The 70,916-nt window shown below is 48.5% G+C and overlaps 2 protein-coding genes across 3 annotated transcripts; both read right to left on the reverse strand.

Annotated features, from left to right (window-relative positions):
• Positions 1-13,656: 13,656 nt before the first annotated feature.
• On the reverse strand, positions 13,657-42,658 carry TGFB1 (transforming growth factor beta 1). The gene is made up of 7 exons (XM_063139723.1): positions 41,391-42,658; positions 26,557-26,711; positions 25,372-25,501; positions 21,575-21,652; positions 18,907-19,060; positions 16,212-16,368; positions 13,657-14,940 (listed from the first exon to the last, which is right to left on the reverse strand). Exons 1-7 carry the CDS (start codon positions 41,797-41,799, stop codon positions 14,782-14,784), a joined length of 1,242 nt encoding a protein of 413 aa, XP_062995793.1. The 5' UTR covers positions 41,800-42,658; the 3' UTR covers positions 13,657-14,781.
• A 7,524-nt stretch (positions 42,659-50,182) lies between these two features.
• On the reverse strand, positions 50,183-61,135 carry B9D2 (B9 domain containing 2). Of its 2 annotated transcripts, none has more exons than XM_063139963.1 (4): positions 61,048-61,135; positions 59,281-59,372; positions 54,723-54,848; positions 50,183-50,854 (listed from the first exon to the last, which is right to left on the reverse strand). In XM_063139963.1, the coding sequence occupies exons 2-4, from the start codon at positions 59,366-59,368 to the stop codon at positions 50,562-50,564; spliced, it is 507 nt and encodes a 168-aa protein (XP_062996033.1). In that variant the 5' UTR covers positions 59,369-59,372; positions 61,048-61,135; the 3' UTR covers positions 50,183-50,561. The 2 variants fall into 2 exon arrangements, with proteins under 2 accessions (XP_062996033.1, XP_062996034.1); XM_063139964.1 differs by lacking the exon at positions 61,048-61,135 and adding an exon at positions 60,768-60,791.
• Between the last annotated feature and the right edge of the window lie 9,781 nt (positions 61,136-70,916).

Consider the following 70,916-nt stretch of genomic DNA (forward strand, 5'->3'; position numbering starts at 1 on the left):
GAGGAGAAGCTCAACTCGGGTGGGCACCGCGGGCTGGACCTGGGTGTTGAGGCGCATTCTTCTCCCCGCTAAACACAGCTGGGGAGAGCAGTCATTTGAGAGAGAGAGAGGGAAACAAGAGGGGTCAAAGGTGACGCTTGCCCGGAAACCTTCCCGATCATCTCTCACTGGTAGTGGTGAGAACAGAAATGTACTCGGTACATGCTCAGAAGGAAAGCTATTCTGTATTTCAGGCTTGGGAATAGTTACGCACCTGGTGGTCTGACAAGTAAGAACCTCCTCCAGGCCAGGAAGCTTTGAATGAATGGTACTTTTAGGTCTTTCATGTGCCACCAGTAACTTGTGTGTGTCAACAGGCAGGCTGGTATAAGATCTTACAGACTAGTAACCTTAATAATAATAATATGAAGACGATGACGGTGAAGATGATGACGATGACGATGACGATGTGCCCACTCAACAGGAGAGTTCTGTGCGATGCAGTTGTGGCCTTTGAATGCCACTTTGCCTTGTGGTTCTGTGCCTCCCGGCGTGGAAATACACCTGCCTGCTCCCTCCAGGACTGCCAACCGTGGTCAAAGGCGGCCTGTGTGCAACTCCATCAGCAGTTCCCTCTTTCCCTTCATCCTCAGGCCTGAGCCAGATGCAACCTTTTGGGGCACACAGAGGCTTTTGTGTGGAGCCTGGGACTGGGGACAGAACCGGCCACCCAGCCATGGCACTGTCCTTGGAAAATGTGTTTCACGGGCCCAGGCGTCACTCTCCCCGCAAGTACAGCAGCACGCTACCTCACGCGTACAGACATGCGCACATTTACACACACACACACACACACACACACACACACACACACACACCATTAACCCATTAGGCACCCATCGCTCTCCTGGGCTCTGTGGGAACAGAAGAGAAACTAGGGTCAGACTTCTCCAAACTAGCATCCTTTAGATGTGGGCTGTTGGCCATGCTGATTGGGGATAATGGAAATTGTAGTCAAACTCATGCTGGGAGGTGGCGGATGAATGACCCATATTTCCAGTCCATTCCTCATCTGCCATTGCTTTGATTTAGGAGTAACCAGGGACAACTTGCGGCCCTCGAAATGTTTTGGCTTACAACTCCCATCAGCCTTAGACAGCAGAGCTAACAGTGAGGGAAGCTGATCTTTTGGCCTACGGCTTTCCCAGCCCTGCTTTAACCACTGGTGACTCTTTCCCTCCCAATAGGTTTTGGGGCAGCAAGAAAAGTTCTCTCGTGTGTGTGTGTGTGTGTGTGTGTGTGAGAGAGAGAGAGAGAGAGTTTGGAGGCGGGACAGGGGGAGAAAAGAAGGGGAGGAAGGCCAGCTTTTGGGTGAGTAATTCCCAGAGCCTTCTCCACCCTGATCCTGGGAGAATTACGTCAATGTTTGTTTGCAGCCGTGCACTGGGCCCATGGAAGGATTTATGGCAGCGGCAGAAACACAAGCCGCGGTGGGTGGGTGAGTGGGTGGGTGGGGGCAGAAAGGCGGCCGCAGGCTTTTGCAATTCTGCGGCAGGCGCCTCGCAGGGCCGTGCAAAGAGGGAGAAGGACAGCCCAGCTCCTAGAACGCTTTCCTAGGGCAGAGAAAGCAGCCTCACCAGCAGGGGCCAATTGAAGCGCCTGTTCCCAGTACTACCTGGGTGTTCAATGAGCAACAAAATTCCATAGGATATTGACCGTAACGAGGGCAGGGCAATCCTATGGTTATTTATTATTATTGTTATTGTTATTTTATTTATTTATCACATATTTATACTGCCCAACAGCCTAAGCTCTCTGGTTCCGGAACGCAGTCAGGCAATTTTCTCTTCCTGGCAACGAAGGAGGAAACAAACATCGCCAATGCAGAAAATAGATGACACAGCCACGCCACTGTCACCGTCCACCAATCGCAGTGTTAAGCCACACACACACACACACACAGCCCCCCATGACTCACACATGGAAGGCACCAATCAGCGCACGGCGATGGCAGACCAGCCCCATGATGTCATCCTACCCAAAGCCCAGTTGGGCGGCCAGAAGGGGCCACCCAGTGTAGGCCACCGTGGCTCAGTGACTGGCAGGAGGCATTTATATAGACACCCATTCCAGGGCACCCTGCAGACCTGGACACAGAGGCATGGCAAGGAGGAAGGCTGCACCTGTTGGATTTCAGCCCTTCTTGCAGCTCTTAAAAACAGAAGGCTGGCCAGGAAAACACGGCAAGACTCCATTGCTTCTCTCTAGTGTTGCTGCACTTTTTTAAAAACACACACACACACACTGGCCTTGCCATTGCACCATTATATATTTTATTTATTTATTTTTATTTATTTATTTAATTACATTTATATACCGCCCCACAGCCGAAGCTCTCAGCCGGATGCACAGGGATGTAGCAGGGGGGACTTTTCTTGATATGGAATTAAAGTGGTAGTGAGGAAGCTTCGTTTTACTAAATGTATGCATTTCAGGCTGCTTTTAAAGTCATAGAAGAAGAAAAAGAAAAAGAAAAAAAGGTTGGCAGCTGTGTTTCTTACCGATAAGAAAAGGAATAAAATAGCCACAAACAAAACGTATTCTCTTAACTAGACGAGGAGGAAGCTCCTATTCCCATTATACAGAGGGGAAGACTGAGACACTGCACATCTTCTCCAGCCGGGTGCCCTCCAGATGTTATGGGCTATACAACTCCTATTGGCCCCAGCCAGAATGATCAACGATGATGGGAGTTGTTGTCCAAAACATCAGCCGTTCGCCAGGTTGAGAAAGGGTGCTCTTACGGCAAATCTGAGCAAGAGGCCACGGTCGAACCAAACTCTTTGGTGCTTGCTCATATCTTACAACTAAAGACTCCCTGATGTCAACTGCTATCATCCTCGCTCAGCCGGCCGTCTTCCGGCTGTGCAGGCCCGCATCCTTTCCGGCGCTGTTTATGTCCCTCGACGGCCGCGCCGCCAGCAGGGATGTGTGCAGATATAGTTTATTCAGCGAGTGCCTGGAGCTATTTTTAATCGCTGGTTTTGGCTACTGCCCAGATGTGCACTTGGCTTGCCTTCCGCAGCTTGGATGGGACGGCAGCAGATTTTTATGCCAACGTGGTGGAGCGGCGGGGGAATTGGGTGGGAGGGGCGAAAGGTACAGTCCACAACAAAATGCAGTGCCCGGGGGTGCAAGGGACGTGGTGGAGGTGAAAACAGCCCGGCACGGACGTAAGAGGAGCCGTGATGAACCAGGCCAAACCTCTATGCAATCCAGCGTTCTGTTCACACAGCGGCCAACCAGCGGCCTGTGGCAAACCCACAAGTAGGCCGTGAACACAATGGCTTCCTCCCGTTCCCATTCCTCAGCAACTGGTAATATATGCTCATTATGACGAGGAGCCGTTCCTAGCCTTCTCCTCCATGGATTTGTCTAGCCCCCCTTTTAAAGTCATCCAAATTGGCGGCCATCGCTACATCTCGCGGCAGCAAACGCCATCGGCTAACTGTACGCTGCGTTGTGCTTCCTTTTCGCTGTCCCGAATCTTCTGTGCAGCTTCATGGCATGACCCCGGGTTCTAGAATTACGTCACAGAGGCTGATCTCAGGGGCACGTAAAGTTACGCATTTTTGTTAGATCTGCAATTTCATATTTGCGTTCTTTAAAACCTCACACTTTGTGCTGCGTACACCATTGGCAGCTATCTCATGGTAACAAACCTTTCAAGAGCTAATTGAAAAAGCAGGGCCGGCTCTACCGTGAGGTAAAAAGAAGTGACTGCCTCAAGTTGGTTGCCATCAGGGGGCAGCAAGTTGTTATTTAGTGTATTTTATTTATGTATTTATTTATTGCATTTATATCCCGCTTTTTTTCCTCCAAGGAACCCAAGGTGGTGTACATAATCCTCCTCCTCTCCATTTTATCCTCACAACAACAACCCTGTGAGGTAGGCTGGGCTGAGAGTCTGTGACTGGCCCAAAGTCACCCAGTGGGTTTCCATGGCCGAGTGGGGACTAGAACCCGGATCTCCCAACTCCCAGTCCAGTACAATCATCATCATCATCTTCTTCATCGTCATCATCAATATATTTATTTGTTACCCGCCTCTCCCTCCAGATTGAGGCGGAGTACAACATAAATGCAAATGCCATAAAATGCATATAATTAAAACATTTAAAACTAATACATTATTAAAAGCAGCACATTATAAAAAGGCATCTCAAAATTCAACTGGATAGGTTTAGCCACTACACCACACTTTAGCCACTATTTTGACATCTAACATGGAGGGCGTAGGGGTTAAAATGTCCTCAGAGGGTCTGTATGAACAGTCTTGCTGGATTTCACCAAAGCATGCTACTTTTCAGAGGCACTCTACGCATGGTCAGAGACACGATTTTATTTATTTATTTGTTTATTACACTTATATACCGCCCCCATAATCAGGGCTCTCTGGGCGGTTTACAGAAATTCTAAAATTTAAGATAAAAACGAGTATACAAAATTTAAAATTCTAAAACACAGAACATACACTCCTAAAGCATTAAAAACAACTATCTCTTTATGTCGTTCAGAAAACCTGCTTCACAATAGAAATAAAAGGCAAAGGCCCTGGCTCCACAGCCCCTTAGAAGAGGCAGAAGATGAAGCAGAAGATTTCGTTCTCAAAAGCATTCTATTTTGGACTTCTTTGCACCTCCCACGTTGTAGGGGAAGGGGGCACTCTGCACATGCTTAAAAGAACTCAGCCCGTTTCATGCTGGAAATGTTTCAAAACAAAACAAAAATCCCTAGAGGCCCAAATTGTTTGTGTCAGCGTGTGTTGTGTTGCTACACAGCTAGAGGCCTGTTTGCAGCTGCTCAGGGCCTGTGAACCAGCCTGACAGGAACTCCCTGGGCCTTTGTACTTCACACACAAACCATTTTCACTGGTGTCACTTCCTGTCCCAGCATGGGGGAGTGAGGAGGAACAGGCTGTGAAGTTGTGTCATTTCCTCTCTCCGTGATACAACCATTTCTCCTTTTTTAATTTCTTTCCGGAAATATATATTTATCTGACATCTGGGGGCCTTCCCGTCCCCCCCCCCCTCATTTCCGACAGGCCTCGGTGCTCTTTTTATGGCATCACAGGCCCCCAAGCAAAACCGTTGAGGCCTCATTATTATTATTATTATTATTATTATTATTATTATTATTATTATTATTATCATCATCATCCCTCCTTTTCCCCAGTACTGGGCTTCTTTCCCAACACACACCAACATCAAAATAAAAGGTGAAACACGACAGTGATTCAGGTACCAGAGCCTGAGAAGGTCAAACGTTGGGGTACAACGTTTGAGCACACCCGAGGTAGTGTGGCATAGTGGTTGGACCCAGTTTCAGATATTGAAGACAGGCGCGAAGGGAATGTAAGCCGTAGTTTCTACAAGTGTTATTTTGTGAAGAGGCCATAGCTCAGTGTTGGAGCTGCCCTTTGCATGCAGAGAGTCCTCCACCCCCACAAAAAAAACCCTGGCATTTCCAGGTGAGGCTAGTAAAGAATCTTGCTCGAAAACCTGAGAAGCTTCAGCTATAAAGTGGTATAAAAATATAAGAACTGTGAACTTACCTGCATGAGCTCAAAATTTTTATTTTTATTTTGTATATTTCTGTATCTTTCTTGCTGAAGAACATCATAACGAAATGTATCCTATCATGTATGGTTTGGTATATTTACCCACGACGTTGTGTTAAAATTGTTTGTAAAATTGTTTTAATATTGAAAATCAATTAAAAAAGAAATTAAAAAGAAATATATAAGTATTGAACTGAAATGGACGGCCACTGCCAGTCAGTGTCGACAACACTGGCCTAGATGGACCAAGGCTCGCTCTGACTCCGCATAACGCAGGTTCTTATTTTGGACGTGGAGAAGTGACAGGAAGAGAATTTCGGGAAGAACGTTATCGTGGCGTCCAGCCCCTCTCCAAACGACGAGGACTTTCTGCGGTTGTTGTATCTCCCCGTCCCCTGCTACTATAGCACGTGAGGGTGGTGAGGTGGGCCGAGAAGAGACCCTGACGGCCAGACGGGGCGGTGCTAGCGAGCTGCCCGTGTGTTTAGGGGCTCATCTACACCAAGCAGGATATTGCACTACGAAAGCGGTATGAAAGCGGTATATAAAAGGCAGGAGCCACACCACTGCTTTGTAGCAGTATTGGAGTGCACTGCAGGATCTTCAATACTGCTTTATAGTGGTACTGAAGTGCACTGACAACTGTTGGGGCCCAGGACACATCTACACCAATCAGGATGTAACACTATGAAAGTGGTATATGGTACGTGTCAATGGGCCCCAGCAGTTGTCAGTGTATTTCAATACCGCTATAAAGCAGACGCGTGGCTCCAGCCTTTTATATACTGCTTTCATAGTGGAATATCCTGATTGGTGTAGATGAGCCCTAGGTGCGGTTCTCTCGGAGGGGCTGGAATAAGCCCTCTGCTGTGCCACAAGAGTCTGTGGATGTTTCGTGATGCAAGCAACCCCCAGCTTCCACTTTGAACGTTTCCTTTGAGGGGATCAGTGTTGACAGAAGAACGCTTCGACGAGGATCGAGAACTCCTAAAACAGCAAAGAAGCTTGTGGCACCTTCAAGAGTGACAGATGCATGATGGCGTGAGCTTTTGTGGACACAGGAGCCACACACACACCCCGAAAGATGATGGTGATCCATTCATTCTGTTCAGAGGCCTCAGAGGCATTGGGTGTTGCCAACCAGCCCATTTACACACCCAGGATATGATCCCAGTCCTATATCTCCCCTCCATGACATGGCACCAGGACAAGTTGAGGTTGTTTGCCAACCCTCCAGATATTTTGGCCGACAAATCTCATCAGCCCTAGTGATGTAGCCAACGGCGTGGAATTATGGGAGCTGGCCAAAACATCCGGAGGGCCGCAAGTTGCCCACCCTGGCTTTAAGGATACCACTGCTGAAATTCAAAGTTCTAAGCTCAACTAAAAACTTTTCTTTTTCCTAAAGCTTTTAAAACTTGATGTTGTGCAGACTTTATACTGTTAGTTTTACCCTACCCTGTGCCTGTTTGCCTTCTCTTCCCCTCCTTATTGTTTTACTATGATTTTATTAGATTGTAAGCCTATGCGGCAGAGTCTTGCTATTTACTGTTTTACTCTGTACAGCACCATGTACATTGATGGTGCTATATAAATAAATAAATAAATAAATAATAATAATAATAATAATAATAATAATCACTCCGCTAGGCTGCTGTTGCTCATCCTCTCCATCTTTCTCTCTCTGGATGTGCTGTACTGTGTTAGGCTGCCAGTGCAGAGCCAGTGAGAAGGTGTAACGGCGTCACTCTCTCATGCCTGCTGCCAGTTGATCTCTGACTTTTTCTCTGCCATCTTGAAAACATTTTCAAGATGGCAGAGAACATTTCATGCCTTGTAAAATAATGTGTTTTTTTCTGTTCAATGCCTGGATAGGGTTGGCACTTTCTGCCGCAGCGTCACAGTGCTTGCTCAAGTTGTGGCTGCAAGTTATTCTGACCCCTGGGAGTTGCTTATTTCCAAGGAAGTTTCCCATCTGTAGATTGGTATGCAAACCAAGCAGTGCGATGTGTATGCTTTCCCACTGTCGTTCGCTCACCCACTCATGTCTGCCAGGGTCAGGGATGTGTATCTCCCAACTTAGCATCTCGGCTGCAAAGGCAGGAGGCACAACACAGGGCTATTCTGAGCCCAGAAATAATTGTAGACGCTGTTTATTTTTGTTAGCTTGCAATGCTTCACAAAGCTGAGTGCCGAATTCACAATAGGTGAACGCCTGGATGGGGGCCTTGTTCTTTCTAGCTGCCAGATGTTATCCCACTTCTAAGAGCACTGCCTACCGGTCCCACAATCTGACTGTGAAACGCTCTTGCAGGGGGCAGAAAAGCTCAATTGTTTTTCTTTTCTTTAAAACCAACCAACCAACCAATTTTGCTTTAAAATGTTATTTGTCACTCCAAACCAGGCTGCAAAGCTAAGTCCAAGCTAAGCCAGCCTGTTGCATTTTGCAGGCCGGGTCACAAGAGAGGCCAGAGTGGCAAATAGGAATCATTCCTGGTTCGAACTAGCTTGGGGGATCATTGTCTCTTTGCACATTTCAATCAGACTGTGTTTTGGGGGGGAGGGGGGGATAAGTTGGCCACTTACGAATCGTCGAAAAAGAGGCAAACCAAAGAGGCCACTGATTTGTGTGTGCTCATTTGTACGCATAGATGCAAATTTAGAAATAATTATTTCCAATTAAAATAGGAATACTGTCTTTCTCGACTGTGCCCAGGGTGAGCTTATTTATTTATTTATTTATTTATTTATTGCATTTCTATACCGCCCAATAGCCGAAGCTCTCTGGGCGGTGAGCCCGCCTGTTCAATCTGCTGTCCAGGTGTGGATGAGCAACAATCCTCGAATATTAGAATAGTAGCGTTGGAAGGGGCCTCTAAGGCCATCAAGTCCAACCCCTTGCTCAATGCAGGAGTCCACCCTAATGCATCCTTGACAGATGGCTGTCCAGCTGCTTCTTGAATGCCTCCAGTGCGGGAGAGCCCACCACCTCCCTAGGTCATGGGTTCCATTGTCGTATTGTTCTAACAGTCAGGAAGTTTTTTCCTGATGTCCAGCCGGAATCCAGCTTTCTGTCACTTGAGCCCATTATTCTGTGTTCTGCATTCTGGGATGATCGAGAAGAGATCCTGGCCCTCCTCTGTGTGACCACCTTTCAAGGACTTGCAGAATCTTCTCTTCTCCAGGCTAAACATGCCTACCCAGTTCTTTCAGTCTCTCATTTATTTCTTTTTAAATTGGACAGTCCTCTGTAAAAAAGCACTCACGGCCACCCTATGGCTGGCAGGCAGGCAGGGGGGAAGCGGAGTCTTTCAGTAGCAGCTAGGGAACGCATATCTCTCCGTGCAGAATGCCAGCCCTATTTACTAGTATAAATATTCAAGAGCATCAACAGGTGGAGGGGAGCTAGGCTCTGCCCGAAGTTGCCCTCCTCTGGGTCCACGCTCCTGGCTGCCTCCCACCAAATGACCAGTGCTCCACTGATCAAGGGGTGATTACAGGGCAGCCACGCAAGCATCTGCTTTTAGCTCGGCTCCCTGCCTGCCTCCCTGTTTACCACGAACCTCCCCAGGAAGGGGGGGGGGGAAAGCTTCTAAATTCCCCAAGCTTCTTCCTGGCCAAGCTTCTGTTTACAGTTCAGATGCCGGAGCCGAAATCCGGCCCCTGGCAACGGAAGGAAACTCCCCGAGTGTGTTTACAAGTTGGGATATTGGCAGGATCCTCAGGAGCCAGGGCCCTTTCCAGCCAGGCAGGCGCATTGCGCATGAACGAGGGCAAAAGGTTTCCAGGGGTGATTGCACACCCGTCCCAGTTCTCCCAGAGCTGGGGAGGCACCCCCAGGAGGCCTGGGTTCCCTAGCGCCCTGCCCTTCTCCCAGCTCAAGTTTTCCCACCAGTACTTAACTGGTCAGCGCTCAACCGTGGAACAGATAGAGAGGTTGCCCCTGAGCATGTTCAGAGTGCACCGAATTCCAATGTGACTTAAACCGTACCGTTTAAACAGCGACCTCTACTCTTCCATAACTTTACTACAAGGTCTTTGTCTTTCTTGCTTTCCTTTCCTTTCCTCCCTCCTAAAGTTGTGTTGCCATTTTTAAAGGACTGCTCTTAAAGCCAGGATGGGGGAAATGGGTGGTTCTGCAGATGTTGTTAGACTGCAACCCCCATTATCCCTCACCATTGCGTGTGCTGGCGAAGGTCTGACTGGAGTTGCAGGCCAAAATGTGGAGGACCACACATTTTGCATCCTACGTTAGTGAGCTTTTGGTAACTCCTAGGAAATTCATCTTTAGTCTAGAGCAGGCATCCCTAGCCTGCTGTTTTCCAGATGTGTTGGGACTACAACTCCCATCATCCCACAGCTGGCTGAGGGCTGATGGGAATTGTAGGACAAGGGACACAGGAACCCTCTCCACCTTGCTGATCTTCTCAGCAGCCTCGGGAATTCACTTCTCGAAGATGCGGTGATGGTCACCAATTTGGAGGGCTTTAAAAGGAGGTTGGATAAATTCCTGGAGGAGAAGGCTAGCAATGGCTACTAGTCCTGATGGCTATGTGCTACTTCCAGGATCAGAGCCAATAAGCCTGTGTGCACCAGTTGCTGGGGAACATGGGTGGGAGGGTGCTGTTGCACCATGTCCTGCTTTGCTGGTCCCTGGTCGACAGCTGGTTGGCCACTGTGTGGACAGAGTGCTGGAGTAGGTGGACCCTTGGTCTGATCCATCAGGGCTCTCCTGATGTTCTTATGGGTTCCAGTTCCACCGGGCTGTCTGGAAGGGAACTCTCCGTCCATTTCTATCCGTCCATTTGGCACGAGGGAGCAGCCAATGAACTCTGCGTGCTCTGTCTGGGGAGCATCCTGTGCGGGGGCTGGCAGGGACCACAGAAGGCTTGGACAAGCGCCTCCAAGAAGGCAAACAGTGCGGAAGAGCCAGGTCTTGGGAGGCAGAGGAGATTTCCAGGGACTGGAACACCCCCAAATCCGTCTACTTTCTCCTATCTCTCCCCATCCATCCACACACGTTTTGTCTAATCTGTTAATCCTCCATCGTCCTTTCTACGTGTGCACCTATATTTCTGGCTGGCTGGCCGATTGCCCATCTCACACAGCGTTCCCCAAGAAGACGGCAGACAAAATCGGCTCGCTACTGCGACCTATCTTCCCCTGTGAGGCGCAGCTGCAGGGGAAATTGGGTGTACTGTAGAGGGCAATCCCAGTTCACAATCGGCATCAGCGAGGCCCAACCGCTCTGGATGGTGCTCATCCCTCGATGTGAACTGTGCGTGCCCTCACATATGCCCCAGAATCCTTTGCAAGCTGGCAGGCATTCCTCTGCAGAGAGGTTGACGAGGAAAGGATTTCCACCTATCTAAATTCTAGTTTTAACTCCCAGTGGTCCATCCACACACAAAAATAAAAACCTTCAAAGCACTGTGCATATATCAACTCAGTTAACCTTAACAACAACTCTGTAAGGTAGGTTGGCGCTCCCATGACCTCAAACGTAGCTTATAGCCGCTGCGCCCTATGCACCTTGCTGCCAGCATCTTTGCCACCCTCCCCACCCCGCGATTCCAACTTCCCCTTTTCCAAACTCAACCCTCTGTCAGCAATTTTCACAACCCAGCTAAATGCGGGCCGAGGCGCCCTGTTATTATCATCAGCTGCCGGCCCCTCTCCCCAGAGCCAGCGACATCCTAGCAGTGACCCAGAGTTCCCTTTTCGCATTGTCATGGGAACAAACAGGAAGCTTTCGTGAAGGTCGCCAAGGAGCAGCTCTGGCCAAGAACGTGACACTCCTAAATATTTACTCTGTGGCAGAAGGGGAATGCTGCAGCATCCATTGGGCCTGGAGCCACAGGGCCTGGAATAGAGTATGTGGGGAGGGAGCCAGCAAACCAGCTGGACCCTGTTGGTTGTTGGAATGGTAGGAAAAGACAACCGTCCCAGTTCAAGTCCTCCAGACAGGCAAGGCTCCGGGTACCCTTAAAATCCTAGCGGAGGATGGTGGCTCTGATGTCAGTGGGGCGATGAATCCGCTCCGGGTTTCAGTCAGAACCAGTCCGGACTGTAAAGGTATAGAACACCTTGGAGAGCTCCTTTAGAGTTCTGACTGCAACCCGGAGCGGATTCACGGTCCGCACCTTGGAGAGCTCCTTTAGAGTTCTGACTGCAACCCGGAGCGGATTCACGGTCCGCACCTTGGAGAGCTCCTTTAGAGTTCTGACTGCAACCCGGAGCGGATTCACGGTCCGCACCTTGGAGAGCTCCTTTAGCGTTCTAACTGAAACCCGGAGTGGATTTACAGTCCACACCTTGGATAGCTCCTTTAGAGTTCTGACTGAAACCTGGAGTGGATTCATGCTCCACACCTTGGAGAGCTCCTTTAGAGTCCTGACTGAAACCCGGAGTGGATTCATGGTCCACACCTTGGAGAGCTCCTTTAGAGTCCTGACTGAAACCCGGAGCGGATTCATGGTCCACACCTTGGAGAGCTGCTTTAGAGTCCTGACTGGTTCTGACTGAAACCCGGAGCGGATTCATGGTCCACACCTTGGATAGCTCCTTTAGAGTTCTGACTGAAACCTGGAGTAGATTTACAGTCCACACCTTGGAGAGCTCCTTTAGAGTTCTGACTGAAACCTGGAGTGGATTCATGCTCCACACCTTGGAGAGCTCCTTTAGGGTTCTGACTGAAACCTGGAGCGGATTCATGCTCCACACCTTGGAGAGCTCCTTTAGAGTCCTGACTGAAACCCGGAGTGGATTCACGGTCCACACCTTGGAGAGCTCCTTTAGAGTCCTGACTGAAACCCGGAGCGGATTCATGGTCCACACCTTGGAGAGCTGCTTTAGAGTCCTGACTGGTTCTGACTGAAACCCGGAGCGGATTCATGGTCCACACCTTGGATAGCTCCTTTAGAGTTCTGACTGAAACCTGGAGTGGATTCACGATCCACACCTTGGAGAGCTGCTTTAGAGTCCTGACTGAAACCTGGAGAGGATTCATGGCCCTGCTGTCATCAAAGCCACCAACCTCTACTGCCCTTACAGCCTACTGCTGAGACTTATTTATTTATTATTGTTTATTAAAACATTTGTATCCCGCCCTATTATCACTGGGATCTCAGGGCGACGTACAGATAAAATCAGAACAATATAAACATAAATAATTTACACAGCTAAAAATGTATTAAATCGTTAACAAATTAAAACCGGTAGATTTTTTTTTATTTTTTTTTTAAAAGCAATAAAAGAATTAAAAACAATTTAAACTATGTGTAACCATGGAGAATTTAGCCCTCAAAAGCGTTGATAAAAAGCCATGTTTTAACTTGGCGCTGAAATTAAGCCAGTGTCGGCACCTGTTGGGCCTCCACAAGCAGGGTGCCACCACAGAGAAGGCCCTCCCTCTCCCACGTCCCACCATAATGTATGTCTCACGTTGGTGGGATGCAGAGGAGGGCTCTTCCATCAGATCTCAAATCTCAGGCGGGCGGACTCCGTTGGGTTACCTCAGGTTCTGCGATTAGGGTAGGGGAGAAATAATTATCTCCTTCTGCTTTCTTTGATAACTCTGGAACTCAGGGGGGTGGAGGAGAGAGTGTCTAGAAAAAGAGTCTTGTCCTGGGCACCACCACAACATGGCTGTCCTGGGAGGTTGTGGTAACTTCCCCAAAAGACTCAGTACAACACACTAAACAGCCTTTTGAACCCACTGTTGTACAGCAATCCCAGCTGCAGTTAAGATAATGTGTGAATTCTTTTTTTTAAAAAAAAAAAAAGTCTGAAATGTCGGGCAAATACTGTTGTCAAACCGCTTTCAATGTGTTCCATCCTGCTTGGTGTCGATCCGGCCCTGGTCTAGATACATGGATCTCTAAGATTTTATCCCCAGCTCTGGGAAGGCAGGCAGCAGTCACAACAGAACAAATGTTTGCAAGCTATAGATCCAGGCGGGAAAACTCTTCTTTAATGTTACACTCAAAAATGACAGTGACATCCAATTCCCCCCCCACTCACCCGACCCTGAAAAGCCCCTCCCTCGCCATCCCCAGTGCTGGCATTTGACCTAGCATTGAACGAGTGCAAAAATCGCTCCCACGACCAGAAATCCAGTCTGCATTGCCCCTTCCGGCTCCTGCACCCTCACCTATCAACAGGAAAGCCAGCAGGTGGTGGATCTTCTGGCTGAGGAGGCGGGGCCAAATGGCCAGAAGGCGGAGCCAGGTATAGTGGGCGGAGTCACTTGCCCCACAGGAACCTTACCCTGCGTTTCGCTCGTTCTCTGCCTCGTCCTGCACGGGGGCAAGAGACGCCTTCACGTAGAACGGACGGTAGCTATGACTTGAGCTGTCTTCCACAAAGGGGCCGGAGGACAGAGTTCGAGCACAGGCCACACGGAGGGCCAGACAGTCCCTGAGCTCTGTGAGGTTGGTTGGTGGGAAGTAGGAACGTCTTCCCTTCCGCCATCTTCTTTGCGGGGCAAAGGCCTGGGAAATCCCTTCAGGTGACCGCGGCATCGTCCGGCGATCCCGGCACCTGCAGGAAGCTTGGGCCCTTTCGTACCATCCCGAGGGCCAATCGGAATCTCAGCTGGGCATTCTTCCAAAAACACGGCACCCGGTGCCTTTCAAATCCCTTTTATGTGTCTTGACCCCAACCAGACTTTCCCTCCGTCTTGCAAAGAGCTTCTTGGAGGGGACGCCTGTCACTGGCTTCCGCCCGTGTTCAAAATCCAAGTCCCAGATTCTTCTTCTTATTCTTCTTCCAATGCATATTTTATTGCAGGAGGGGTAGAGGTGGGTGGGTAGGACACCTTTCTGTTTCGTTTTGTTTAAGAAATGACTAATATTATTCTTACAATAATTATAATTCTCTCGACATTTGAAGCAAAATAATTAAAAAGAATTCAAGATTTTCCACGTAACCCCAAAACATAAATTTACAAATAAAATAAAATATTATTATTAATAATAATAAATCTCACTGAATTAGGTTTCTTTTTAAAGCCCCCCCTTTTTTTTAAAGGCATGAGGTTTTACGAAGGTGGACAGGGCAGTCTGTCTGTCTGTCTGTCTGTCTCTTCTTCTCAGCTCCAGTCCCGGACTCTTCTCCCACCCGGCTTTTTCAAAATTCCAACCCGCCCAGAATCAATGTTCCAAGTCCGTGAGTCCTTTCCCTCAGCTACATCGACATGATTTGACAATCATGTTGGAGAGATTTTCCACCTTGTATTGACGGCCGACGTAGTACATGATTCCTAAGGGCGCAAGCTCCTTTGGGACGCAGCAGGGCGTGGCTGAGGCAGATGGGTTGTGTAGGTTGTAAAGAGATAGGACCTATCAAAATTAAAAAAGAATGATCAAGTTAGAGGCCTCATATTCTGGACTCTCATCTTAAGGCAGATCTGATGCATAACGCATCAAGGTGTGAGGTAGCCCATCAGCCATGAATGATGGCCCATCAAGGGCTTGTTAAACCCTGAGTTGCTGGCCAGCTTGAACTGCCAATGATGTGTGAGGGGTTTATCAAGCAACCGGGCAGCCATAAGACACGGCTGCTGCTGGTGGACTACTTTTACATTGGTGAGTTGTAAGTTGAGCAGGCTTTCTTTTCCTTCCTGCTTTTCTGCTGCATAACCTCTAGGTGTCACTGTGGCACCTAGCACAAATGCTCAAGAGGAAATTACGCTTTCTTTCAGTTTCACATTTAAATGCTGCATTTCCCCTGCTCTAAAAAATAGCAACAACAACACCTCACCCAAAGTGCTGGTTAGACACAAAAGCAAAACATTGTCTAAAGAACCTCACTCTCACTCAGGAAAAAACAACCCCAGTTCTTTCACAGGGACAGTCTTGTCAACCTCACATCTTAATCCAAGGACAGCTCGACAGATGGTGGTTCAAATTCATCAGGTTTTGCTACTAAATACTCCAGATCTTGAAGTCGAGGTGCTGCTCTGCACAGTGCTCTTCTTAGTCAAATTCAGGCTTTCAGGCACAGTTGTTCACAGAATATGTAGCAAAGGCAGCATTCCTGAACACCCAGCTCCTGGCTGAGAGAGTGAGGCTAGTGAGTGAGAGTGAGGTTCACGACATTGTCTAAAGAACCTGTAAACAAGCGTGAGTAGGGAATGTTGAGCACACAATAAATGCCCAGCTAGTTAATAGTGGGATGAAGAGGAGGAGCAGGAACAGCACCCACAGTGCCCCATCTTTCTCAACTCTTCCACCCCAAGAGAAGACTAGCGCTGAAGGTGAGAAAATCTCCTCCTGCTGACCCTTGTAAGACCAGAATTCACTGCCCTGTGCGGAGGAAGGAGGAGGAGGCTCTCTCACACATTCAGCTCAGGTCCCACCCCCCACCCCCCACTCACCCCCATCCCCACAGGTGGGTTCTGGTGCACATGAAGGGTGGCTGGGAAATTGTAAGGAAGAGCCAAGAGGGCTCATCCGTTTATCCTACACGTCACCTGTGGCATTCCGACTTTTCATTCAATGCCAGGAAATGGGAGATCAGGTTTATATCAGCTTTCAAATTGGGAGGCTGGGACCAGTGGTGGTGGTGGTGGGGGTAGGAGTAGAGAACGTTTCCGGGCTTTCACCCTCACCTTGGTGTACTGAGTGTCTAAACTCCAGAGGTAGGGACAGGCCCCCATGCAGAAGTTGGCGTAGTAGCCCTGGGGTTGGTGGATCCACTTCCATTTCAGGTCTTTACGGAAGTCGATGTAAAGGCGCTGCACGCAACAGTTCTTCTCCTCTGGCGACCTGGAGGAGAAGAACCCAGAAAGGAGTTAGAGAACAAACTCAGGAGTCCTGACCACCTTTCCATTTTTTCTGATCTAGACCCTAAAAGTCTGCTTGGCAGAAAATCCAGTGTCAGCCAACTCGGTCTGTTTTTCGAATGAGTCTCCAGGTCACACACCAATTTGGTGGCAGTTCATGGGACACGTTCCCCATATTCCTAACTTACAGGGACAACCGTCCTCCCAATCTTCTTCTCAGAATGACAAAGTGTCCCGGCTTCCGGATGCCAGTCCCACCCACTTTGCTTTAGTGCCTACGTCCTTCTAACCCTTCTCAAATAGCAGCTCTTCACCCTTCACTCCTTCATAAGGAGAGCCATGCTGGGTATTCTGTCTACACAGCCTGCTCCCCATGGGAAACCGCCCAGCAGAACACGAGTGCAACAGCACCTCACGCTCAGGTTCCCCAGCAACTGGCATACAAAGGCATGTGAGTCGGGAGAACCACCGTCACAGAAATGTATTGATTTATTCACTTAGAATATTTATATACCACTCCCCATTGAAAAATTTCGGAGCGGTGTTTGTTTGTTTATTTATTTATTTATTACATTTTTATACCGCCCAATAGCCGGAGCTCTCTGGGTGGTTCACAAAAATTAAAACCATAATAAAACAAGATAAAACGGAAAAAAAAAAACCAAACCAGAATAAAACACTTAAAACAAATTTTAAAAGAAGCAAATACAGAGACTCAGGGCTGCATATTAAGGAAAGGCTTCCTGGAATAAAGATGTTTTCAGGAGGCGCCGAAAGGAGTACAAGGTTGGAGCCTGCCTGACCTCCAGAGGCAGGGAGTTCCACAGGAGGGGGGGGGAGCCACACTGAAGGCTCTTACCCTGGTGGAATCCAATCGGAGGATGGATCTAGGTGGAACCACCAGGAGCAGGCCCTGGGATGACCTCAGTGACCAGGCAGGTTGGTAAGGGAGAAGGCGCTCTCTCAGGTATCCCGGTCCCAGGTTGTTTAGGGCTTTGTACACAAGTACAAGAACCTTCAACCTGGCCCGGTAGCGAATAGGCAGCCAGTGCAGTTCCCTCAGCAGAGGAGTTCCATGCTGGAAAGGGGCAGCTCCAGACAACAGCCGAGCTGCAGCATTCTGCACTAGCTCCAGCTTCCAGAGCAGCTTCAAGGGCAGCCCCACATAGAGCGCGTTGCAGTAATCCATTCTTGAAATGAAACCAATGGGACTGACGCATTTAACTGTGCGCTTCTGGGCATAACTTTACATCGGCTTTCGATCACTTTCACACACCTGGGGGTTGTCTATACGTGGGGAAAGCCCCACGGTGGCTTTGGATCAGCGCCGCGTCGGTCACACGATGCAAGCGCAGCTTCGCAGCCACTGGGCGGCTTCCCTGCAATGCTGCGTTTTGAAAACGTCGGGGATTCACCCCCACTTTTTCAAACGTAACGACGTCGACATTCTGCCGGGTGACGTCGCTCCGGGCTAATCTGGGGTCAACCCCAGGGGCGGAGCCTGGTGGAAGGCGACCAGCGGTTGGTCGCCTTCCACCGGGGAAAAGGAGCGGGGCGGTTCCGGTGCCCAGATGGCCGCTCAGAAACCCCACACTCCATGCTTGGCGTTAGGATTACCCAGGTTTGCCCCAAGAATCCTGTGAACAGTCGTTTGGCAAGGCGCTGAGGATTCCTCCACTTTGCACTTTCACTGTCTGCGTTGCCAACTTAGTGGGGCAGTGTGGAGGGTCCAGGGGCTGAAGTATTTTACTGCTGCTTTTTGAGATCATGGCTACAAAATGGACCGTTAATGAACAGATCTGTCCCTGTGGCACTGGGCCAATCGAATCTGTCGAACATGTTTTGCATTGTAACATGTATGAGGAATGCAGAAAGAAGCTAGTCTTTCCGTTATTAACAGCCTTCTCTGGATGTAACCCCACAACTTTGGTATTAACCTGTTTAAGGGATGTGTCCTCCCATATTACTGAAAGGGTCTCTAAGTTTCTTAGGACCTCAGTGCAGATTAGAAAAATAACGTTGCCATCCTCCTGAGAGAAGGAACTTCACAAAGGATCTTCTCGATCCTCCCAGAATGCAGGACACAGAATAACGGGCTCCAGTTAAAGGAAGCCAGATTCCAGCTGGACATCAGGAAAAACCTTCCTGGCTGTTAGAGCAGTACGACAATGGAATCAGTTACCTAGGGAGGTTGTGGGCTCTCCCACACTAGAAGCCTTCAAGAGGCAGCTGGACAACCCTCTGTCGGGGATGCTTTAGGGTGGATTCCTGCATTGAGCAGGGGGTTGGACTCGATGGCCTTGTAGGCCCCTTCCAACTCTGCTATTCTATGATTCTATGAAAGCTGTATTTAGTTTTTATGTCACTTTTTATTTATCCTTTGCATGTTTTACATTGATTTTTGCTGGTCTGCGACCATAATAAATAATAATAATTGGAGGGGGAAAGGAAAAATAGAACCTCTCTAATTAACTCCACGCACACCATAGTCTTGGCTCCCTCCTGGTTGCGAACTACTTACTGGCCACAGTAGTTCACGTCCTGGATGGATCGCTTATGCCGGTGACTTTGCAGGAGCTCTGCGCGCTCAGGGGGCATGGCCATCACCAGCAAGTAAGGCGACTGCATTGTTGCCAAGCTGATCTGCTGCTGGTCGCCTCTCTTGGCTTTAGTCCCTGGAAAGAAACGAGCACGGGTAACAACACTTGCAGACGATCCATTTTACGTAAAGACAATGTGGGCGCTACTGCTCATAAAACCTAAATCATATCAGTGTACGAATTTAAAATACAACCGTAAAACAATATTTCCTTTACGGTGTCACCAGATGAGCGTTTTATCGCACGCTCGTTACTGTCCGGTCACGTTTTTCCGCGCGTCCTTTTGACGGCGCCGTCCGCCTCCCGCACATCTCCCACCCCTTCTGGGTTTTTTTCCGTGACAAAATAGACCCTGGTAAATCCGACTTTTTTTTAAAAAAAAGTGAATCTTGCCGCCATTTCCTGCTGTGTGCAGGAAAAGCAGCTCAATAAAAATGCCCACTGAATGGGCCACGTGGTCGTTGCTGCTTCCTCTATCTGTCCCCATGTAAATTTATTTATTTATTACACTTATATACCGCCCTCATAGCCAGAGCTCTCTGGGTGGTTTACAGAAAGAGATCGTTGCTATTATGGGACAGCAGCAGGAGGCCATAGCAATAGTGAACCGCCCAGAGAGCTCCGTCTATTGGGCGGTATAGAAATGTAATAAATTAATTAAATAAATAAATAAATAGTAGGGATATGTGATTCCTGCCACCACCACCATCTGATGAGGCTCTCACTGTTGGCTCCTGAGGCTCTGTGCCAGTCAATGGAACTTAGCTGGGCAGAGAAATGCCCTCCAGTAGCACTGGGGGTTGGGATGCTTGTTTAGATGGAGCCAAAAATATCCAGGGCACATCTGCCTGGCTGCAAAGGCACCACCCCTGAAGCACCCCTGAAATTACATTGCTGCAACGAAAGCCTTTAAGAGTGCTCTTTGGGGGTCTAATGACATAAACGTGTATTGGCATTCTATCCCTTTCCCACACCTGGTTTGCCCCAGGATTCCTGTGAACAGGAGTTTGGTGAGGTGCTGAGAACTCTCTCTCTAGTGTCCTCTGTTGCACAAAGACAAGAGGATGTAGGAATTGATCGCGGTGTGCATCGGACCATTGGGTCAGCGGGTTTGTCCATATTGCCCTGCCAAGCGGCGCAGGCCACGTGTCCCTGCAACTGGCTGGAAATCCAGGGCAGAAAGAGGGGAAGGAGAAGAGAAGGAGACCTGTGAGCTGCCCCCTTCGCAAATGAATCAATGCGTAGATGATTCTTGCAAACGCAAATCGAGCCACACAGTGAGAAGACAAAAAAAACTCCACACACACACCCAAACCCCATACCCATAGCTTAGTAAAGCAACTTGCGAGTAATCCAGGCTTCTCCAACCTGCCGTGTTGGATTTCAATTCCCAGCGCACACCGCCCAGCCAGCATAGGAGTTGTAGTACAACACATCTGGAGAGCCGCAATTTGGAGAAGACTGCTGTGACTTGTAGCTTGGCCGGCTTCCCAGAGCTGTTTGCTTCGCCAGCATCAAGCCGTAGGACATGGTTTGTTGCCCACTCTGATCGGAAGCGCGCAGGACGCTAGGCGTGTGTGCGTGCGTGGAGGAGTCTGACGGCGCTGCCTTGCGGCAGAGGGGTCAGGTGAGTTGACTTCTACATTCCTCCCAACTCCATGATCTGTGATTTGGCCTCCTTCACAACTCCGCCCCGCAGAGCATGACGCCTGCCTAGCCAACAGGTCGGGGCAACCAAAATATTAGTATTACTTATTTATTGCTTTTATATCCCGCCTTTTTTCCTCCAAGGAACCCAAGGTGGCATACGCAATCCTCAATCCTCCTCCTCTCCACTTTATCCTCATAACAACAACCCTGTAAGGTAGGTTGGGCTGAGAGTCTGTGACTGGGCCAAAGTCACCCAGTGGGTTTCTATGGCCGAATGGGGACTAGAACCCGGATCTCCCGACTCCCAGCCCAACAGTTTAGCACTACTCCACACTACACCATGCTGACTTAGGGCCGTCATTCACAAGCTGTGTATGTGTGAAAAGTGTCCATTTTAATTCAGGGGGGAAATTAAAAAAAAAAAAATGCAGGCAAAGCTACATTCTGAAAGCAACATTTTCTGGAGTTCTTAAATGGGGTGTGCCAGCTACCGGAAATACCACAAAATCAGCCTGTCCGTGGGCCCTATCCTGAAGGCCTGCTCTCTCAACACAAGGGCCTATTTTTAGTTGACGAAACTCAGCATGTGTGCCAGGCTGCGTGTGCGTGTGCGTACGCAGAAGCGTGTGCCCTTGTGCTTCACGCTGCCCCCTAGAGGAGATTCCCACCATGCTGGATCACGTGGTAGACGGCAGGATAGAGTCGCTAGAACTGGCCCGACACCTGCGCCCCATTTCACCCTGGGCAGAAGGAATGTCAAGCATGGGTGTTGGGATGAGGAAGTGCCCTGGGCCCGATTCCCAGAAAGAGACAAGTCTCGTCCTGAAGGCGGAATCTGCCAGGACTCTGCTCGCCAGCTGTAGACACCCAGCTCTTGCAGGCAAGAGACGAAAGGAAAGAGGGGTGTCCCAACCCGCACCGCCGTTCCCTAGCCTTTACCTTCTATCTCCACTTTCAGTTGCTCAGGGCTGCTCTCACAGGAACAATGGGCGCTCAGGCGGAATCTTCCCAGGGGCTCTGAAATGCACCAAGATGGATTTCGTGTCATGTTTGTAGCTTTCAGCAGGGGCGAGTGAAGGATTCGAACCCACAACCCTGGAGGAACACACCTCGTGGAAACACCCCTCCCCACTGTCGAGGCTGAAGAAAGAAGTGACTGGGTCCATATATCATCCTCATCCTCATCCTCATCCTCATCATCACCACCTCTTTTCTCACTCATGGTCTTTTTTCTAGATGAACAGGACCGGCTTTGCCAAGTCATGCTGTCTTTTACTGATTCAGAAATTTCCTGGCTACTGAACATGTTTTAAGTATGGTTGCTTTCTGGGTGTTGGTGTGGATGTATTTTGGTAGGCCAAGTTTCTGAAGGTTTCCTGTTAAAAAAATGTGCTGTGATGCTGGTGATTGATATGATATTGATATTATTATTATTATTATTATTATTATTATTATTATTATTATTATTACTACTACTACTACTACTACTACTACTACTACTACTACACAGCCCAACTGGCAAATGGCCTCAGGGCAGTTTACAATAATAAAACCACAAAACAACAACATAATCATATATAAATAAATAAATAAAAACAATAATGCAACAGTACAAGGATCAAAATTATACTTAAACATTAAACATATTAAACAAGATTGAAACCATTGAAAACAAATGTAGCTTTCTCCTCCACAGCCCAGCTCCAAATTCAGAGCAGGCTGGGATTTCTCCTCCCCTTTTCTTAAATCGATCATCGAATCATAGAATAGCAGAGTTGGAAGGGGCCTACAAGGCCATCGAGTCCAACCCCCTGCTCAATGCAGGAATCCACCCTAAAGCATCCCTGGAAGATGGTTGTCCAGCTGCCTCTTGAAGGCCTCTAGTGTGGGAGAGCCCACAACCTCCCTAGGTAACTGATTCCATTGTTGTACTGCTCTAACAGTCAGGAAGTTTTTCCTGATGTCCAGTCGGAATCTGGCTTCCTTTAACTTGAGCCCGTTATTCCGTGTCCTGCACTCTGGGAGGATCGAGAAGAGATCCTGGCCCTCCTCTGTGTGACAACCTTTTAAGTATTTGAAGAGTGCTATCATGTCTCCCCTCAATCTTCTCTTCTCCAGGCTAAACATGCCCAGTTCTCTCAGTCTCTCTTCATAGGGCTTTGTTTCCAGGCCCCTGATCATCCTGGTTGCCCTCCTCTGAACACGCTCCAGCTTGTCTGCGTCCTTCTTGAATTGTGGAGCCCAGAACTGGACGCAATACTCTAGATGAGGCCTAACCAGGGCCGAATAGAGAGGAACCAGTACCTCACGTGATTTGGAAGCTATACTTCTATTAATGCAGCCCAAAATAGCATTGGCCTTTCTTGCAGCCATATCGCACTGTTGGCTCATATTCAGCTGGCAATCTACAACAGGTGGAGGATAAACATGCACGTGGAGCTAAAACCAGTGGGGCCATGCATCCGCTCTGGGTTTCAGCGTTGTGGTTGATTTACTGGCACTTCAGTAAATCCTCCTTATCCCACCAACGCAACACATGCGCTATGGTGGGACATGGGACAGGGCTTCCTCTGTGGTGGCACCCCGACTGTGGAATGCCCTCCCCTTGGAGGCCTGACTGGCGCCAACTCTGGCTCTATTCCGGCGCCACGTGAAAACATGGCTTTTTAACAAAGCCTTTGATGGTTCAATTCACCAGGTTTGCACATTGTTTAAACTGTTTTGTTTTTACTGCTTTTAGGTTATATACTGGTTTTAACTTGATTCATGGTTTAATTTGTGTATATTTATTGTTTTATATTGTATGATTTCATCTGTACGCCGCCCTGAGGTCCTAGTGATTTAGGGCGGGATACAAATGTTTGAAATGAATAAATAAATGCCATTTGCGGAGCGGAGAGGAAAGTGGGCCATGAGTGACACACTTTGAGTGTTCTTTTCGTAGGGCACCCATCTCTACCCGAAAGCACTGGGTCCTTATTTCTTAACCCATCTGCTCCCCGCTCTTGCTACCAAATGCCCATCGCCCCCTGTTCTACCCACAAGGGCAAAAGGGCTTCAGGTCCCAGAGGTGAAGGGGCCGCCAGGGCAGACCTGAGACCTAGCCGCTCCCATTTTAGAAATTAAGTGCTCGCTACATGATCCCGGCCTGTTTCATTTCCCTCTGCTTCCCTCCCCTTTCACTGGCAACCTCTATAAAGAGAGCAGCCTAGGAGTGGTGCAGGCTGAGCCTGCCTGACGCACAGATGCGTTTGATCCGGCACCTTCCGAAATCCTGTGGCGGTGTGCCCGGGGCGTGGCGTGCCGACTCAGCAGATTGCACCATTGTTTTTTTTCCCACCGCCCTCCGCTGCCCCTCCTCTTCCCGCCTTCGCCTCGGGCGCAAAAGCAAAACAGGGAGAAGTCACCCTACATTTCTGGCCCCTGAAGGAACAAGTGCCTGTGCGCACCTTGGAACGAATCTGCAGCGTACAGAGCGATCGCTCGACACAGCCGGATGTACACTTTTAGGGCCGTTGTTCGACACAGCCGGATCTACACCTCTGCGGCACTTCAGAGCCATGGTTTGACATAGCCAGACGAGACCTCCTCTGGCACTTAGAGCCGTCATTCAGCACAGCTGAATATACACCTCTGCGACACGTAGAGCCAATGTTTGCACAACCGGACTACACCTCTACGGCATTTAGAGCCATCGTTCGACATAGCAAAATAGACAACTGGGCCAAAATGAAACACGCTGGTAAAGTGGGCTGTACCGCTTCAAATTGGCCTGGAAGTTGGGGTGTGTGTGTCGTTTTTAATGCTGTCCAACTTTAAGATCTCACTGTAAGGCTTAAGTCATTTGAGACCCTCGCTGCATTTTTTAAAACAAAACTTTCTGCAAAGAGAAAGCCTGTACTTTAGGAGGGGGCATGACGCTTCTAGCCCAGTTTTCTTGCTGCTATGCTAGTCCTTCAGACGGTAAAAGTGTGTGTGTGTGTGTGTGTGTGTGTGTATGTGTGTGTATGGGGAATGCATGTCATGTTTTGGCATGCTTCCCCACATAAAACATTCCTACCCAAAATAAACAAACACACCAGAGAGCGGCATGTGCTAAATCTTTCCCCCAGATCTGCTCCTCGTCTGCCTGCCGTTTTAACATGCGAGAAACCGACCACAATGCAGTCCTTCACGTGTCGTTTTGGGGGCACTTTCTGTCAAATCCAGTGGTAAAGCTTGCCCTAGACCAGCCTTCCTCAACCTGGGGCGCTCCAGATGCGTTGGACTGCATCTCCCAGAATGCCCCAGCCAGCTCGCTGGGGCATTCTGGGAGATGCAGTCCAACGCATCTGGAGCGCCCCAGGTTGAGGATGGCTGCCCTAGATGATACCACTTTAGGCTACAGGGCCAGATCTACACGTCGTTGTGAAGGCACCTTTTTTAAAGACGTACCTAAAAGAAGCGCCTCTTTCTTTACTGTGTTTACTGTGAGCTAGGCGGACAAGTTCAGCTCCTGCCTCTTGCTCTCCCCTGCGGTGTCATCTCCCCGGGACTCTCTTCGGTGTGTGCTTGCACACGCAAATGCAAATACAAACACACCGAGGGAGAATAGTGTTTTGCAGGAGAAGCCGCCGCCGCTGGGACGCGCCAGAAGAGCCGCCAGGTGGGAGGGGGGATTCAGCCTTTCTCTCTAGCAGGCCTGGGCTATGGGGGCTTCTCCCCTCGCTCACGGGTTCAGCCTCTCCCTCGCTTACCTTTACTAGCAAGCCACACTCGGAGGTCAGCGGTGACGTCGAATGAAAGCCATTCCTTCTCGCCCTTCAACTTAACCATGCGCCCGTCCAGGTAGTACCAGGTGGTGGTGTTGATGGAGTGTCGCTGTTGCTGAAGAGATGGAGACCAACGGAAGGCATAAGGACAAGGAGGCTGAGCCCTTCCAAATTTTATTAGGGGAAAGCACACGCAAAACAAATGTGCACCTTTGTGTGTGGGGGGAATTGTACAAAATAGTGTCATATTAAGGGAAACTCCTTTTTAAAAGCTACTGATTGGGTAAAATTCTGTACAGAAATGCATATAAAAACATCTTTATTCCAAGAAGCCTTTCCTTAATATGCAGCCTTGAATCTCTGTTTTTGCTTCTTTTAAATTTTGTTTTAACTGTTTTATTCTGTTTTTATTTTCATTTTATCTTGTACACCGCTCCGAATTCTTTCAATGGGGAGCGGTATATAGATATTCTAAATAAATCATAAATAAATAAATGATATATTCAGAAAAATGGGTATACAGATTTTCAGTTGCCAGCTGATGCAGACATGGGATAGAACAAATTTAAGAGTGGGAAAATGAGAAGCTAAAAGAAACTGAAATCAACAGGCTGTTCCATCTCGGCTTCAGACTAATGCAGGCAAACGTTTTTGTAAATGAATATAATTTCCATAAAGGTGCCTTCATTTTGCACAATTTAGACCATGCACAGCATTGGATATAAAATTGGAATCAGAGCCCCTGATTCCAAAACCAGATTACTGTTTTTTCATTCCTTCTCCTCAGATGTTGAATGAAAACACCGATGTAACAGACTCTCTTCTGGGGCTGAATTTGAACCAAGGCTCATTAGAAATAATCTGCAGCTCTTGGCTTCCATCTCAGAGACCAATCCTGGATTATTATTATTTTTTAAAAGGATGCCTTTGAGCCTAGGATGCTTTCTCACTCTTGCCAATTAATAATCATAAACATTTCCAACCTGTGTGGGATTAGACAGAAAGGTTTCCAGTAACTCCTAGGCCTGCTTGAACCCTGGAAGCATTTATTTGAGGAATTCAGTACCGTGGTAGCCCCTCTCCAACCTGTCCTTTCCACACCACGCTGGACCACCCCCACCCCAGTCCACCTGCCCCCGCCTCCACTGCCGGAGGGCCCTCCCACCACACCTGGTAAAGCTCCAGCCGCTGATCTGGACCAGAGGCGCGCATTCTCAGCTCAGCGCGGTACAGCAAGTTGGGATCGTGGAGAGCAGTCCGGATCTGCGATATGTTGAAGCCAAAGTAGACACTGTAGTCACTCCTCTTGTAATCCCTGTAGCTTTCTGTACAGAGAGATAGAAAACAGGGAGGAAACTTAGTTGCTTGTTTTTCTTTGCGACGGTTCCATTTTACACATTTACTTGCCTTTCCAGGGCCAGATCTACACCGAACAGGATATGACACTTTGAAAACAGTTTGAAACCTGTATATGGAATCCATTCTTGCCCTACAACAGTTGTCACTACTGTTATAAACTGTTTTAAAGCAGTAGTGTAGATCCTGCCCAGGACGTCTTGAGAAAATGTTTGTTAAACGATTTTGGGTTTTAGTTGTAAATTTTAATTGCCGAAAGACAACTCATAAATTTTGTGTGTGTGTGTGTATGTGCATGTGTGTGCGTGCTTTCTAAGACCACCTGACAGGACCTCCATGCCTCTGCAAGGTGATTTAAGTCCTTTGTATGAGTTCATCTGAAAATCACTTAACGTCAGAAATTTACAATATGAGCAGCAAATAAAACGCCAGGCAGGGCCGGTGCTACCATAGAGGCCACTCAGGCGGCCGCCTAGAGCGCCAAGCTAAGAGGGGCGCCGGGCACAGCACTCACGTGCGTTGCCTGTGAGCTGCCCAGGCCCGAGGATTCAGCTGGGCCTGGGTGGGCGAGATGGCGCCCGCCCAGCTGAAGCAAAGCCAGGAATGCCGGGGTGGGTGGGTGGGGGCGGCTCTACGTTCAGACTTCCGGAATGCGCCCGGGAGAGAGAGAGAGAGAGAGAGAGAGAGAGAGAGAGAGAGAGAGAGAGAGAGAGAGAGAGAGAGAGAGAATGTATGGGTGAATGGGGTGCGTTGGGTCTTTGAGTGAATGCATGTGTTCACGCGTGTGTTTGTTTGGAGTGAGTGATGCTGAGTGTGTGTGTGTGAGTTGGGGGGGATGATTTGGAGGTGATATTCCTATTAAATAATGCATTTTAGACCCATAGACGTTCCTTTCCAATTTGTTTGCTATAATTGGCGTGACGTATTTCTTGCACTTTAAAATAAATTTAGCAGTTTCAAGTTTTGTGCTTCTTATTTTTTCCAGGAAACATATGTTCTTAAAAGTCAAAGTTGGCATTTTGGGGGGAGGGGTTGGAAGTAGCTCACCTTGCCTAGGGCGCAAAATAGTCTGGCACCGGCCCTGACGCCAGGCTACTGGTGAGCTTTAAAGGACCATTAGGCTGCTAGGTTCTGCAATCCTAAACACATCAGGGAGTAAGCCCCACTGAAGACCACAGGGCCTACTTCTGTGTAAACACTGCACTGCAAGTTCAAGGAATCCAGTGGGGCTTAGGTTTAAAAGAAAAGTGGGTGGTGGGTTTTTTTTGGGTATTGTGTTTTAGGACAGTGGTGAGCAGATTTCAGGCTTGGAAGGTCTACTTTGCTTTTTTTACTTGTGTCCCAAGATCCATCCACTGGAGCCTGGTGCAAAAGAAACACACTTAGAATTAAACAATTCTGCACCCAATAATTTGTTTTGTGTACCAAAATTGCACAGACCTCAGGATCCTTCCGCACACAAAAATACTTCGGCTTTCCTGATTTCAGCGGAATAATTTAAAGCGATGGGGGTGAGGGAAATCGTTTTGTTGCTGCTAATGTTAAATAGGAGCCAGAAATCTTTGGCGATCTACCACAAATCATCCAGAGATCTGCTGGTAGATCAAGATCTACCTCCTGTATAACCCAGTTTAATGTTGCTTCGGCGTTTTGTTTTGTTTTGAAACCGATTTCGACATTTGTTCTTGAGTAAAGCTACATTTGAATGCTCCCACACCAAACAAAAAACTTTCCTGAAAGTAAAAAAAAAGAAGAAGAAAAAGTTAAGTACAGAGCCTTCTGTACTGTTTTCCACTTGAAGGATTTTTTTTTTCAATGAAGGGGAGCAATTAAATATGAACCCACCCACCCACCCCGCACACAACCTGCCAATCTGATGTTGTACGCCCGTCATTTTTTTTCTGACCTCACGTGCAAAAAAATGGTAACAGACGTCACCATTACCCTACAACAACAAAAAGCGATAACGCCGTGGCTATTTAATTTGAAAAACAAATATGAGGAGGGCATGATTATGGTGTATAGATTTATGGTATGGAAAAAATGGATAAAGATCCCTGCTTTCTCCCTCTCCCGTGATACCAGGATCCAGCACAGTCATCCGATGGAGCTGAATCAAGGGAGGGTTCAGGAGAGATTAAAGGAAGTTGTTCTTCACAACTTGCATAGTTAAAACTAGGGAATTTACTTCCCCGGGATGTAGAGATGGCCAACCTGGATAGCGTTCAAAGGAAATTAGACAAATTCATAGAGGATAAGGTGATTAATGGCTAACTAGTCATGATGGCTACATGCCATCGGCGGGATCAGAGGCTGTATTGTCTGAATACTAGTTACTGGGGAACATGGGTAATCGGGTGCTCTTGCACTCATGTGTCCTGCTTGCAGGTTCCCCACAGACAGCTGCTTGGCCACTGTGAGAACAGAATGATGGGCTATGGAGGCCTTTGACCTGACCTAGCCAGGCTCTGCGACTTCACTGCCAACTCTTCTGTTGCGGGGATGGATCCTTCTCTTGGTAGTTTGGGGCTTATTGGCATGGACTGGCGATGCCTCTTCCCCACTTCAGGATGCCACATTAGCACCTCCTGTCCCAAGGGTGTTGCTAAGCACCTAGGACTTATGGGGCCCAGTCTTTCCATGGGCATCGGTGTCCGTCTAAGGCAGTGGTTCCCAAACTTTTTCAGGTAACCCCCCCCCTTGGTTCCACAAACTCATGCCCAGTGCCCCCTGCGCACAGCCCCTTTAAATAGGACGCACCCACTGCAGACTTGCCAAGGAAGGGAGGGAAAAGAGAGCAAATGCCTCTGTTTTGCAGCCGGCATGGCGGGGCACACCAAGCAGGGTATGTCTCTTCGTTAGCTTTTTGGTGCTTTTGAAACATTTCAATTCACCGTTAAAAGGACTCTTCTTAAATGGTATTAATACACGTGTGGATTCTTCCCCTATATGGCCTGAGACCAAACTACCTTCTCCCATAAAAATGTCCCTGGGTCTTAAGACCTACTGGAGAGGCGCTTCTCGGAAAAGACCACCTCAAGCGCCCCCCTGCCACCCCACTGCCTCTTAACGCCCCCCTATGCAATCCCACCGCCCCCAAGGGGGCAGTACCGCCCACTTTGGGAACCACTGGTCTAAGCTTTATTTGCCACATGGGGCGGGGGGCGCTAAGGGAAGTTCAGAGCACACACGGAAGGAAGGGGTAATGCTTCCGCCCTCAACAGTGTTCTCTCCCTGTAAGTCCCCTCCAAGATGGCAGCCGTGCTTAGGAAAGTTGGCACTGATGGAAATACTTTTTTTCTACACTTAATCACCACGCAGGAGGGGCTAAATTGCAACATGTGCAGAGCGGGATAAACTTTCCCTTCCCAGTCACAATCCCCTTTGAAAATTGTCTTCTGCCTTGGCAATTAAGCTGTGGAGTGGGGTGGGGTGGGGTGAGTGTACCAGTGGACACTTAGGGGTCTGGGAAATAGTTTTAGGGCTGTGGCAAAGAGATTTGGGGCTGGGTCCTCATTGGCTCAGCCCTAGGAACACCCTTGTTTTGGTCTACGGGCCAATGTTTTCTCCTCCATACACTGACGTTTCATGCTTCCCGGACCTCGTCCAGCCGGCATTTACTCATCCAATGAGGTTGCCAACTGACTGGGGGGGGGGGAATCTATCCTGTCCTGCTGCTGTGTCATTAGAAGCCACTTGGTGGACAGAAATCAGCAAGCAAAAGCTTCTCATCAGAGCCTGCCCACACTTGCAAATCAAGCTCCTGCTAAAAAGCATAGGAGCAGGCGCTGGTTAGAAAAAGAAGATGCTGGCGTCCCTATCGCTTTCTCTATCCCGTAGCTTTGCCAAGTCCTCTCTTGGGTGTTCTGGCACGATTTTGTAACTGCTGCCGGTGGGTAGAATTTCGGAAATATGTGTTAAGTCAATTAATAGCGATTGGTAATTCTAAAGGCCTTTTCAGCTCTGCCAGCTAGGAGCACTTGGAAGCATCCCAGGTTTATGCGTGTGGCTCTCAGGGGAAGAAGCCAAAAACAATAAAGGCTCAACAGAAAAAAGTCCTCCGGCTCCCAGCATTTCCCATCCAACACTGCTGGCTGAGGAATTCTGGGAGTTGTAGGGCCTTTTTCGGCCTAAATCTGCAAGGGACAGTGGCTGAAGAGAAGCAAAGGCCACGTGACCCTCAGAAGGAGCGTAGAAACCCTGGTTTCAGATGCCTTTCACATTTATATCCAAGTTCTTGCTGCTTGCATTCTGGAGCCCAGTCCTCTGCTTGTTTACCTAGAAACAAGCCCTGTGGAATTCAGCGGGATTTAAGACCAAGGCAGCGTGGACTGCCTTTGCAATGTTCAAAGGCAGTGGAAGAAGGCCACGGCAATTACAGTGTTCAAATTGGGGGGGGGGCAAAATAGCCCCATTAGCTACTGTTCCTAGAGCACTACGGAAAAGCCATTAGCTGGTTCAAGTTAGGGGACGTCAGGAGGTGCGGTTCCCTTGTGTCTCTCTTTCCCCCCACCCCATAATTGCAAGGGCTCCTGGCCAGAAAGGGAGTCTAGAAATATTTGAAATACATAAATGACTTAAATAGCAAACTCGACCGCTAGTTCTGTCCCTTTGCCCTCGTTAGACTACAGCTCCTATCATCCCCCAGCCAGCCAAGCTGGGGAAGGCTGCAATGGGCGATCCCACTTCTTTCCTGCCGCCCTGCAAGGTAGGTTAGGCAGAAACAGAATGACTGGACTGGTGAATGAGTTCCGTTGCTGAACACGAATTTGCCCCCAGGTTTCTCCGGTTCAGTTCTTGCAGCCGCTGTGCCACACTCGCTCTCAGAAAGCTAGCTGATGTAGGCCACGGGCCAGCGACACACCCCAGAACGAAAGCACCATCTTTTTTAACCATACGACAGCGTCACAGCATCTATTTATGCTTCAGGAAGAGTCTATTTTTAAGCTTCCTTGTAGGATCAAAGGGGTCTTTGACTCCGGTTCCTCATCCCATCTTGTCCCAGACACACACACATACACACACACACGGGCAAATCAGCTGCCCTGCAAATCCTTCTCTCGGCAACGAAGGCCACAATGTTAAGGGGAATCTTCTTCTTCTCAAATTATGTTTGATACATGAAAGCAAGATATTCCCGTTTCATGTGAAGCAAATTAAGAGTTCAGAGCATATGGGAGTAAGTGAGCCAGAGGAAGGAGAGAGAAATTTGATAGCTGCAGGACAAGCAGAAATTCTTGTCTTTCTAAAGCTTTTGGGGAAAACTTTTCCCTAAGAAGTCTTGCCTCACAGTCTCTCTCAGTTCTATGGCTGACACCCTTTTCATCTGTTGCTACTCTTGTGTTTTTAACAGAAGCCTAGAGAGGAGAAATTTAGCATGCTCAGACTTTTTTCGGGCCTGGAAATTTAAGTAGGGAGGAAAGTGTTCATTTGCTTTATTCTGTTTCCATCAGACTGTATGTGAATCTGTATTACACCACTTTGGGGGCCTTAGAGGAGACAGAAGAACAGGGACGAAAAATAAAGTTGGCACTCTTTCTGGCTTCTAAACCTTGTATCCATTAAATGTCTCTGCTGCCTTTTGACCCAGAGCTCTGAGGTTGCCAACTGATGAGAAAAATACTGACCTACCCTGCTCCTCTGCCTCTAACAGAAATCAGTAGGTGATTTCTATACTTGCTATAGGTAGAAGAGCAACAGCAGTTAAAAATAGCTGTAAATAAAAATCAGCCTTGGTTCTTTGCAGACGTATAGAGCCATCGCTGAAGTCCTCATCCCTTCAAAGAATCCAGAATGAAACCAGGCATTTTTATAAGATTGCCAACTTTTTCTTGCTCTTAAAAGTTTTGTGAAACCCAGCAGAAATCCAGCAGCAAACTTGTTCCCATTGCTGCATCTGCATGCTGCAAACAACGAAGACGACAACCACACCGCCTCTCATTGCACACCCACTCCCTCGCAACTGGGCATTGCTTCCCTATCAGAACTAAGAAGAGAGGTCAGGACTCCTGCTTCCGTTCTTTTAAGTTTCCGTGTGGCCACATGATTCTCGTGCGTGGAGACCGCAATGTCTTGCAAATTGAGGATTTATGTTTTACAGCTGAAAAGGCAGAGATAAAGGTGTCTCCATTAAACAGGCCCTGCTTATCAGCCCAAGGAAATTCCCAGGCCATTTTGGGACTTTCCAGTATTACATCCCCAGAGATAAGAGGATGGTTAGGTTCTCTTGGGAGCAGATCATGGCGTCCAACTGTCAGCCTCAGTTTCCCTCTACTGTAAAATGGGGAGAAACGATGAATCTCTAAATGGGGGTTCTGCAGGACAGCCTCCCACCCCCACCCCCATATAAACCAGCAAGTGCACTGACGTGGTCAGCTGGGGCCTTACTGCTGGCGCCTCTCCCTTCAGAGTTTAGGGTGGGGGTGCTACTAGACTTCTCTGCTGTTTCAGGCGCCATATAAAAACTATTTTATCCTCTAGCTCAAGCTTTTAGCAGCGTTTTACCTCCGGCCATGGGGTTTCTTGCGCTAAGGCTGGTGCTTTTGAATTTCTTAGCTGATCTGTGGCTTCCAATTCCATTTGAATCGCTTTCATTTTTGTTCCTTAAGCCGGCTTGGAAGCTATGTGCTTCCATAAGTCAGGGTATAAACTTCTTAAAGAAATAGGCAATATTTCTTAAAGAAAGAGAGCCGGTGTGGTGTAGTGGCTAAAGTGTTGGACTGGGAGTCGGGAGATCTGGGTTCTAGCCCCCACTCAGCCATGGAAACCCACCGAGTGACTTTGGGCCGGTCACAGACTCTCAGCCCAACCTACCTCACAGGGTTGTTGTTGTGAGGATGAAACGGAGAGGAGGATTATGTATGTTGCCTTGGGTTCCTTTGAGGAAAAAAGGTGGGATATAAATGTAATAATAATAATAATAATAATAATAATAATAATAATAATAATAATAATACCACCACCACCACCACCACCACCAGGAGGTGAGGCAATTTTCTCAAATTTGCTGGATCCAGATGCTTCTACCTCTTCTGTATTTGGAAGGATGTCCTGATAATAACTAGCGTCGCCTCATTTTCAGGGAGAACACACTGGCAGGGCACGCCAGCTCTCCACTCCACAATATAGTCACGTAAAGGACGTTGGGGTACACAGGGGACTACTGTGGGCCTTTAACATTCATGGTTATCCTATGTAGGTGATTGCACCGTGTGGGGCCTGAAAAATCTGCAAAGCTCTTTGGCCTGGCACTGTCCGTTCCCTCCCTATTCCTCACCCACCCTTATCTTTAGAGCTAGTAGTCAGTGCTTGAATTATAAAGGTAGCGGGGAGTAACAGCCCTCAAATGAAATCCTCAAGCTCCACCTCACTCACCCGAATTTTAGCCAAATGATCTGCGCCCTCCCCAGTGGCATTCTAAAGAGAAACGGAAGAGCCATTTCCACATGAGGCTTTTATGCTGCACTTTTACCGAGGCTTCTGGTTCCGTATTCTTGGTGGGATTAAAATCAACTCTTTTACACATGTTTTCCCCCCAAGGTTTTCATTCCTTGGCCTTTCTATGTTTCATTATACAACCATTAAATTGCACTGTAGTACAGTGGAACTGTGCAATCACAGGAGACTCTCATTCTGCCATTTCTAAAAAATACCAGACTTTCTTAGTTGGGGCGGGGGACCATAATAATGCTTGCAAAGCACAGGTTTTTATTGCTTTAAAATATCATACTGGTTTTAACTTGATTAATGGTTTGCTACGTTTCTTAGGTGTGTGTATTATTTATTGTTTTATCTGTATGCTGCCCTGAGATCGTAACGATATAGGGCAGGATATAAATGTTAAATAAATAAATAACCCAGCTGCTATAGGCCAGGGTTAAAAAAAATCAATAGAACGAAGCAACCAAGAAAAGGGGCCCTTCTTACCACGGAGAAAGGCCACGGAAGCGTCGAGCCATGGAGTTCCTGCTATCTGTTTCATACACACCCATCATTCATGTCACGCTGGAAAAGCTTGGCTTGATCTCTGTCATAACAGGAAACTTAACCACATGACGGCCATTTGCGGGTTGCCCCCTACCCCACATCCCATGCTTTGTATCGCTGGTTCCTCTCACGTTGGGGGCAGAAAACCAGGCTTTCTCCCTAGTCCTTGGTTTGGGAAGGGCTGCTTGCGGCTACTCTGTGGTGAAGGAAAGGCCCTCTGCGCATGCATAAAGGCTTTCTTTTTATCATTCCGCAGAGCTTCAGAGTCTTTTTCTTCTGTGGAGGAGGTGGGGCTCTGGGCATAACCACCGATTCCCTCCTGCAGAGGGGGAAGGAACCGCAGGCATCTCAGCCAAATAACGCCTGGCCCACCCATTGCCAACTCGGGGGCATGGCAGGAGGGCCTTTATGCTCACAGACAAGACCAGAGGTCATGATCTTGGCACTCCAGAAATATCTAGAGCATAATAGACACCATTTTCCCCAATCTGGCGTCTTCCAGATGGACTACAGATCCTATTAGCCCCAGCCAGCATGGCCCAGTCAAACACATCTGGAGCCTGTCAAGATGTGGAGAAAGGAGAAATATATACCTGACGGAATGCCTCTCCCGACATGAACCTACCCATTCACTGTGCTCCACATCTAAGGTCCTCCTCCGAGTGCCTACTCTGAGGGAAGCTCGGAGAATGGCAACAAGGGAGAGGGCCTTTTCAGTGGTGGCCCCCCAATTATGGAATGATCTCCCTGATGAGGCTCGCCTGGTGCCAACATGGTTATCTTTTCGGTGCCAGGTCAAAACTTTTCTCTTCTCCCAGGCATTTAACAGCATTTAACAACATATGCTAATTTTTTTTAATGGACCCCAGAACCGTTGTTGTTTAAATGGATACTGTTGTTTTTATATTTTTGATGGTTTAAAATTTTGTATACTTTATTAATGTTCACTGTTTTAAACTTTTGTAAACCGCCCAGAGAGCTTCAGCTATGGGGCGGTATATAAATTTAATAAATAAATAAATAAATAAATAAATGAATGAATGAATAAATATATTCTCTGTCTTCGATAAGACTAGATCTTAGACTCACCCATAGATTCAGGACAGACCAAAGGAAGGACTTCTTCACACAAGGTGCAATTCCGTTTATGGAATTCATGGCCACAGGTGTGGTGATGGCCACGGGCTCAGGTGGCTTGAGAGGGGGTTCAGATAAGGTCACGGAAGAGAGAGACGTCTCTCAGTGGCTATTAGTGACCGCGAGAGTGAAGTAGAACCTCCAGCTCTTGTAGCAGTCTGCCTGGAATACCAGCTGCTGGGTAAGGCTGTAGCCATCATGTCCTGAATGTGGGCTTTCCAGAAGCATTTGGCTGTTACTTTTCAGGCCAGGATGCTGGGGCTACACAGATCTTTTAACTCATCCAGTAGACGGTTTTCTGTTTGTGGTTCCAAGATCTTCCACCTCAAGCTATAGGAACTGGAAATAGGTGCTGGGAGAGAGATCCACGCTACTCTCTGCCTGGTCCCAGCAAGAGCTAAGAACTCCCGTGGTGTACCACCAATCATGTTAAGAGCACAGTTTTAAAACACTGCCACAGGGCCGGCCCTACCATTAGGTGTAGTAAGGCAGTTGCCTCAGATGTTGGGAGGCGGCGACACAGTCTTGGAGCTGCGCGCCACAGAGGTTTTCTTGCGCCTCCTAAGCTAGCCTGCTGCTTCCAGGCGTGCTAGTGGAGGACGCCGTCCCATCACCAGCACTGAAGATTCATCCAGTCAGCTTTCGTACAATGCATGGGATCGTGTTCTGCAGCCCAGGAGGCAAAATGTCTTGGGCCGGAAAAAGCTTGTATGCAAGTCTTAAAGGCACAGGATCCTTCTCCAGGCCCTGGGGAAGAACACTGTCAACATCTGTTAGCTAAAAGGAACCCGCCATGCACAGGAGCAGTATACCTCTGGTTACAAGATACTAGAAATAAAGAACAGGGGCTGGGCTGAGAAGGCCATATTCTCTGTGGTTTGCTTGTGAGCCACTGCAGCCATCCAAAAGACAGAATGTCAGACTATCAGATGGGCCTTCGTCTAATCCAGCAACGGAACTTGGAAAACTGCCATTCAGCGGAATTAGCTGGCTGATTTCAGTACACTAAATTTATTGGGGTGCTGAGGGTTAGGAATAAAGCAACCCGCTTCTTTCTTTCTTTTTTCCTTCTCCGGCCTTGCTTTATTTATTTATTTATTTATTTTTGCATTTATATTCCACCTTTTTTCCTCCAAGGAACCCAAGGCAACATACATAATCCTCTCCATTTTATCCTTACAACAACAACCCTGTGAGGTAGGTTGGGCTGAGAATCTGTGACTGGCCCAAAGTCACCCAGTGGGTTTCCATGGCTGAGTGGGAACTAGAACCCAGATCTCCCGACTCCCAGTCCAACACTCTAACCACTACACCACACTGTCTCTCTATTGTTGTTGTTGTTGTTGTTGTTGTTGTTGTTGTTATTATTATTATTATTATTATTATTATTATTATTATTATTATTAATTTCCCCTCCTTTCTCCCCAATACTGGGACTCAAGCAGCTTTACAAATTAAAACATGTGATTAAAACATATAGAGATATACAAAAATTAAAAATATAATTAAACATGCTACAGTATTAAAACTTTTAAAAACATTTAAAATATGAATATTTTTTTTTTAAATCCAATACATAAGCAACGCATAAGCAGAGGTCCAGACTACCCCCCAAAGGCCTGCCGGAACAAAAAAGTTTTCACCTGCCTCTGGAAACACACCAAGGAGGGAGCCAGTCTAGCTTCCCGGGGAAAAGAGTTCCAGAGCCCCGGGGCAGCTACCGAGAAGGCACTCTCCTGCGTTCCCACCAGGTGTGCCTGTGATGGTGGTGAGACCGAGAGAAGGGCCTCCCCTGAAGATCTCAGGGGACAGGCAGGCCCGTAAGGGGGAATGCAACACAATGACATACGGAAATTTAGCAGGTGAGGTGGCATAGAGGGAAGCATTGCCCTAGCGTAATTCATTCCAAGCAGAAGGGATTTTACATACGGAGCCGGAGACCGTAACCGTCCTTTTGGCCCCTACCAATTGACACGTGCTGATGCTATCCAGCGTGCCATCTTATCTCCAAGAGACTACACGAAACATACAAGCTTTCCACCCCTGCCTGGGGGCCGTAGTTCCGTTTAGGCTGCATGCCAGCCACTCCCAGCCAGGTAATTACACCCCGAACTGGCTTGAGACGGCTACAGTCTGGGTGGGATCCTCAGATCCGTGAGTTAAAGCTGGAGCTTTCCACATTCTGGCCTCTTTGGGCTCAGCGACAACCCTCCCCCCCCCCCCCCGCCAATTTTATTGATCCTAAGTTTGCATCTCTGGCCTCCCGCTCCTGGCAGCTCGTGGACATTCAGGATGCTAGTTTTCGGGTAGCAGGAACAAACTGCTAAAGAAGGTGGAAAGAAAGCAAAAAGGGAGGCATCCGCTGCCCAGAAAGTGTTGCAGAAGGCCGGAGAGAGCTAATAGGACCCAATGCTTGGGTTGCCAATTTTTTTATTTTTTATTATTTAATTGGCCCTGCTTCTGTGCCTTTAGCTCAACGTGCAGTAACTGACAAGGTGACACGTTCTGTGGCACGGAGGCGCAAGGATGGGGAAAAGGTTCTCCTGTTACATTTGCGCGAGTCAAGCCGCTGTTAATGTCGCAGGAACAGGGCCGCTGCAGAAATGTTTGCAAGCCGAATAAGCGACTGAATACGAAAAAGGAAGGCGCAAATTTCGGCCTGCCGCAACCGAATACATTACAACACGTTGGCAACCGGCAGCCTTCGGGGAGAGAAGTGGTGAGGCTACCCTGGGAGTTGCTGAGCCCTGCATTTTTACAGGAAATAGTAAGGTCTGACCATCCAATCTCCTTTCTCACCCACCTCCCCAACCGCTGCTCCCCTTGTAGAAAGCTGATTTTGCAAACAAGGCTCCAACCATCAAAAGAAGCAGCCTTCCCACGGGTGCTGCCTTTACGACGACTGGGGAGGGGGATGTATTTGCACAACAACCACAACACCGCAGGCCGAATCTTCGTGCAACAAGAACGGAAGTGGAAGACTGAAGGGATTGGGGGGGGGTCCTCGCTCTCCTTCCCTCACACTGCTAATTGGGGTGGTAGGACTGCATGGATCTTATGGCAGTATCCAAGAGCCGTTCCAAGGGAGGGCTCATCAACTTGTCCCTAAAAGCGCCGGTGGGGGTTCGGAAATGTGAGCCTAGAGTTTAAACTGGGTCAAAAACAAAGTGCCAAGGCTCAGATTTGGACGTGTGACCTAACGATAGCCTCTGAGCATGTGCAGAGTCAACTTCGCTGATAACGGAATGCCGGCAGCTTGCCTCCCTCCTCCCCCTGTCCCGCCCCAAAGTTTCTGGCATGACAGTAGGGCTGTCAAGCTGAATGCGATTATATCTGAACATCTAGGCTCCTTTCTCACCCCACCATTCCCAAGCTGGGTCAAACCATTGGTCCATTTAGCCCAGTGGTTCCCAAACTTTTTCAGGTAACCGCCCCCTTGGTTCCACAAACTCATGCCCAGTGCCCCCTACCCTACCCTATAAAAATCATTATTCAGAATAGCCGTTTTCAACGACCCACTAAGGAAGATAATAACAATAAAATTCAAAACAGTAACAATTAATTGAATGTTTATTCAAAATCTGAAGCACCTGCCACAAGCTTGCTGAGGGAGGGAGGAAAAAGAGAGCGAACGCCTCTGTTTTGCAGCCGGCATGGCGGGGCATACCAAGTAGGGTATGTCTCTTCATTAACGTTTTGATGCTTTTGAAACATTTCAATTCACCATTAAAAGGACTCTTCTTAAACGGTATTAATACATGTGTGGATTCTTCCCCTATATGGCTTGGGACCAAACTACCTTCTCCCATAAAAATGTCCCTGGGTTTTAAGATCTTCTGGAGAGGCGCTTCTCGGAAAAGACCACCTCGAACGCCCCCCTGCCGCCTCCTTGCCTCTTAACGCCCCCCTATGCAATCCCACCGCCCCCAAGGGGGCAGTGCCGCCCACTTTGGGAACCACTGATTTAGCCCAAGCATTGCTTGTGCGGACTCAGCGGTAGCTGCTCTCCAGGGTTTCTGCCTGCTACCTGGCTTCTTAGCGCTTGTGCATGCAAATCATGTGCTTTACCCCTGAGCTGTGATCCCGGCCTGCAGCTCGTATTGGGTTGCTCCAACCAGTAATGCTGTGTTCCATCTGGCTGCCAATATTGACAGCTAAAAAAGCAGTAAACTGGATTACTGCCCCAGTTTTTTGGGAACAAATAAAAGACTTCACATCAAGGGCCTGCCCTCATGGACACCTCGGTGAACAGCTTGACCCATGCCAAGTTCCAGCTGTGGCGGGAGCAGCACACACACACACACACACACCCCACGAACCAGCTGTGCTCATCTGCAGCTCTGCCTTGACTTGGCGTTGCTGTCCTTCATTTCTGGGGGTACGGGAGAACGCTTCCTCGTCCGTTGCAGCCTTGTCCCATTACATTTACCAGTTCGGCAACCGGCCCTGTGCCTGTGCCTGTGCCTTTAAACGCACCACATACACAGAGAGAAATTCAACAGGTGAAGCGTTTCCTGTCACTTGATCTCCTTGTCCCCGTCTTCCCCCCCCCCCGCCCCCCCAAAAGCTCAAACTGTCAAATCTCTGCTTGGGGGCTGCTGTTAAAAGCACAGGAGCAGGGCCAGAAAAAGAAAACTGACAAGCCTGGTACCCCTTTTGTCACAAGGCATTGGTAGGTAGTACTGAATTAGTTCACAATGGTCCATGTTTCAGAGTAGCTATATATATATTTCTCACTTTAACACAGAACGTTCAAAAACATTTTTGCTTATGTTCTAGATGCGCACCCTTTACCGTCCCATCCCAAAATTTCAGTGCAGGTAACAAATATGTCCTTTTCCCTGTCATCCCTCAAACAACACCGTTAAGGTAAATCAACATTGTGCCCATTTTACAGATGGGAAGGCTGAGGCCAAGAGCCCCGTCCCTCTCATAAGGCCACCCGTTGGTGTCTCTCAGTCCATATAGAGCAGCCTACCGGGTGCTTATCAACTTCCCTCTTCTGCAGTCCCAGGCAGGCAGCAAAATATGATGTTTGCCAAGGCCCTAGTGGGCCACCGTACACTCGGCAGGTGCTCTGACAGTGGGTCACACATGGCACAGGCCTGATCTTACCTAGGTTACCAGCCCTGATCCTCACCTTAACAGCCAATACTGAGAAATTCCATCACAGTATCTCCACACATCGGGGAAGCTTTCATCCGCTTAATTTCTCTATGTCAGTATTTTTCTATGTCAGGCTGCTAAGCAGCCTTCCTCAACCTGGGGCGCTCCAGATGTGTTGGACTACAACTCCAAGATCTCTGCATTCTGGGAGATGCAGTCCAACACATCTGGAGTGCCCCAGGTTGAGGAAGGCTGTGCTAAAGGGACAGGAATAGGTAGGCTCAGTCTCACACACACACACCCCTCCCAACCACATCCTGGTTTTTAGGCCTGCTCTAACCACTAGATCACATTGCCTGCACTTGTACACACACACAAGCACACACTTTCCGCCCGCCCGCCCTCAACGTTGGCCTCACCGTCGTTGGGTGGCAGCATGTTGAACCTGTGCACCTCCTTGGCGTAGTACTCTTCCTGTGACGTCTCCTTGGGGTCTTCGGACATTATCTCCTTGATCACCTCTACGGTGCTGTTGTAGAGCGCCAGGACGTCGTCGGACAACTCCCGCGACTCGGCGTCTTCCACCTCGGGAGGGCTGGACAGCTTGAGCTTGCTGAGGATCTGGCCCCGGATGGCCTCGATCCGCTTGCGTTTCATCATCTCCATGTCCAGAGTCTTGCAAGTGGAGAAGGCCAGGGCACAGCAGAGGTGTTCTAGGGCGAGCAGCAGGAGGAAGACCCAGCCCACGGCCCGCCGCACGCCGTGGGCCCCCGCCGCACCCGGAGAGCCGCCTTTCCTCCGGCAGCTCCGTGAAACCAACATCTTCATACTCCCTCCCACCTTTTGGCTTTTGCTCTTAAGCTCAGCGACCAAATTAAAAATATAAATCCCCCCGCCTTTCTCAGCTGGGGTTTCTCGATAGTCTTTCAGTGCTTCCTTAAGCCTCCTGCGCCTGCATCTGACAAAGTAGGCTGTTTCCTACGGAAGCCGGAGTCGCAATGGACCACCAAGTCCCTCTAAATATGAAGCGACTTTCCCTCTCCACCCCAGACGGACAACTTGCTGCTTGAACCGGCTTGGCTTTCTGGGCTGCTGATGCACAGAGGTGACAAGAGACTCACCGCCGGCTTCGCAGGGGCTGCCTGGCACCAATGCCGCCCATACGCAAGGATGCCGGATGCGCCCGGGTTTACCCTTGGCAGCCCACCACATCCGCCCGAATGGCCATCCTCGCCTGGGCAGGTCGACACCCGGTCTCTCCGGTTGGATTCCAAGGAACCTTCCTTGGCAAAGCAAGTGGCGCGAGGGTTGCCAAAGTCAAAAAGCACCCGGAGCTCTCAGGAATGTGGCACGCTGTAGAGACCTGGGTCAAATCCAGCACCGGGACTGGGAGATCCCAAGACGGCTGTGCTCCGATTGCCGCGGCTCCTGCTGCTGCTGCTGCTGCCGCCCTGAAGCCAGCTGGCCCGTCTTTCTTCCTCTGCAGGAAAGGCTGTAATTTTACCACTCCTGCTAGGACTTGCTGACTGCAGGCTTGGAGGTTTTAAAGCGTTTTTTTTGCCTCTCCCCAGCGCCAGCTCCACCCAGGAAGTGAAGGAGGGAGTGAGCACTGCTGTATATAACTCCTTCACTGGGAGAGACAACTGGACAGCTACTTTGGCAAAGGCAGTGACTCTTGCTTGATCTTCTTTCTTTCTTTCTTGATCTTCTTTCTTTCTTGCTTTCTTGTTCTTTTCTTTTCTTTTCTTTGTATTCTCTCCATCTCTTCACCCTTCTGCTTTCACCTCGTGACTGAGCCAACCGGCTCCCTGAAAGAGAAAGAGCAAACAAACAAAAAACATTTCACCGCAAGGCAGAAGTGATGCTATGCAGAGACTACACACCCACCCACAGGCCTCTCGCTTCAAGGGCCGTTTCTTGTTTGGAAAAGAGCGGCCTTTATTACAAAAGATTAGATACCACGCGCATTTGCGCCTTACTCGGGACGGGGCTTCTGTTCTGAGGCGTCGCGCACAAGAATGCCTCGAACCTCCGCTTTCTGACTTAGGGAGATTTGGAAGGCCTGAGTTCAAGTTGAGGCCTGGGCCTGGCCTTGTCTCAAGCTAGATGCAGAGAATGTTCAAAGCTAAGCAGGTCTCGGCCTAGTCAGGAATTAGACGGGAGACAGCCTGATTTTCTGATGCACGTTTCCTGAGAGCACCCTGCAATATTTCTAATAAATGACGATCAATATTACGACTTAGCACTTGTACAGCATTCAAGTGTTCAAAGGGCTTCACCTACTCAGTCCTATTTGCATTTAAATCTTGGTAGGCCAATAATATGACTGTCTCCCTGTTACAAATAGGGACTGAGGGAAAGGGAACAATGATGCACTCAATGTTACTTCTGAATTCATGGCTGCTGAGTTGCCACGTTTAGCCTCTACGCCTCAGGAGTAGAGAGAGCCAGTGTGGTGAAAGAAGCAGACTCAGTCTGAGACCTGGGTTCAAATTCTGAACTCAGCTGTGAACATCACTGGGTTGATCTTGGGCCAATCACTGGCCCTGTTCAGACAATGCGTTAAACCATGATGGTTAAAGCATTTTGAGCTAAACGTTATGTTGTAGCATGTCATATGAACCATGACTTAGCATGTCATGTAAAACCATTCCCAAACATGGTGGCTACATAACCATGGTTTCAACACACTCACTAACAATTTGATGCAAAAGGATTCATGGCCTAACCATCGCTTAGCGTGTTGTCCGAACAGGGTCATAGTCTTTTAGCCTAACCTACTTTACAGGGTTGTTGTGAAGCCCTGTACAGCTCCTCGAGAGGAAGAGTGCAATAAAAATCAAATAAATTGGAAAGAATTAAGTTCAGGCTCAGCGTGGCCCTTCTATCGGAACCAGGACAGACCTCCACCCCACCCCACCCCACCCCCTGCCATAACTATGATCACTTTTCGTCGCTTCTGTCTGTAATCGGATTCCGCAGGGCTGGCTTCTCGGCCTAGCCCTCCTGGGGTGTGTGTATGTATGGCTGACATTCAACGCCCCCCCTTTCCTGATACAAGACGCCCCACCGCATGCCAAACAAGCGGGCAATTCCAGCCGTGGCAGCGTCTGAGCTATTTCGGAGCAGCTGTGTCGGGGAAAGGGGGTTTGGCATTGTGTTACGCCCAAAATGAATCCAAGCCACATTACATGTGGTGGCGAGATCCAATTTTGGGCTGCAGCTCCGTGACGCTTTTCTTGAGCACCTCACTATAGAAGGACAGCTCATCCCTCTCCCTCTCACTCAGGGTCTCATTCCACCCTCCCCTTTCCCAACAGTCTCCTAGACCTAGTGACTGTGTCCAGCCTGGCTTCTTCTCCCTATATCCCAAGTCAGAATGCTGGCATCTGCTTTAGCCCACTGTATGGCTGACTGGCAGCCGCTGTCCAGGGTTTCAAGCAGGATTCTTTCCTCGCCCTACCTGGAGAAGTCAGGAATCGAACCTGTGACCTTCTGAAGGCAAAGCAGGTGCTCTAATGCTGAGCGACGCCCCCTGAGGCTCCATTACTCCTCATGCTTGTGGCGATTTTGCAGAAAGAGAGGAAGCACAGCCAGAGATCTCCTTACGTTTGGGATATATTTGGGGTGTTCGGGAGCTGCAAACTGCTTTCTCCCCAAGCTGGGAAAGGATTTTCTGCCTCCTTCCTTTCAAGGACTTGATGGCCTTGTAGGCCCCTTCCAACTCTGCTATTCTATGATTCTATTTATTTATTACATTTATATCCCACCTTTTCCCCTCCCAAAGCGGCGTACATAACCCTCTTCCTCTCCATTTCATCCTCACAACAACCACCTTGTGAGGCAGGCTGGGCTGAGAGTCTGTGACTGGCCCAAAGTCACCCATGGCCGAGTGAGGACTAGAACCCAGAGCTCCCGACTCCCAGTCCAACACTCTAACCACGACACCAGACTTCTTCCGAGTTTATTAAATGGAGGTACGGTGAGGATCTGCTTCAGGCACGCACATTTTACTCTGCAGTGGCAGTGCATCAGTCCAGTCCTTTTGCCTTAAGGAATCACCACTCCTAGCAAGCTGTTGACCTGCTTCCCCCAGTAGACACACAAAGCTAGAGTGGGAGGGAGGGAAGCACCTTGATCTCCAAAGAGAATCTGAAACACACCCAAAAGGGGAAAGAGGATTGTACAGATAATGTGTTAGGAAAAAAACACTTATGGTATTTGCATAAGTGCAAATAAATGAGGGCCACAAATCAAATAAAGTGGGTCAGAGGAGGATCTGGTTCTTTTATCCCCGGTTTGGCAAGGCAGTGTTGGATAATGGTGAGAGCAAGAGCTGGGCATGGAAACTCAGGGTGCAATTCTAGGCAAGTTTAGCCAGGACAAAGTCCTACAACTACCACGGCTGGCTGGGGAATGCTGGGAGTTATAGAGCTTTTTTTCTGGCGAAACATGCATAGGATTGCGCATTTTCTTGTCTTGCTGCCATGTTAGCCATGAGACAGAAGAAAGGCAGATGAGATCCCTCCTTACAAGCTTTTTCAATTACTGGGAAAGGAGGAAAGAATTCCTGTCGTTTGACAGGTTGGATGTAACGTGATGGGTGGGTGGGTGGGTTTCATTTGCGTACTTCCTGCATGTCAAACTGCTGTTAAAAGCACCTAAGAAAGGCCAGTTTCAAACAAACAAACAAACAAACAGGAACTTTATTTGGAAGGTGAATAGATTCAGGATGTAATCACAGGACACCATCTCTGGGAGGGACGAAGTATATAGCTGAGAGCCCCCTCCCTCCTGCTGTCAACTGTCTCTGCAGAGGCCACCAGTGAGGAAGGAAGCAGCAGCCAGGCACCTCTCCACCGTGCCTGGGTCCAGCTCCAGCTGAGAGCCCCCTCCCTCCTGCTACCAACTGTCTCTGCAGAGGCCACCAGTGAGGGAGGAAGCAGCAGCCAGGCACCTCTCCATCGTGCCTGGGTCCAGCTCCAGCTGAGAGCCCCCCTCCCTCCTGCTGTCAACTGTAACTGCTGAACTTTCCAACTAAGATTGTAATGCCTGAGTTTGCTTTCCTTTTCCCCCTCCTCCTCCTCCCTCCCAATCCCCTTTCCTTTTGTGTCATGTCTTTTAGATTGTAAGCCTGTGGGCAGGGACTGTCAAGAAATACTTTTGTAAGCCGCCGTGAGAGCCTTTTTTGGCTGAATGGCGGCATAAAAATCCTTAAATAAATAAATAAATATACCAGGGATACAGAACTACTTTCAAAGATTCCATTTCAAAGACGCGCTCTGGGGCCGCACTGCAGTGTGGGGCAGGAACAAAACCAGAAGGGGTGGATCCAAAAATACCAGCATATTTTAGCTTAAACCAGCCTTCCTCAACCTGGGGCACTCCAGATGTGTTGGACTACAACTCCCAGAATGCCCCAGCCAGCTGGCTGGGGCATTCTGGGAGTTGTAGTCCAACACATCTGGAGCGCCCCAGGTTGAGGAAGGCTGGCTTAAACGCTTCCTTCCAGGTATCGCCTTAAGGACATAAAAAGAGTCGGGTTGGATGAGACCAAGGGTCCATCTAGTCCAGCATTCTGTTCACACGGGGCTGTCGAATAGGAACCCACAAGCAGGACATAGGTGCAAAAGCACCCTCCAGCCCATGTTCCCCAGCCACTAGTGTACATAGGCATACGGCCTCTGATATCGGCGGTAGCACAAAGCCATCAGGGCTAGTAGCCATTGATAGCCTTCTCCTCCAGGAACTTATCCACCCTCCTTTTAAAGCCATCCAAATTGGTGGCCATCGCTATGACTTGTGATGGTAAATTCCATCCTTTAACTCTGCGCTGCGTGAAGAAGTCTTTCCTTTTACCTGTCCTGAATCTCGCACCCATCAGCTTCATGGGATGACCCCCGTTGGGTTCTAGTATTATGAGAGAGGGAGAAAAAAATGTCTCCTTGTCCACTTTCTCCACACCGTGCACAATTTGGAGGCACTTCAACCACCAACAGAATTGGGGGGATGGGGACGACTGCAACGGGGTCATACATCACCAAATGATCCGTGGTTGAGAAAAGAGATGGGAGCAAGGAGAAGGAAAGATGGATTTCTGGGTAACGCTGGAGGGATGGGAAAAGAGAATGGATCTCCTCAATCTGTACTCCAGCAATATGCAATGGTTAGAGCAGAAAGGAACTGGTAGCCAGTACTCCCGGGTTGAAGCAGGGACTGGTGTCTAAACCAGGGTGAATGAAAATGAGAATTCCTTGCATTTAATGCTCAGTTACAAGAGGGTAATGCAGTATAGTGGTTAGCTTGTTTGGTAGTTGGAAAACCATCATTCTCCTTTTCCAAATCTGTAGCTTTGATGACCCCTGCTGGGAACTGCCAGAATTGCAACATTTTGACAACTATCTTTAAGATTTGGCAGAACTTTTAAAAGGTTATTATTATTATTATTATTTATATAGCACCAAATAGAACTTCTGAAATCTGCTTTCGAAATGTCTAACCTGCAAGGCACACTTCTGGCATTTCTCCCATCCTAGCATAGGGCAGATAAAGATCTCTTTCTCAAAAATATTTCTTTTTCAAAGGGGATTCCAAGTTCGGGAATGTGTGAATATATTTTGGGGGGGGGCCGGGGTAACATGCCGGCACACAGGGTCACGAACGGGGCATGTTTGGATGATTTGCGAACTGCAATGAAATTCTCGTACATCCCTATGATCATTCCCTGGATGGGGTGAAAAAACACCACACAGGGCTGCTGTTTTCTGCGGCAGTCCTGTGTCCCTCTTAACCCGCTGTTTCCACGCGGGATGCGACACTTGATAACCCGTTCCACTCTGCAAGTCCTCCCTCCCTTGCTGAAGAGACTGCCGGAGCTCAGCCCTGGCGGGGGTCCCACTTGGACGGTTCCGTCCCTGGCATCCTTCCCGAGTCAGGGGGTTCTGGGAAGCACCGGAGCCTTCCGGGACAAGTCCCGGCATCCGGGAATGGCAGCGCATCCTGTACTTTCACCCTCGATTAGGCTGAGCGGAGGCAGGCGCTCTGGGAGGCCCGTCGGCACAGTAAAGCCAGACAAGGGCTTGGGGAAGGGAGTTCAACGACCTGAAAGAGGCCTTCCAGGTAGGAGCCGGCTTTCAGCCAAACTGGGGTTTGAAGCCAACTGCCTGGCCGCCAAGCCCAGCAGGAAGCGGCAGCGAGCGTAGAGCTGTAAAAGGTCTAGAAACGGGAGCAGCTACTTTCGGAGGAAAGGTTTGGGGGGCTTTTCAGTTGCAGAGGGAGGAGAGGACCACGAGTGGGACGGGATGAAGCAGTTTTCCCTCAACCAGGCGGTCTCCAGCTGTGTTGGACTTCGACTCCCAGAATCCCCCAGCCAGCTGGCTGGGGGATTCTGGGAGTCGAAGTCCAACACAGCTGGAGACCGCCTGGTTGGGGAAAGCAGAGAGAGAAGTCGATAAAATTAGAGTGGAGAGAGCGAAAATATTTCCTCCTTTCCCTCAGAGTACTAGAACCCAGGTTCAGCGCTCAAAAGGATGTCTGTATATTCACGGCCGACAAAAAGGAGCTCGTCTTCACGTAGCATGCCCTTCGTCTTCACGTGTACCTGCTCAACAAATCACAAACGGTCAGAGGACAGGTCTATCGTAGACACGAGGCACAACGACAGGTATACGCAAGCTCCGAATAACAAGCGTTCGGAGCGAATGCCCGGAAAATGGCTCTTCTCCCATCAGGCCTGGCGTGTAAACATCTATGCCGCCATCGTTGGAAGAGGGGCGTTGGACTCAGGAGGTGCCAGAAGCAACACAACGTGAACGCCCGCCCGACCTCCAAAGAAGCAGGGAATTCCATCGGAAGGGGGTCACCACACTGAAGGCTCTGCTTCTGGTGGACTCGAATCGGAGCATGGGTCTATGTGGAACCATCAACCTCGGCCCACCCCGCCCCCCAACAATTTTCCAGGCAGAATTCATTGCAAAGACAGGAGAGAGATGAAAGTGGAGGAGCTCCTGTCACTGTAACAAGATCCAGGCAGGAGGCAGTGGTGCATTGTCAGAATATATTAGGACGGTGAAATAAGCAGTATTCATACACTGGCAGCAGATAGGATGACTTCCCCTCCACCTGCCCCCTGCAAGTGGGTTTAATCCTAGCGGCTTCCTTTCAGCCAGGATTTCTTGAGGTTGTCCGCAGCCAGAAATCCAGCTGAGGCAGGAATGTCGGAAACATCCTCTTTCACAAAAGGTTGCTGGGTTATTGTTTTAAACACCTCACTTTGGAAACGCCAACAATTAATAGCTCGCCGTTTTTACAAGCCTGGCACCACGCGGGGCCAAACCGGGCTGTGTTTTAGCCACACGCTTGTCTGCCCTGTTCACGGATAAAGTGAGCTGAGCGAGGTCAGCTGGTCGATATTCTTTCCGTGAAAAAGAGCCCACGCAGGAAAGGAAAAGTGTGACACACACACACACCTCACTTCAGTACACTCCATTGCTCACTTCCCAGAACGGGAGCCGTCGTGGGAGAAAATGATTTGAAATGACCGGAGCACAGCAACGTAAAAGCATGCAAAGATGGGGGTTTACTTCCCCTCTTGCTTGCTTATATTAATGGAAAGAATAAACCCTCTCCCCACTTTATATGGGAATGGGCTGGCCATGTGGACTGCTGTCCATCACGTCTACCTCCGTGTTTATTTGTGACTTATAAGACAGAGCGCCACCGAGTTTTTCTGAAAACGTCTAGGCCTACTCACCTGTTGGTACAAGCATCCAGAATACAAACCAGTCCACGGGCCTCTTTCTCCTCACTGTGATGCCACAGCATGAGGCAATTTGAGTCCCAAGATAAGGAACGGACTGGGCCACTCTGGCGTGCAAGTGGTGCTAGGGAATAACTTTTCCCAGAATGCTCACCTGGCCCTCAATTGGCGCGTGTATCTGGTTGGGGCCGGTACGCGTTCACCCACCCACCTACCGTGATATTACCTCTTCGCCCCCGAAAGCACTAGGCAAAAACAATTGGAGAAAACCCATTTAATGCAAAGGAACAAAACCAATATTCTTGACAGGAATGAAACGGGAGGGGCAGCCCTGGTGGGAACGGTGGCCCTCTCTAGGCCGAGCCATCTGGCCAAACTCTTTGGTAAAACTGCCAATCAAACCGGGAAGGATCCTGGCGGCACCCAAAGGTGGTGTGCATTACTGCTGCTCGCGGGGCATCAGGAACACGATCGAAATGGCTCCTTACCTCGCCTGGCCAAACACCTGCCATTTGGGCCTTTTCGGGTCCCAAATCAAACTGAGGAATCTTCAGCCCGTACCTTCTGCACGTGAGCTGGAGCCTGCTTTCCTTGCAGCAGGGGAAGAGCAGCGAGGACCCATTTGCTCATCAGCAGGTACCTCTTCCTGCCCACCCGCCTGCCCCCAAACACCGCGTTCATGGCTGCAGCAGCAGAAGCCTTTCTTTCTCATGTGACGAGGTTTGCGGTCTTTGTGCCAAAGAGGATGGGGAACCTCCCTACCTCCTGGCCCTGCGGGGGCGACACTCCCGCGCTGGAGCGGCCCGGGGCTCAGCACTCAACGCCGTAGCGGTCAAAGTTGCGGAGGAGGATGGCCAGCTGGAGGTGGACGGTGCCCATGGCGCGGGTCTGCAGGCGGGTAGCGGTCGGCGCCCGTGTAGATCAGGTCGCTGTTGAGCAGCTGGGGGCCTCCGCCCACGAAGAGCTGGGACAGCTGCTCCTGCCACGAGCCCAGAGGGCGCCAGGTGACGCACTCCAGCTGGTGGAAGCCCGGGCTGGAGGGCACGTGGCAGAAGCCGTAGCCGTACAGCTCGGTCCGGCCAAAGGAGTCGTGGTGCCACACCTGGACGTGGAGCTTGGGCCAACCTGGCAGGCGAACGAAAAGGGGGGAGGAGGAGGAGGAGGCTGTATTATTATTATTATTATTATTATTATTATTATTATTATCAATCATTTTTATTGTTTTGCAAACATGCATGAGATAAAAAACATTACATCCAGGGAAAAAGAAAGGAAAAAGGGAAAAAAGGAAGAGCAAAGCGAAAAAGGAAAAGAGAGAAAGAAAAGAGGAAACACACACACACACAAAGGTTAAGGAGTATTTTCGGCTCTCGACGCATCCCAAATGTGAATTATATTCTCTCCTTGTTTAATTATCATTCTATCAGTGCTGTCCATACTTAAAAGCAAATTTTAATTTCTTATTGTTGTTATTAACATGATGATGAAGTTAATAACAACAATAAATATTGTATTTTTACTTTTATATTGTATTTTATATTACGGTTTTATACTGTTGTTTTATACTTTGAATGGTTTTAATTTTTGTGAACCGCCCAGAGAGCTCCGGCTATTGGGCGGTACAGAAATGTAATAAATAAATAAATAAATAAATAAAACTCACTTTTAAGTATGGACAGTACTTATAGAACAACCTTCCTCAACCTGGGGCAGTCCAGATGTGTTGGACTACAACTCCCAGAATGCCCCAGCCACAGTCCAACACATCTGGAGCGCCCCAGGTTGAGGAAGGCTGTTATAGAAGCATAGAATAGTAGCGTTGGAAGGGGCCTTTAAGGCCATCGAGTCCAACTCCCTGCTCTATGCAGGAATCCACCTTAAAGCATCCCTGACAGATGGTTGTCCAGTTGCCTCTTGAAGGTCTCTAGTGTGGGAGAGCCCACAACCTCCCTAGGTCATTGGTTCCATTGTCGTACTGCTCTAACAGTCAGGAAATTTTTCCTGATGTCCAGCCGGAATCTGGCTTCCTGTCATTTGAGCCCATGATTCCATGTCCTTCACAACATTCTCTCAGAAAACAGAGGACTGTAAGCTACGACAGGGTTATAACACTGCTATTTCTCCTGTGTTACATCTGGCATGGACTGAGAAAACAGTGGTTTGCATCAGTGGGCTGGTGGCTCAGATGCCAGTGGGGTGTGTGTGGGAATCCATTCCGCGTTTCAATCAGAAACAGTCAGAACCCTAAAGAGGCTAACCAAGGTGCTTCTGCCTAAAGCCAGGGCCTCTAAGCTCGTGCAGAGTTCCCTTCCTCAATTGCTACAGCCAATTTTCTTAGGGCTGACCAACCTTACAGACTTATACTGGCTTCACTCCACTTTCATTCACTGTCATGATTCCCCCCCCCCTCTGCACGCCCCCAGAATGACCTGCGCAGATAACAATACCGGCCTACCTTACAGGGTTGTTAGGTAACATATGAGACGTGTTTGAACACTCAAAAAGCACGCTATGAATACTGAACGTGACAATGACAACGACACTGCTGAAGGCCCTCTCCTTCAGATTCTGTCTCTCCCAACTCTTCCTCTCTCTGCCCGTCAATTCGGCAGTTCATCTTTCATCGTTAGCCAAGGACTGGCAGTTTATGTATGTTTTGTTCATTTGGGTGTTTAAAAAAACCTTTCTGCCTGACCACTGTGTTCCCGGCAATAAAGATGGTTTATTAATTACGCGGAGCCTCGTCAGCCAGGAACAAAACGAAGAGAGCGGGAACTTTTCCGCATCAATCCACTCCCCCGCCCCACACAGGCACACACTCTCCTTTCCCAGCCTTTTTCGCCCCCACCTTTCCGGTCCGGCTCCGCTTAGCCCGAAAAGAGGCAGCGGAGAAGCCCTCGCAAAACAAACCCGCTTTGCACAGCACACAAAAGGGGCAATTAATCCTCTGCCGTTCCGACCGGCTTCCTTCGGCCGGCTGGTTCCTGAGCTCTTTTGTCTGATGGAGTGTATAATATACATGGATTAATTTCCTTTTATATAGCCAGTTACATCGACTGTAGTGGGATGGCGGTGTGTGTGTGGGGGGGGGGGGGGGGGGGAAGAAGCAAGCGGGGAGTTGCAAGGAAGTCGAATCCAATCGTCACAAGGCCGGGAATGTGCTGCTTTTAATAATGTGCTAGTTTTATATGTTTTAATCAATTATATGTATTTTATGGGGTGTGCATTTGTGTTGTACCCCACCTCGATCCAAACGGAGAGGCAGGTAACAAATAATTATATTATTATTATTATTATTATTATTATTATTATTATTATTATTATTAGGGGTGGAAAAGAGGTACCAATGACTCTCCACCGCGATTCACCAACAGCAGTGCAGCCTTCTCCTATCTTGGCTAGATAGGAGAACTTCCTGACTGTTAGAGCAGTGTGACAATGGAATCAGTTACCTAGGGAGGTTGTGGGCTCTCCCACACTAGAGGCCTTCAAGAGGCAGCTGGACAACCATCTGTCGGGGATGCTTTAGGGTGGATTCCTGCATTGAGCAGGGGGTTGGACTCGATGGCCTTGTAGGCCCCTTCCAACTCTGCTATTCTATGATTCTATGATCTACACTACTGCTTTATAGAGGTATTGAAGTGCACTGATAACTGTCGAAGCATATGACACTCTCCATATACCGCTTTCATGGTGTGATTTCCTGCTTTTTATCCCGCACGATCCCAAATGCCACAACCAATGTCGTGGCGTGTCCTACGAGGTATAAATGCACAAGAGGAATATCGCGTTAACATGATGGGATCGTAACGAGTTGATGTAAGGTGCAGATCTGGTCTTGGGGCACTCCAGATGTGTGGTGGGCCAGCACATCTGGAAGGGGGCACGCTGGGGAGGGGCCGTACTTTCTCAAAGTCATAGAATGTCAAAAAGATTAGAGAAATTGATGGGAGGGCAGACCTCTCAACAGCTGTTTGAAAGGACTGCTAGACAGAGCCTCCACGTGCAGGAGCAATCTACCTCTGAAGACTGGAAGGGAGCACAAACTCAGTGGGAGGGCCACCATTTTCATTCTCTGCCTTGTGAGCTTCCTGGACTCATCTGGCTTTCCACTGTTAGAAACCGGATGTCGGGCTGGATGAACCTTTGATCCTATCCAGCAAAGCAATTCCCAAGTTCTAATGGCAGGTTCCTCGTGGGAGGTGAGACTCATAGTGCCTGAACTGAGCCTGATCAGTATCTCTGGGTAAGTGCAGAGTGCTCTTCCTCAGCTGTTGAGGAACTGCAGCCAAAACCCATATGGCTGATCGGTGCTACAAATCTGTGAGCTCCATCAGACGAGTGTTTTATTGCATGCTCATTGCTGGGCACTCACAGATTTTCGTGGGTCCCTCTCCTGACGTCGTCTGCCTCCCACCCCTTCTAGTCTTCTTTGCATGACAAAAAAACAACAACCCAGTAAATCCAACTTATTTTTAGAGAGTAAAAGTTGCCGCTCTCTCCTGCTGTGTGCAGGAGAAGCAGTGGGATCAAAACAGCCCACTGAATGGGCCAAGTGCAGGTTGTTTACTTCCTCTTTCAAAAGAGGAAGTAATAAGGGACAAAAGCGGGGGTGGAGAAGTGCCGGTAAGCAAACGTGATTTTCTCCCCTGTGATTACGATCCATATTCCAGGGGTCAAGAACCTCAGGCTTGTGGCCCCAAATCAAGCCTTCTTAGGGTCTCAGTCTGCCCCTCCGGAATAACAAAATGTGAAACCAGGTTCAGTCTGGAAGCGCGGCTGCACCCCGTGCATCAACAAAAACGTCTTCCGAAGAACGTTCCCTGCTCAGTGATCCCGGTCAGTGATGGCGCTAGGCAGCAAGATAAACATGGATCAGTTACAGATCTCAGGTTTACAACACTGCAATAGCAAGGAATTACGGAGAAAAAGGAGACCAACAAGTGGCATTTCGCTCTCCCTGGTGCCGAGGGAGAGGAGGGCAGCCCCTTACCCTGCAGGCCTTTGGTGGCAAAGTGGACGTCGATGGGGTGGGACCAGTAAGCCACGTCATCCAACTGGGGGTGGTCGACTTGGGTCTGCCCCTCCCGGAGCCCCGACAGCAGCTTCCAGGCACCACCTGGCAGAAGGAAGAAGAGAGATGGAGGAGAAGGGGAAAACCTAGTTATCTTGGTTAGGAATATAGGGAGCTGCTTTATAAAGAGTCCAGAGATGTGAAAGCCTGGAAGGAAACAGGAGAATGAAAATGGGACACACGCAGACACACACACCCTGTTCCTCCCAGCATTTTTCTAAGCCTTCACATCTCTAAGCACCTTTTATCAGCTTAGGCTGATATACCAACTGCGCCCTTATCTGGACAGATAGCCTAGCTATAGTTATCCATGCTCTGATAACCTCTCGTTTGGATTACTGCAATGCATTATACGTGGGGCTGCCTTTGAAAATGGTCCGGAAACTTCAACTGGTACAAAACAGGGCAGCATGGTTACTAACAGGGACTGGCCAGTGAGATCACATCACGCCAGTCCTTTTCCAGCTTCATTGGCTGCCAGTCCAGGTCCGGGCCAATTCAAAGTGCTGGTATTAACATTTAAAGCCCTAAACGGCTTGGGGCCAGGCTATCTGAATGAATGCCTCCTCCCATATTTACCTGCCCGGACCCTAAGGTCATCCTCAGGGGTCCTTCTCCGCGAGCCCCTGCCAAAGGAAGTGAGGCAGGTGGCTACCAGGAGGGGGGCCTTCTCTGCTGTGGCACCCCGGTTGTGGAATGAGCTCCCTAAGGAGGTTCGCTTGGCACCTACATTATATTCTTTCAGACGCCAGGTGAAGACCTTTTTATTCTCCCAGCATTTTAACAGTCTATAAATTAAATTTTAACTTGGTGTTTTAAATTTGTAATTTTGCATTGCTGCTGTTTATATCTGGTTGAGCTTTTATATTGTATTTTATATTATGGTTTTATACTGTTGTTTTATACTTTGAATGTTTTTAATTTTGGTGAACCGCCCAGAGAGCTCCGGCTATTGGGCGGTATAGAAATGTAATAAATAAATAAATAAATCTCTACTCCAGTCAGAAGTTTAGTCTGTCACATAGCCGAGGGAAGCTTGGAGGATGGCAACCAGGGAGAGGGCCTTTTCGGTGGTGGCCCCCCAATTGCGGAACGATCTCCCCGATGAGGCTCGCCTGGCGCCGACATTGTTATCTTTTCGGTGCCAAGTCAAGATTTTTCTCTTCTCCCAGGCATTTATTTATTTATTACACTTATATACCGCCCCCATAGCCAGGGCTCTCTGGGCGGTTTACAGAAATTCTAAAATTAAGATAAAAACAAGTATACAAAATTTAAAATTCTAAAACACAGAACATACACACATAAAGCATAAAAAACGGTTAAAAAACTAAACTAAATTTAACAGCATTTAACAATGCTAACTTTGTTTGTTTTTTAACGGACCCCAGAACTGTTGTTTTTAAATGGAGACCGTTGTTTCTATACTGATGTTTTTATGTTTTTGATGGTTTTAAATTTTGCATACTTGTTAATGTTCGCTGTTTTTAACTTTTGTAAACTGCCCAGAGAGCTTCGGCGATGGGGCGGTATATAAATGTAATAAATAAATAAATAGCCATCAGTCAATGTGCTCTAGTTGCTCTCATACCAGAAGCCTCTTATACAAAGGCCTTATATAAATCTATGGTGCAACTTGAGTCCAGGGTAAACTTGGGTTCCAGTCGTCACACCTAGAAAAGGATAGCGTAGAGTTGGAAAAAGCGCAAGAAAAGGGCAATCAAAATGATCAAGGAAAGTTGTGACCTTTCCTCACTCCCGAATGAGGAAAGGTCACAACTTTTGGGGACTGTTTAGCTTAGAAAAAAGGTGAGCAAGCGGAGGCATGACAGAGGTGTACAAAATGACGCATGGTGCAGAGAAAGTGGACAAGGGAGACATTTTTCTCCCTCTCCCATAATGTTAGAATCCAGTGGGGTCATCCCCTGAAGTTCATCTGTGGGAGATTCAGGACAGATGAAAGGAAGGACTTCTTTGAACAGTGCATAGTTTATTAACAGGGACTGGTCGGCGAGATCACATTACGCCAGTCCTTTTACAACTTCATTGGCTGCCAGTCCAGGTCCGGGCCCAATTCAAAGTGCTGGTATTGACATTTAAAGCCCTAAACGGTTTGGGGTCAGGTTATCTGAAGGAACGCCTCCTCCCATATGTACCTACCCGGACCTTAAGATCATCTACAGGGGCCCTTCTCCGTGAGTCCCTGCCAAAGGAAGTGAGGCAGGTGGCTACTAGGAGGAGGGCTTTCTCCGCTGTGGCACCCCAGTTGTGGAACGAGCTCCCCAGAGAGGTCCGCCTGGCGCCTACACTGTACTGCTTTCGTCGCCAGCTGAAGACCCTTTTATTCACTCAGTATTTTAACACTTAATTTTAACTTAAATTTAAATTTTACTGTTTTAACTCTGTATTTTAATCTTATATCAACTTTGCTGTGTGGTTTTATCCTGGTTGCGCTTTTTATACTGTATTTCGTAATTGTGTTTTAAACTGTTGAGTGTTTTACTGTGGTTTTAATTTTTGTGAACCGCCCAGAGAGCTTCGGCTATTGGGCGGTATAAAAATGTAATAAATAAATAAATAAATAAATAATAGTTAAATTATCTGATTTGCTATCACAAGAAGTAGCGACAGCCACCAATTTGGACAGCTTTGAGAGCGGATTAGACAGATTCACGGAGAAGGCTATCAATGGCTATTAGTATGCATCTGTATACCAGATGCTGCGGGGAACATGGGTGGGAGGGTGTTCTTGCATTCGTGTCCTGGTTGTGGGTTTCTCGCAGGCAGCTGGTCGGGTACTGTGTGAACAGAATGCTGGGCTAGACGGACCCTTTGTCTGATCCAGCTGGGCTTTCATGTTCCATTCTCCAGGTCAACACGGCAGCTTCTGCATGCAAAGAGGATGCTTGGAGCCCTCCTCTTAGAGGAGAAAGATAAGGAAACTGTGCAGCACTCAGAAGCCTTCTGTAACTGTGACAGCGAGTAAGGGCCGTGACTCAATTTGTAAAAGCAAGAGATTCCAGGGCGGTTAAACCTGAGCTGAAACTCTCAAGCCATTCCTCTGCGTGCACTGGATGTTGGGAGGCCTTGCAAGCCCTGGATCTACCAGACCTAACGAGGAAACACTCTTATTGACCTTTTGAAGAAAGAGAGCCTCAGTTCAGACAACCCGTTAGTCAACACAATGTGAAAACTCCACTCAACAGTTGAGTTTTTAAGGGGTTCTCCCCACACAACATGTTCTAAGTCCACTGTTGTGTGACTGCGGGCTACCATGGAGTTGAGTAAAATCCATCGTGACGTTTGATTGACAGTTCCTCCGCCCTTTCTCCTAGCCTGGTACTCCTGATGGTATCCCATCAGCTACTGCTGGGAAAAAAAAAACAATCCCGGCAGCTCTCCTAGAGCAGTACTCGCTCATTTTGCCGCTCTTGCCAAGGAACTCTGTAGCCAGTGGGAAAAGTCAACTCAGCGCAATGGAAAACTCCACGGAGCCTGCCACACAACACGCAACACAACAGTTGTGCAGGAACTCTCCTCTGCATTGGCGTTCCAAAAATCTCCATAGTTGCGTGGAGTTTTCCTGCCAGAACACATTTCTCGACGGTGGTATAAAAACTCCACCGTGGAGTTCTAAAGCCACCGTTGAGGAATGTGTTTACTGAACTGAGCCAGAGTCTAGAGAACAGGGGTGGGCAACTGCACTGGCTGCCTATTCGCTACCGGGCCAGGTTTAAGGTTCTTGTACTTGTGTACAAAGCCCTAAACAACTTGAGACCAGGATACCTGAGAGAGCCACTGAGGTCATCTGAGGGCCTGCTCCTGGTGGTTCCACCTAGATCCATCCTCCGATTGGAATCCACCAGGGGAAGAGCCTTCAGCGTGGTGGCCCCGCTCCTGTGGAATTCCCTGCCTCTAGAGGTCAGGCAGGCTCCGACCTTGTACTCCTTTCGGCGCTTCCTGAAAACATCTTTATTCCAAGAAGCCTTTCTTTAACATGCAGCCTTGGATTTCTGATTTTTGCTTCTTTTTAAATTTTGTTTTAACTGTTTTTATTCTGTTTTTATTTTCATTTTAACTTGTACACCGCTCTGAAATTTTTCAATGGGGAGCGGTATATAAATATTCTAAATAAAATAAATAAATAAACTTGCAGCCCTCCAGATGTTTTGGCCTACAACTTCCCTTCAGCGCTAGCCAGCAGAGACAGTGGTGATGGATGAGAGAAGCTGTACTCCAAGGCATTTAGAGGACACCAGGTTGGGGAAAGCAATTTTGCACAAAGATGATGGCTGGAGACTGGGCCTGAGGCTCTCTGCAGGCGCTGCCCTCTGGACTGCAGCTCTTCACCCCACCCCCCTGTCTCCACTCAAACCCACAAGACCCAATTCCCCCTCTCAGGACGAAGGGCAAACCCCAAGCCTCCCCCCCTCCCCGTTTCGACATGGCAACGTTCAGACCATACTGCTCCACCAACCTGTATGGATCCCCCATTTGCAAAAAAGGCTGCTGCTGGGGAATCCGCTGGCTCCCACGATCTGACCAATGATGTGGACTTCAGCCATGGGCCTGCAGAGGGAAGGAAAAAAAACACGGAGAAAGGAGTCACTGAGTCAAGGGCCACTGGGTTCCAGATCACTTGACAGAGGCTTTGCTTTGCTAAGCTTTTAACTGCCCCGCTAATACGCATAGCTTGTGCAGGTACTACGTCTTCAAAATCAAACTTTTGCGCCAGAATAATACCGTGACCTGCGTGCAAAGTTGCCGTTTGCACCACAGGTGGTCTACTTGTGGGTCTCCGGATATTGCTGGACTGCAACCCCCAACATCTAGCACCATTGTCTGTTCTGGCTAGGGCTGATGGAAGTTGCAGTGAAACATCTGGAGGGCCAGATGTTGTTCATAAGAACGTGAGAAAAGAGCCCTGCTGGATCAGACCAAGGGTCCATCTCGCCCAGCATTCTGTTCACACAGCGGCCAACCAGCTGCCCACAGGAAACCCCCGAGCAGGACATGAGTGTAACAGCATAACCCTCCTGCCCATGTTTCCACGGTGTGCAGAGGCATACTGCTCCTGATACTGGAAGCAGCACATGGCCATCAGGACTAGTGGCCATCAATATCCTCCATGAATTTGTTCGACCCCCCACCCCTGACCTCTGCAACAGGCACCGCTGGAGGCTCTGCTAGGTGCTCACACGCTCTAAGCGCCATCCTTGCTTACATGCTACCGCACTTTCTTTGCACACTCAGGATTGCATAGGGTGACCCTATGAAAAGGAGGACCGGGCTCCTGTATCTTTAACAGTTGTATTGAAAAGGGAATTTCAGCAGGGGTCATTTGTATATATGGGGAACCTGGGGAAATTTCCTCTTCATCACAACAGTTAAAGCTGCAGATGCCCTGCCCTCTTTTAAATCTGGTCACTCTAGCATAGCTCCTGCAGCTTTAACTGTTGTGATGAAGAGGGAATTTCACCGGGGGGGGGGGGGGGATCTACACTACTGGTTGTAAAGCGCTTTAAAGCACTTTGAAAACGTTTTGAAACTTGTATATGCAGTGTGTCCTGGGCCCCAACAGTTGTCAAAACTGATTTAAAGCACTTTAAAGCGCTTTAAAGCAGTAGTGTAGATCCCCCCCAGGTTCTCCATCTATACAAACGACACCTGCTGAAATTCCCTTTTCTATGCAACTGTAAAAGATACAGGAGCCCTGTCCTCCTTTTCATAGGGTCACCCTAGGATTGCATCCACACATATTCACCATCTATCCCAGCCAATCCTAATGTGGTCATTGGCTGAACTGCATCCTCCAGAACATAGCTGGCCGGGGAATTATGGGAGTTGTAGTCCCACCCATCTGCAGGGCACTAAGTTGGGGAAGGCTGACCCAGAGATTTGATTTAGCTAGCATTTTAAAACTTATTTTATTTAGCACAGCTTATTAGTTATGGATGGACTAACCTCTCCCCTTCATAGCCATCACCACATCCCGCGTCAAGCCCCTGAACGTGGAGGTTCTGTTTACACGCAACCCACCCCTCCCCGAGCCTTTCCCCCTTTGCACACCCGCCCTCGCCATCCAATGGCTGAGATGCACCCACACCACCCTTCAGTTTCCACGCGTTCTGATTTGCACCGATAAAGAAAGCGGGGTTGAGACGGCTGCGCCCCATTCACACGTGCAAACGACACGGGAGCGCGCCCCTCCAACTGCGCACGCGCACGCCATCCCTTTCCTTACCTGCACCTCCAGAGGGTTCAGCGACGTGAGGTCTTCAGAACCCCGCAACACTGTCCTCACTGGCTCCTGGGCCCCGGTTGCCGCGGCAACCTGGAAGCCACGCCCAGCACGAGAATCTGATTGGTTAATTGATAGAAAGGGAGGCTGTCCCACCTGGGGGGTGGGGAGAAAAGTGTAAGGGGAAGAGGAAGGCTGGCGCCGCCATCTTAAGTGAGGCAACAAAAGTCACGATCTTGGCTATAGAGATAGAAAAAAGGGTAGAGTGACACATCATCGAAATCCTTGTCGATGCTTCTGGCTTAAAAATGCATTTATTTATTTAGAATATTTATATACCGCTCCCCATTGAAAAATTTCGGAGCGGTGTACAATGTAAAATGAAAATAAAAACAGAATAAAAACAGTTAAAACAAAATTTAAAAGAAGCAATAACAGTAATCCAAGGCTGCATGTTAGAGAAAGGCTTCTTGGAATAAAGACGTTTTCAGGAGGCGCCGAAAGGAGTACAAGGTTGGCGCCTGCCTGACCTCCAGAGGCAGGGAGTTCCACAGGAGGGGGGCCACCACGCTGAAGGCTCTTCCCCTGGTGGATTCCAATCGGAGGATGGATCTAGGTGGAACCACCAGGAGCAGGCCCTCGGATGACCTCAGTGACCGGGCAGGTTGGGAAGGGAGAAGGCGCTCTCTCTCTCAGGTATCCTGGTCCCAAGTTGTTTAGGGCTTTGTACACAAGTACAAGAACCTTAAACCTGGCCCGGTAGCGAATAGGCAGCCAGTGCAGTTCCCTCAGCAGAGGAGTTACATGCTGGAAAGGGGCAGCTCCAGACAGCAGCCGAGCTGCAGCCTTCCACACTAGCTCCAGCTTCCGGAGCAGCTTCAAGAGCAGCCCCACATAAAGCGCGTTGCAGTAATCCAATCTTGAGGTTACCAATGCCTGTACCACCGTGGCCAAGCTATCCCTGTCCAGGAGAGGCCGTAGTTGGCGAACCAACACAAGATGGTAAAAGGCACTCCGAGTCGTGGTGGCTACTTGAGCCTCCAACGACAGAAATGGGTCTAAGAGTACCCCCAAACTACGAACCTGTTCTTTCAGAGGCAGAGCAACCCCATCCAGAACAGGCAATGAGCCTGTCTCCCGGACTCGGGAACCACTCACCCACAGGGCTTCCGTCTTGCCAGGATTCAGTCTCAGTTTATTGGCCCTCATCCAGCCCATTACTGAGTCTAGGCACTGGTCCAGGACCTGCCCAGCCTCACCTGATTCAGTTGTCACAGGGAGATAGAGCTGCGTGTCATCAGCGTATTGATGGCATTTAGCTCCAAATCTCCTAATGACCGCTCCCAACGGCTTCATATAGATGTTAAATAACATTGGGGACAAGATGGTGCCCTGCGGCATTGCTTTCCCACTTCTAGTGCAAAGCATTTAGAATTTTCGCTGTAGCAATGCCAAGGTATTTAATAACACCATGTTGCTCCCACAGAGAATGTCGAGTTTCTATTTCGGCGGAAGGTTAAGCAGTGCCGTTATACTATTTTTCTATCTCTATGGTCTTGGATAGCCGGGCTATAAAGGAGCTGATCTGTATTACAGGAAAGCAAAGGCTAGAGACGGATGTGCCATCTTAGATCGCCATGTTGGGTGGGTCTCAGAGAGCCCTTCTAGTGCAGCCATGTTGGGAAGGACGTTCCTCCCCTGTTGCCTAGGCAACGAAATCCCTATTTGAAGAGGCCTGGGTTCAAATGCTACATAAATGCTGTAGGGACTTGAGATAAGGCAGCCCTACAATAACAGTTCCATCTGTAAATTGGAGCATCAGCTAGGGTCAATATTGCCTTTTCCCTCATCATAGTTGCTCCCTTCCTTTAACACTTGATGTAGGCAGAAGTTCAACTAATGCAGCTTCTCATCGTAAGACACCTAAATGCTGATAGAAGCTGCACCTCTTGAAAGTCTTACCTGTTCTAACGGGTAAGAATCCTGCTGGGTAAATAAAGAGATAAGATTCTGTCTTAGGGTGGCCAGGTGCTGTACTTTAGAGAGGACAGCCCTCTGTTTGAAGGTATCCTGTATTTGCTGGGCTGTCCAGTCCACCTCCAGTTTAAGGTCAAAGACCCATAAAGAGGGGGAGCAGCAACGGTTGCCCATTGACTGGGAACACTTGGGCAGACACCCATCTAGTTCATCTCTCCAGATGGTGTGTATTTCTATTTAAATAACAGTTATTATTTCTAAATTTGCAGCCACACATATAAATTAGCACATGGAGATGTTATGCAAATTGATGTCTCCATTTGTCCTCTTTTTGGGAACGTGTAAACTTGCCACCTTATTCTGTTGTGATGATGTGAAAGTAAACACATTTTCTGCGCATTGTATGGGCTCCTCATAAGAGGGTAAAGAGCAGGTGGAATGAACAAGAAACTTCCACAGTTATGGTGGCTGCTAACACCATCCCACAGCCTCCAGTTCAAATTAAAATAGCTTTCTCCGCTATGTTTTTTTTTAATATACATTTAGATACCAAGTGTCAGTATATTTTTCAATGTATCTCCCAAAGCCAGCTTCTCAATGCTATCCCATTTATTAATTGTGAACTCATTCTCTGTGTATTGATTCTTATGTAGGCAAAACTGCACCATCAGAATAGGCTGCACCCCAAGACTTGCAGAAGTACCCAAAAAAATTAAGAAGGGGGGAAAACTATGAGGTAGGAGAATCAACAACCCAAAACCAGCCCAGTGAGCATTGAGTATGCCCAATGCCCAAAGAACAATTAAAAGAAGAGAAAACTAAGGGGTGGAATGAAATGGAACCCTAAACAGAAGCAATTCTGTGTACCATTCTGGTCACCACACCTAATAAAGGATATTAGAGCTGGAAAAAGTGCAGAAAAGAGCAACTAAAATGATTAAGGGGCTGGAGTATCTCCCCTACCAGGGAGGGTTAGATCAACTGGGATTGTATAGCTTGGAAAAGAGGAGGCTAAGGGGAGACATGATAGAGGTGTACAAAATTATCCATGGTATGGAGAATGTGGATAGGGAGACATCTTTCTCCCTCTCTCAAAATACTAGAACCCGGGGTCATCCTATGAAACTGATTGGTGGGAGATCCAGGACAAATAAAAGGAAGGACTTCTTCACGCAGCGCAGAGTTAAATTATGGAACTCACTACCACAAGATGTAGCGATGGCCACCAATCTGGATGGCTTTAAAAGGGGGTTGGATAAATTCCTGGAGGCGAAGGCTATCCATGGCTACTAGCCCTGATGGTTGTGTGGTATCTCCTGTATTCAAGGCAGTAAGCCTGTGTGCACCAGTTGCTGGGGAACATGGATGGGAGGGTGCGGTTGCACCATGTCCTGCTTGTTCATCCCTGGCCGATGGCTGGTTAGCCACTGTGTGAACAGAGTGCTGAACTAGATGGACCCTTGGTCTGATCCAGCATGGCACTTCTGATGTTCTTAATCTACACTGCAGCATTCTGTTGCAGGTCTCACTTGTAAATTTCAGAATCTCATACATATATATTGCTTGATCCATTTAAAACATGTATTCAGTCAATTAAAAAGGAGGACTTTGGAAGATGTTCCAGTAAGAAGGAAACCAACAACTAACGAGTTTGTTAAAATAGATACAGTACCTATTAACGATTAGAAAAATAGGAGCAGCCTTTGCTTATACAAGGGATCTTTGAAGCGGAGAACTTTTTAAACAGCAACATTATGGTAAACATTCGCTTCAAACAGGAGCGTCATCATATGCCTATTGGAGCCTCGGCAAAGATCTCTGAAATGGAGAGATAACTAGCTATTTCATGGCGTTCATCTTTTCATGACGAAGCACAGCCCCTGAAATTAATTAATTGGAATGTTCCACTGAGAGACGAGGATTAATGGTGTTTGCGGAAAGGTTTAGGAAAGGTCAAACTGTCTGTGATGTAAGTCTGAGCTTGTACTTAACTGAAATTGCTGATGGTGAAGCTGCTGCCATCACAATCAATGGTGAATCCAAGTACAACTCCACTTGGCCCAAAAATTGATAGAATTGGAAGGGAGACTTGGGCTTCCATCCAAATCGGTGTCTCTTCTGAGGAGAGGAGAAATGACGTGCAGGGGCAAGAATGTCCCACCTTTGGGGCAAGGATAATACAGAACAGGCCAGGAAAAAACAGGGACTTCAATCCCTGTCCATGGGACAGTCAGCGGTCAGCGGTACCTGCCACATGCAGTGACTCCTTGTGGATATTAGCTTCATCCCACGTACCTGTTTCCCTCGAATTATCCCCTACAGCACTAAGCTGTTGCCGTTGTTGTTGTTGTTAGCTAAATCACACCCTGGGCGGCAGCGCTCCTAAGGTCCTTTGCATACCAGGAAATGGGTTTAAGGGGGGAAATGTAAAAAATCATAAAAAATCAATGGATGACCCAATCCAATTCAAATTTGGTATGCTTAAAGCTCTCCTTAATATCTATCACTGTGCCAATTTTGAAGTCTTTATCTTTAAAGCTTACGCAGATGTAAGCAGTTGTTTAATTCATATCAAATCCTGCTCCTGCGCCCCAGTGGCCACTCGGAAAACACGCTCGGAAACTAGTAGCAAAATAGGGCGGGTCTTTTCCCTTTATAGCACAATGAAAGCAGGATGCATGGGAGTACTTCACAGTCAAAGTGGATTACAAACTGGAAAACTTCAGAGTACTTCACAATAAAAGGAGATTATAAGCTGGAAAACTTCAGAGCGATTGCACAGTATAACGCTGGGGTGATAAAGCTCACTGACTGGGTTCACACAACACGGGCAGGAACCGGGGTTGCTGAAGAGCCTAGCAGGGCCAGATAGACTGAGTGGGCTAAAAAGACGCCTGAGTGGCCTCTATGGTAGCACAGGCCCTGCCGCTCCTGAGGCATGCCTAGGGTCTACGCACACTTCATGCGGAGTAAGCGCCCTTGAAATCAGCAAACAAACAAACTCCCACCAAGTTCCCTGGCTTTTAGCGCACAGAGCCCCCAGAAGAAACAGACTTTCCTCATTCCATTTTGGGTCGCTTTTTTGGACGGAGGAACCGCAATCACAGCAGGACATGGCCGCCGTCCTGTGAGGACTTTGAATTTCTAGGGTGACCCTATGAAAAGGAGGACAGGGCCCCTGTATCTTTAACAGTTGTATTGAAAAGGGAATTTCAGCAGGTGTCATTTGTATATATGGGGAACCTGGTGAAATTTCCTTTTCATCACAACAGTTAAAGCTGCAGGTGCCCTGCCCTCTTTTAAAGCTGGTCACTCTAGTATAGCTCCTGCAGCTTTAACTGGTGTGATGATGACGGAATTTCATCAGGTTCTCCATATGTACAAATGACACCTGCTGAAATTCCCTTCTCTATGCAACTGTAAGAGATACAGGAGCCCTGTCCTCCTTTTCATATGGTCACCCTACTTTGAATGCAATTTGCCATATAAGGTCTGCATCATATGATTCCTTTGCATACCTTCTGTCGTGAGAGCACACTATAACGCTGGTGGGATGGAGCTCATAGTCTTGATAGTTGGGATCAGTCAGTCTCAGGTGGTTTTGAAATTCAATGTCTCTGATTCGCTGTGTGATAGCCGCTTTAGCTTTCATGTATCCCAAAACCCGTATGGCATCCGTCGAGAAGCCCAAATTCTGCAATTTTGTCGATGGTGTCCTTTTCCATTTGGATTGAAATGTGTCCTATACTCTGAGGTACTTTTTCTTAGTGTGGTAAAGAAGAGCATTCCGGAAAAACGCTCTCCCCTCTGTGAACATTCCCGTGAACAATGAGATGAGGCGTACCTCCTTCGGACTAAATGCTGTCTATTATTGTCCTCCTCGCTCTCCGTGGAAACGGGACAAGCCTGTTACTGCTTTTATGAAGACAAAAATAAAACAATCCTAAGGAACAGATCATTAAATATTATTAAGCCATGGGCAGGGAAACACAATCAATCACAGACGAGAACGCCAATAAAACAATGGCGGTTATACCGAGTGGCTTTATTTTATCGTTGTCTTGGGGCGTGTGGGTGTGTTGAAATTGTAAATTGCATCGACGGCATCTACTAGTTGGAGTATATAAATTTAATAAATGAATAAATAACTGTGAGCCTGGCGCATGTGACGCATAAGCCGGGTCAAATTTGCATTTCTTGCTCAACTCCTCACAAGAAATCGTGTGACAGCCCATCACGCATTTTGTGAGAGGGAAGCACACGGTGGCTGCCCTCAGGAAGCTGATCCTCTGTCAGGAACAGATGGTGCATTGCTTACAAAGTGATGGCAGTGACTAGGGTGACCATATGGAAAGGAGGACAGGGCTCCTGTATCTTTAAGAGTTGTATAGAAAGGGGGGTTTCAGCAGGTGTCATTTGTATATATGGAGAACCTGGTGAAATCCCCTCTTCATCACAACAGTTAAAGCTGCAGCTTTAACTGTTGTGATGAAGAGGGGATTCCACCAGGTGCTGCATGCCTACGAATGACACCTGTTGAAATCCTCTTTTCTATACAACTCTTAAAGATACAGGAGCCCTGTCCTCCTTTCCATATGGTCACCCTAGGCAATGAGGACTGGGATTACTACAGCAGCGCACTGTGCTGTAGTAACTCCACACTTTCCTCCCTTTGCAGAGCCACGGTGCCACCTGGGCGTCTTCACAGCTCTGAAATTTCCATCCATGATTTACACGAGTTCCCATTGGTAGGAGATGTATAAATGGATGTGGTTCCACCCACCCACCTCATTGCAAAATGGAGAGGGGGGGGGTGGTCACCTTAGCTACATATGCAGTTGAAGTGATGTACTGTCTGCAGCTGGAAGGAACGGCATCAATATGAATACTTAATAATAAAAATAAGAAGAGGAGGAGGAGGTCGAAGAAAGAAAGAAGGCAGGAAGGCAGGAAAGAAAGAAAGAAAGAAAGAAAGAAAGAAAGAAAGAAAGAAAGAAAGATTGTCTGTATTAAAAGCCCCCTGGTGTTGATTAAACTAGGCCTCCTGCTGTAGATTCCAGCTCTCGCCACCTGCCTGGCATGGGTTGGCTGCTGCACTCTTTGATAAATGGCTTCTTAAGTGTCTCTCTCATCTCCTGCTAAAATGCTGCCAGGGGCGCTTTCCTGCAGAGCAGTTCCTCCACACAACAGACAGCAGAAAAAAAGAAGGGGGAAGGGGAAAACAGAAGCAAAGGAGAGGTCTTTTCTTTTCCCCCTGTGCCTGTGGAAACGGTCCAAAGGGGTGGGATGGAGAGGTGTTGAGCCAGGCCAGAGGTGGGCCAGGACCAGACGTACTGTACAATTAACCCAGAGCAGTTGTCCGGGTTCGCTATGTATTAAGGGGCACGCCAGCATCCTATGCAATGTTGCAAAGGGTTCTGGGACGCGGCTAGCTCAGCAGAAGAGCCATGCCAGATCAGACCAAGGGTTATAAGAACATTAGATCCTAGGAAGAGCCATGCTGGATCAGACCAAGGGCACTCCCAGGACACAGGCCTTAGCTAGACCTAAGGTTTATCCTGGGATCATCCCAGGGTCATCCCTGTTCATGTAAATGACACACAGGATGTCCCGGGAGCAGGCAGGGACGACCCTGGGATAAACCTTAGCTCTAGCTAAGGCCTTAATCACCTTGGGTGCTAAGAAGGTGTGCCTAATTTCACACTGGAATCTCTCCAACCATCAATTCTTCCTGTCTTCAATTAAGAATGCTTTGCAATAGCTGACAGGCAGCCGCTTTCTCCTTCACAGAGGTCCCTCATGTACCTGTAGCCGGTCCCTTTTTATAACTTCCTTGCCGACGACCCAACTGACCGTACCCCAGAGTCTGCGTAACGACGACGTGTGATTTATCCAGCGTGATTGTCAGAAATAGCTTTATTATGACCCACGGTTTTCCTTCCGCTATCCGGAAAGATCAGCGCTTGTTGACACTGGTGTACCTTCTCCAGCCTGCCTTTGCAGTGGTAAGTAGGACTGTGCTACGCTCCGTTTTGGGTTGTAGAAGCGGGAGCGGAGCGGCCCGATTTGCCTCCGCCAAAGGCGGATCCGAATCGGGTCAGGGGAGCTGCGGATCAAGGCGAAGCGGTTCGCCGCCATTCAGAGCGCCGAACGCTGGTAAGGGGGGAGGGAGGCTCACCTGGCAGCGATGGCGCAGTCTGTGCGGAGGAGCCAGGTAAGGAGACAGGGGGGCTTACCTGTGTCTGTCGCGATCCGGTGCTGGCTTCAACCTAGGCCCCGGCCTCAAAGTGGAAGCAGGCGGCCTGCTTCCACTTTGAGGCCTGGGCCTCAGTTGAAGCCGGCGCCAGACCGCGCCAGAGGCAGGTAAGTGGGGGGGAGGGGGGCTTACCTGGCTCTGCCACCGCCACCACAGTCTGTGCAGCAGTGGCAGCGGAGCCAGGTAAGGGGGGAGGGGACTTATTTGTCCCCCATTTTGTCCCCCCTTCCCCACTTCCCTGCCTCCGCTGCCTGCTGTGGAGGCAAGTAAGTAGGGAAAGGGGGCAAAATCTCGATCTGCCCCTCTGGATCTCGATCCGTGGAGTGGAGCGGGGGAAGGTCGGATCAACCCGAAGTGGTTCGGAGGGGCCCGTGCACAGCCCTAGTACTAAGGGGTAAAAGTGTTATCTTTTAAGAAAAATTGAGGCTTTTATTCTTACGCAGACAAGCTTTCTCTGTCACACGTACTCCCTGCGCCTATAATCATTTTTAAAATTTAGTGCAGTCACAGGCGTTTGGAAAATAACTCTCTGCGTATTTTCAGGTGCATTGCACTTTATAGCTTCTTAAATTTTCAGGCCTAAGCCCTGACATTCACAACAGGCCGCAGGACACAAATTAAGCAGCCGCTTTGCTCATGCCTGAGCAAGAGTCCTGTGTAACTCAAAAGTTTGCTTCCAGCCTCGGTTGCTCTGTCGGTGCTTTCATCTGACTTGCTTCATGTTTCTGATTCTTTGGGAACCAACTGCACAGCGATTCTAATTTCTCTTTATAGTTAACTCAAAATCATTAACGGGCCCCGGCGTTATGATGACACCATGTTTTTCTGGATGACAACCTCCCCAACGGCTGCCTTGCCGGCCCAGCTGCCGCAGTGGCACAACGCAGACACAGCCGTGTCAGCAAAATTATAGCGGCTACATCTTTCAAAAATTACTGTTTTAAATTCCATTTAACAGCAGCTATGGGGAATGGCATGTGCAAGTCCCTCGTTGCCTCTAGGGGGCAGTGTGTTGGCACGTCCAAATTCTGGCTGGAAAGGATGGATTTGGGTTGGATTATTTTGCACGGGAAAGGGAAAAAGCTGAAGATCATATCCTGTAATCCCTTTGGGTTGTTGTTTTTTTAAATCTCCCCTGAAGGCACTTCACAGAGCTTCTTCGCCCACCCCTGGCTACCAGAAAAGAGTGAAAAGTAGCACTGCTTTTCTTTAGCAGACGGGGGAAGATCAGACCACAAAGAAGCTAACATTTGGTGGAATTTTGAAAGAGAACCCAGGAGTCCTGCTGCCCTAATCCTGTCCTCGGTTTGAAAAAAAGCAAATCCCGAACCGTGGACCCTGGGAGTCCTGGCTGGTGTGCCAGGAGAAAAAGATTTACTTAACCAAAGCTACCTGCAGCCAACCTTCCCTAGAGGAGACTTCCAGCTGCAACTCTGCATGAATAACTGTTCTGGGCTCATTGCCTCTTTTCCAGACAGGGTTCAGCCTGATGCAGAATTACTAGGGGTGAAGGAGGAAGGGAGGCAGGCAGGCAGGCTCCTCTGAGATGGGAAGAAATTCTTACTCTTTCACATATTCAAAAGGAAAACATTCTGTTCGTGTGGACAAGAATTGTGACTCCAATTTTTAACTTGGGAAC

The sequence above is a fragment of the Elgaria multicarinata genome, chromosome 13, assembly GCF_023053635.1.
Source record: "Elgaria multicarinata webbii isolate HBS135686 ecotype San Diego chromosome 13, rElgMul1.1.pri, whole genome shotgun sequence".
Lineage (NCBI taxonomy): Eukaryota > Metazoa > Chordata > Lepidosauria > Squamata > Anguidae > Elgaria > Elgaria multicarinata.

Bases quoted from the DNA above. Each gene is read 5' to 3' on its own strand.
- TGFB1 (XM_063139723.1), bottom strand. From the start codon at position 41,799: ATGAAGATGTTGGTTTCACGGAGCTGCCGGAGGAAAGGCGGCTCTCCG. The intron at 25,502-26,556 runs GTGTGGTGGGAG...CCATCTCTTCAG, and splicing joins AGCGGCTGGAGCTTTACCAG to CAACAGCGACACTCCATCAA. The intron at 14,941-16,211 runs GTGAGGGTGAAA...TAATTTTGATAG, and splicing joins TAGACACTCAGTACACCAAG to GTCCTATCTCTTTACAACCT.
- B9D2 (XM_063139963.1), bottom strand. From the start codon at position 59,368: ATGGCTGAAGTCCACATCATTGGTCAGATCGTGGGAGCCAGCGGATTC. The intron at 54,849-59,280 runs GTTGGTGGAGCA...TCCTTCTGCCAG, and splicing joins CAAATGGGGGATCCATACAG to GTGGTGCCTGGAAGCTGCTG. The intron at 50,855-54,722 runs GTAAGGGGCTGC...TTCGCCTGCCAG, and splicing joins TGCCACCAAAGGCCTGCAGG to GTTGGCCCAAGCTCCACGTC.